This window comes from Durio zibethinus, chromosome 27, assembly GCF_047325235.1.
Source record: "Durio zibethinus cultivar Kanyao isolate XHJ-2024 chromosome 27, ASM4732523v1, whole genome shotgun sequence".
Taxonomy (NCBI): Eukaryota; Viridiplantae; Streptophyta; class Magnoliopsida; order Malvales; family Malvaceae; genus Durio; species Durio zibethinus.
The window spans coordinates 3268429-3340517 of NC_143188.1; the positions used below are offsets into that span (position 1 = coordinate 3268429).

Here is a 72089-nt window from a genome sequence, read left to right on the forward strand (position 1 = left end):
AACAAACCAATTTAGCCTCATCTGGAGATAACTGAATTGGTGAACTTAGGAAATGAAAAGAATAAGAAGGAGGTTAAAATTGGCACCTTACTTTCATCTATAGATAGGTAAATATTAGACAATCTACTTTGAAAATTCATAGATATGTTTGCTGGGTCTTATTAGGATATGCCTGAGCTTAACACAGAAATAATAGAACATAAATTGCCCCTAAAGCCAAAATATAAACCCATCCAATAGAAACTGAGGAGAATGAAGCTTGAAATGCTGCTAAAGATTAAAAAAGATATGAAAAAATAGTTTGATACAGGTTTTCTTCAAATGGCCAGGTATCCAAAATGGGTAGCCAACATAGTACCAATCCCTAAAAAAGATGAAAAGGTATGAATGTGTGTGGATTATCATGATTTGAATAGGGCTAGCCTAAAGGGTAACTTTTTTTTACCTCATATTAACACACTAGTAGATAATACGACCAATCATTCTATGTTTTCCTTAATAGATGGGTTTTCAAGGTATAATCAAATAAAAAAGGCTCAAGATGACAAGGAAAAAACTACTTTCGTAACTATGTGAAGTACATTTTACTACAAATTTATGCCTTTTAGTTTAAAGAATGTTGTAGTAACTTATCAAAGAGCCATAGTGATGCTCTTCCATGACATAATGCATAAAAAGATTGAGGTATATACAGATGATATGATTACGAAATCTCATGAAAGAGAAGATCATGTCATCAACCTTAAGAAGTTGTTTAAAAGGTTCAAAAATTTTCAACTCAAGTTGAATCTAGCCAAATATACATTCAAGGTAAAGTCAGAAAAGTTGTTAGGCTTCGTAGTCAGTGAAAGAAAGATTGAAGTCAATTTAGACAAAATATGAACTATTCAAAATTTGTCACCTCCAAGCACATCAAAAGAAGTTTGAGCATTTCTAGGTAGATTGAACTACAATTTTTTGTTCATTTTGCAGCTTACTTACAAGTATGATCCCATTTTTAAGCTTTTTCGTAAGAATAATCTTGAAGAATGAAATGAGAAATGCTAAAACGCTTTTAATAAAATTAAGCAGCACTTATCAAATTTTTTAGTATTAGTGCCACTTGTTTTAAGAAGACCTTTGATCTTATATTTGATAGTGTAAAAAATCAATAGGATGTGTGTGAGAACAATAAGATAAGTCTAGCAAAAAAGAAAAAGCTATTTACTACCTAAGTAAGAAGTTCACAAAATATGAGTCTAAGTATTCTTCTTTACAGAAAATATGTTGTGAATTAACTTGGACAACCAAAAGACTTAATATATGCTCTATCATACTACCTGGCTTATAGCAAAACTAGATTCAGTCAAATATACCTTTAAGAAGCTTTCATTGTCTGAAAGAATTATGACATGGCAAGTAATGCTTTCAGAATATGACATTGTGTATGTGAGCTAAGAGGTAATAAAAAAAAAATGCTATAGCCAAGTTTCTCACAGATCATGCTACCTAAAATTATGAGTCAATGAGGTTGAAATTTCCATATGAAGATTTGATGACTATTTCAAAACTTAAAAAAAAGGGCATGATGAGAAGTGTTGGAGAATGTATTTTGATTAAGTTGCCAAAGCCTTGGAATAAGGAATTAGGGCAATTTTGATTTTTCTAGAAAAACACTATTATCCTATAATAGTAAGGTTGAATTTCAATTGCACAAATAAAATGATCGAACATGAAGCTTGTGTCATGGGTTTATAAGCTATTATAAATAGAAAGATTAGAGTATTGAAAGTGTTTGGAGACTTAGCTCTAGTTATATGTCAATTGAAAAGAGAATGAGAAATGAGAGGTTCAAAACTTATTCCATATCATAAATATATCATAAAGTTGATCAAGCAGTTTAAAGATATTTAGTTTGATCATTTAACTCGTGAGGATAATCTGATTGCTGATGCCTTGGCTATTCTGGCAGTAATGATCCGAATTAACAATAACATCGACATTTAGCATATCAAGCTCAATATTAAGGATATGTCAGCTCATTATTCTAATGTAGAGAAAGAGAAAAATGGGAGACTACAGTATTATGATATCTTATAGTACATTAAAAATTAGCAATACCCGAACTAAGTAACTGAGAATGATAAAAGAGTTATCCATAAACTAGCTATGAGTTTCTTTCTGGATGGTAATGTCTTGTATAAAAGGAGCCATGATCAAGTATTATTAAGATGTATAAATGCAGTTGAGATGAAAAAGATTATTTAAAAGTACATGATGGGATATACAGGGCACATACAAATGGACATATGATGGCAAGATAAATCATGAGAGCTGGGTATTGTTGATTGATAATAAAGAGCAATTGCATTGACTCTACTAAAAAATGTCATAAGTTCTAGATCTATGGTGATAAGATCCATGCTCCACTGACTGCTTTACATATTTTGGTACCACCTTGGTCATTCTTCATATGAGGCATGAATGTCATTGGTCATATTATTCCAAAGGCTTCTAATGGGCATAAGTTCATTTTCATGATGATGCCTTATTTCATGAAATGGGTGGAAGCAACTTTATTTGGAAATGTAACACGATCTGTAGTCTATAAGTTCATAAAAAGAAAGATCATTTATAGATATGAACTTTTAAAAAGAATTATTTCAAATAATGCCAAGAACCTAAATAGTAAGATGATGTAAGAAATATGTGCTCAGTATAAGATCAAGTGTCACAATTTGATGCCATACCATCCGAAAATGAATAAGATGGTAGAGGCAAAAAACAAGAACATAAAAAGAATTCTTGAGAAGATGATCAAAACCTATAAAGACTGGCATGGAAAGTTACCATTTTTCTTTCATACTTATCAAACATCAGTGCATACTTCTACTGGGGCACCCCTTTTTTTTGGTTTATGGGATGGAAGCCATATTGTCAATAGAAGGGAAAATCCCATCTTTAAGTGTATTAAAGGAAGTTGGATTGGAAAAAGCTAAATGGATTCGAGAGTGCTACGAGCAGTTAAATTTCATTGAAGAAAAAAGATTGACAACGCTATGTTATGGTCAACTATATTAGAAAAAAATGATGAAAGCTTATGATAAAAAAGTCTGACCTTATTGTTTTTTAGAAGGGGAGTTGGTTTTGAAAAAAATTCTTTCAAGCCAGTACGATAATAGAAGAAAGTGGACTTCAAATTAGAAAGGGCAATATGTAGTGATAAGAGCTTTCTCGAGCAATGCATTAATATTAGCAGAGATGAATGGAGATGATTTGACTAATCCTATAAACTCTTATGCTATGAAGAAATATTATGCTTACAAAAAGAAAAAAATAAAAAATAAAAAATAAAGACTCAAATCGAAAATCCCAAAAGGACAATTTGAGTCAAAATGGATTCATCTAAGTTAAAAACTTGAAAAGGTGGCTTAGATAAGGGTGCAGCATTGAATTTGGGAATTCACTAGCATGGAGCCTAGCATATTCTAATGAGTTTTAAGTTGTTAGGTGCATCAGGTGGTTAAGTTTTCAAAAAAAATTTAAGATACGTTATCATGATTATTTGATTATTTATTTTGGGCATTGTTACCCTATACCCATTTTTGTAACCATTCTTTCTTATTAAAGGCCAAAGTTGTTCTACCATTTTATTTCATTCCTTATGTCTCTCTTTTGTTGACTATTTCCCATTTATTCCTAATATATCCCTTGGCTTTTCCCTTTAATACCTTGCAATGGAAGAAATGTGTGATTACATTTTTACTTTTTGAAATTGAAATAATGATTTATAAATGAATAATAGCATAAAAGATTTCTACATTACCAGGGAAAAGTTGATAGTGATAAAGGCAAATATGAAATGTTTAGTTCCTGGTAAGGACATTAAATTTGAAAAAAAAAGATTTCTTTAGAAAGAGAATATGGGAATTAAATGAAAGGGACGATTGAGAATTAAATCAATTTGGTCTTAGTACTTAAAGATTGAAGAGTTCGAGATCCAAGAAAAAAAGCTTGAGAAATTTGAGTACCACAATTGAAAAAAATAATTAATTGACATTTGTATAGCACGCATTACATTTCTGAATCTTTAATACATAGCATGCATTGCATTTAAGAATGTCTAGTGCATGAATTTAATAAGCAGGGAATTTCAATATCCTACATGGAGAAGATAGATATGAAAACTTTTTAATGAAAGAATTTTAAATTCTCATTTGAAAAAAAAAAAAAAATTTTAAGGTAAGATTTAGATCATTGAAAAAAGATATTTTTCAATATTATGAATGATTTGTAAGACCTCTAAGCATAATCTCCTATAATTTTTTTCTGATGATCTATAAGACCTCTGGACATGATTGTCAAGGAGTATTTTTCAAAGTTGTTGAGTCTCTATTTAGAGAAGCATTCTATATTTTTTAAAAGTCATTGAGCCTCTGTTTAGAGGAACATTTTTTAATTTTTAAAGTCGTTGAGCCTTTGTTTAGAGGAGTTTTTATATTATTCAAAAGGTTTGAGTATCTATTTAAAAAATCAAAAAATATGTCGAATTGATTATTTGGATATGAAGGGTGTTTACATCTTTACATAATTTTTATTTCACAAAAAATATACAAAAAAGGGTAACTGTAGACACTCCAATCTGTCTAAGGTTCTAATTGTTTTTGTTAATAAAAATAATAAAAAAGGAAAAAGGAAAAATCAAGAGGTTGAGTTTGTGTAAAACCTGTTTGTTTGAATTGAAGAGTTTGAATTGTACTTAAAATTTGGAGTCGAAATTGAAAGGAAATTAAAACCTTTTTTGGTTTAGTGTTCTTTGGATTTAAACTTTATAAATATAGACACATACCAAGCAACAAAAGACAAATTATCAGAGAGAAAAAACCATACAAAAGCATTTAGAAAGTACATAAATTTTTAGAGAAAATTTGCAAGTTTTTTTTGGAAAAATCTAGAAAATTTCCAGATTTCAGTGAACTTTTCCTGTTTCTGATGAAATTTGAAGATTCTGACAAGTTTTTTAGTTTTTCGTGAAATTTTTGATGAAACTTGAAAATTTCAGTGACACAACCTTGATTTTAATGTCGTTTTCTAGAATCTAGTGAGCTGTTCAACTAACGTTCATCAATTTCTAGAGATAGAGAGAAAAGGGAAAGAAGAGAGACAGAGAAAGAAAGAAAGGAAATTTGAAAAAAAAAAAAAAAATTTAGGCCAATTATACAAACATAAAATGGCATCGTTTTGAAGATTTAAAAGTGTCCAAGATCCGCATGTCGCCCTAGATACCTTATCCGATTCGCAACGCCTTAACTTAAGAACTACCTTTTTTAAGCCGTTGTGAAGCTGAGCTGTTAGCCAATTGAGCCACCTCATGAGCTTTCACCTGTGTCTCCAGCCAAACCTTTTAATTGTTGAGCTGAGCCATTTTTCTACTTTGGTATTTTTTAACTTTATTTATGTATTTTTTAAGTATTTTGTATGATTAAATTTTAGGAAAATTAGAGAAGAAAATTGAAAAAATAGAATAAAAATAAAACATTAATAATTTTTTTTTGAAATTAAATATTAATTATTTAAATATGGAATTTTTAAAAATTGCAAAAGATTAATTTCTACAAAATTCTTAGGTTAGAATTTTTCTAAATTTATCCCAAATGGTGAAATAATTTAGATAAAGTTTCAATAATAATTAATATTTATTTTCAATCTTAAAAAATAAAAAATTTTCGTAAAAATTTTGAAATTAAATACTAATTACCTAATGATGAGATTCTTAGAAATTTCAAATGACAAATTTCCAAAGAAATCTCTAAGTTAGGAATTTCTCTAAATTTGTCCTAAATGGTGAAATAATTTGGATGGAATTTCAATAAAAGTAATTATATTCTTTTCCAAATAAAAAAAAATAACTTAAAAATTTGTGGGAAAAAATATTTGACAATTATCCAAGGATGAGAATTTTAAAAATTTCAAATGGTAAATTTTCTAAGAAATCTTTAGGTGAGGAATTTCTTTAAATTTGTCCCAAATGGTGGAATAATTTAAATGAAGCTTCAAAAATAATAGTCATAGTATTTTTTTTCTAAAAATTAGAAAACTAACAAGAGTTTTTTTCTAAATTAACCCAAATGGTGAAAATTTAGAAATAAAACTTGTACAATAAAGAATAAATTCCATGGATGAAATTCTTAGTAATCACAAATAGATAATTATCTAAAATATTTATTTGGCCCAAATGGTGGATGAATTATATATATTTTCGATAAAAAAACCAAAATAAAAATATGATTAAATTATTTTCCAATGATGGAGCCTCTTCAAGAAAACAAATGGGATTCTTGAATACTCTTGAAGTGAGAAAATATTTTTAAGAATTCTATCAGATTGATGGAGAAATCTTAAAGATTATTTTTAATATATAATTTAAGACCATTAGAATCAAGACCTTAGGATAATTTAAAATAAAATATTATCGTCATTTGGATGGGCATATGGGGGTGTTATAACCTTCCCCATATGTAACCAAACTTTCGAACTTCATTCTGATTAGTAGATCGGATTTTATGCTTTTAGGAACCTTTAGTCAAGCTTAGGAGCTCCTTAAAAGGATAGATTCATTAGATAGTGAATCACACCTTAATAAAAGATTGATAGCTACTCTTTTTGTTAAATCTAGATATAGATTTATGGATCTATATTTTATGACATTATAGTAATTGCCTTCTATTTAACGCCGGCAACATTTCATTCATTTATAACCTTGGAAATACAAAATATGGTTCAACTACTTTTAGCTAATTCACAAATTTGTGTGCCTAACAATTTGAATCACTACAAATTTATCTATCATGTTACCTAAAGTTTGACAAAATAAAAAAATGGCAAACCAAGTTGCTATAATAGCAAAAATGCCATACTTAATTACTTCAATTGCTAAGAAAACCTCTCTTCCACCCAAAAACAGGGCCTATGTTTTATGGCTTTGTAGCTGACTTAAGATTTTATCTCTAACATAGCCCATAGCTTCACATTTAGTCTTTCCCTAAAAAGATGGGATTCCTACATATATTCCTAGACTATCAGCTTTAAAAATCCCCATCTTATCAACAACTTCTTTCCCACTTGCAATGTCAGTATTAGAGCTACAAACCAAACTTGATTTTCCTAAATTCATCTGCTATCTTGATTTCATACAAAAAGGCTGGATAATGGTTAGTAATTTTTGACAATTCAAAGTATTATGCTCAATGAAAGTTAAAAGTAAAAAGTCTCTACGTTTGGTTTAAACAACTATGAATTAAGAAGAAATCCTGTAATTTCTTGAATTTCTACTTATCGTCATCTTTCTAATTAACTTTTTCTTTTTGACGTATTTTTTCCAACATTTAATTGGTCCCGTGTGTAGCAACACCAATTAGTTGAGCCAACAATTGAGTTAGCTAAGATTGGTGGCACGATTAGCATTATCTTTGCATCAGTCTCATTGCCCTTTAATTATCTTTGGAACCTCCAAGACATAAATAAATGATTTACACTTTGGAATTGGTGTTCAATTTTCACAAGTAGCATTGTAGGTTTTTTTTTAAAAATATTTTTGGAAGCCCTAAGGGTTCGATAGCAAAATGAAGGAATTTTTTACCCAATCATCCAAATAAAGTATAAATCAATGACCTGTGGTAGCTAAGAACAGTGTTTTTTGGAAAAAAAAATAAAATAAGCCAAAAAAATAATTATTGTATTTTTCTCTGAAAGAAAAACTTAAAAAATTTTTCTATACTAAAAAGTTGCTTTACTCAAGTTGTGACTATATATGATATTTTTTTCCTTCAATCCATGGTCTCTTGAAAGAATAAATTGATATTATAGTTTTAGATGATAACAAACTAAAAACCAAGTAACAAATTTTCTAATGCGTTACCTCAACTTTTTTTATATTCAAGGTTCTAAAAATTAAAATTAAGAGTTCAACAAATTATTAACACACTTCACACATAATAGTTATAACCTCAACTTTCGTCTTGCTAGACAATGGAGTTCTTTATTTGACATATTTTTCTACTCATTTTCCTTTCCTTTTATTTATTTGGTGAAATTATATTATTTAATCATTTGACAATGATTTCAGTATTAGCATTATTTATACTTTTTAAGATTTGAAATTTTAGAACAATCGTTAATAGTGTCTAATTCTTTTTGTTAAGCAAACTAACTTGGATATTAATTCGATGACATAACATTGATTTGTTGATGTAAAACTTTTTTCAATTTTAAAATGCCATGTAGTTTTTTTTGTCATGTGGCATGTTTTGGATTGATCCCACAATTTTCTTTTTAATTTTCAATCCCTTTTATAATATTGTATTAAATATAAATTTGGTACAAAATTAGAGCATCTTATTCAAATAAAATACTTAAATTAATAAAAAATTCAAACCTAAATATATTTAAGAGATACCTCTTTCTTTCCTAAAAAAAGTAAAAATAAAAAATAAAAATTGAATCTATTGAATATGCTATTGAATATGCTGAGCTTGAGAAGAAGAGCGTATCATTTAAAATTCTCTTAATTAAAATATGATAATTAACCAATTATAATAAAAAATTATATAAGAATTTATCATTTAAAAATGTAGATTCCATATAATTCTTTTATGAATCTTACATATTACTTAATCATAATTGATTAGTTGTACTATCCTTACACAACGAATCTAATATCTTTAGTTAAATACATATTTGGCCACTTAACTTTATAATTTTTTTCATATTGATATCTAAAAAATTTTTCTGCCTTATTAGTACCCAAACATTCAAATCAATTATCATGTTGATACTTGTCACTAACGAAAACTTTCATAACGTAACATGAACATAAAAGAAGAGGCTAACACATGTCAAAATAGTCTAGTCAGCTCCATATCATCAATGGCACCTCATCTTTAAAAGAAAAATGCAAAAAAAAAAAAACAAAAAATTTTAAAAAACTCTAAAAAGTTGTTAAAAATTCTAAAAAATTTTATAAAAATTCAAAAATAATTTTAAAATTTTTCTAAAAAATTGCAATAAAAAATCTAAAAATTTCTAAAACGTTTTGAAAGAATTCCAAACATTTTTTCAAATTACTAAAAATTTTAAAAATAAAAAAAAAATTTTGACATTTTTTTAAAAATTCTAACAATTTTTCAAAAATTATAAAATAATTCCAAAAAAATGTTTAAAAAATACAAAAATTTTGAAAAATTCCAAAAAAAATTTCAAAATTATAAAAATTTTTAAAAGTAAAAAATTTTCCAAAAATTCTTGAAAATTTTAAAAAATTCAAAAAAATTATGGAAATGTAAAATTTTTTCAAAAAATTTACAAATTTTAAAGAAATTCAAATTTTTGTTTAAAATAAAAAAGACAAAAAGTGATGATTTCATTAAAATTTAAATTTTTTTTAGAATTCACAAAAATTAACAAAAACTCAAAAAAAAAAAAAAAAACTAAATGAAAAAATGAAAAAAAATTTGAAAAACAATATAATAATTTTTAAAAAAATTTTAAAAAAATTAAAAACTTCTAAAATTTATTCTTATTTTTTAATCTTACAATTTCAAATTATATATATTTTCTTAATTTTGAAAATTTTTCAAAATTTTTTAAAATTTGTTAATTTGTTAATTTTCAGTTTTTTAAGTTTTCTGATTTTTTAAATTTTATGAAAATTTTATTTTTTTAAATTTCAAATTTTCATAATTTTCTTATTTTAAAAATATTTTTAGAGTTTTTAAAATTTTTCAAATTATGATAATTTTTTAATTTATAAAAATATTTCATATCTTTTATTTTTTATAAATTTTAAATTTTGAATAAATTTTCAAAATTTTTTAGAATGCTTTAGAATTGTTTTGAATTTTTTTAGAATATTTTAAATTTTTTGAAAAATTTTACAATACTTCTTCAATATTAAAAAAATTAAATTAGTTTAGTATTTTTATAAGCTTTTGATAAAATTTTTAAAATTTTTTCGTATTTTTTATAATTTTTTAGAATAATCTTGAATTTTTTCTAAGTTTTTAAAATGTTTTAGAAAATTTTAAAATTTTTTGAATTTTTAAAAAATTTTGAAAAATTTTTTTGCATTTTTTTTATTTTTTTTCTAAAATTTGCTTTTAAGGTTGACATGACATTGATAATATGAAACTAACTGGATTTTTTTTTACACATGTCAATATTTTATTAGATGTTAATACTACATCAGCAAAGTTGACTAACAGCATTAGTCTCCAGTGCCAATGTGATAATAGATTTGGACGGTCAGGTACTAATGTAAGAAAAAAAATTTTAAATATCAATATGATAAAAATTATAAAATTCATAAACCACATATGTATTTAACCCTAATATCTTTTATAAGTATAATATCAAAATTAAGTGCTACTTTATCTCTTACTGAAAAAAATGTTAAGAGGGATTTTGCTTACTCTACATGTCCCAACTACGTTATATGATGTTAGCTCTAAGTATGGGGTCTTATCTAGCTGTTTTATTTCATTTGAGTACTCATGCTTATTCGAAGGTCTTGTTATTTTTAGGCTCCAGATCTGTTATTTATTCCATAGAAGCTATTATGGGATATTCTCTAGATAAAAAGCAATTCCTTTTATTTGCATAATGACTGAGAAGGACCCAACTTGGCCTTCTTAAAAACAATCACAACACAGTTCCAAACTATTACTTATTTAAAAGATTTATAATTCAAATATCATATTATAGATTTTTAACATTTCATTATAATTCAAGACATTAATCCAAAAAATTAATATAGTGTTGAAAACCCATAAAAATTAGAATACTAGAGAAACTAAGAGTCAGGTATCAAAAAGTCCAGACTTTAGCTTCAGCATGAACAACAGTGCATGAAATACATATGCATGAATTGATCACCTTATCATTGATAAAAAACAATTGAAGTTAAAAAGTTATCTGATGAAAATAAGTCCACGATGACTAAAGGTTTAAAAGAAAAAAAAGAAACCATTGTTTGTTCTGCAAGCCTTAAGTTTTACCCCCAATTATCTTCAGTAGATTAATTTCACAACTTGAAAGATAATAGTGAAGAGTTGCTATCAAGCTTTTTTGAGTAGTAGTTTGACATATACTCTTTAACCAAGATATCTCTGTATATTGGGGGTTTTCTTCTGATATCAAATCCTTGATTCGTCTATAAAGTCTTGATGCCTTTTCAGGATTATCTTTTATTGTCAAAAAGCATGCCACCAATATTCTTAGGCCTTCATTTTTTGCCAAGACCATGTGACTAACACTTTTGAACTTGTAATTGGAAATAAGCTGTGTTCAAACAAGAAATACATCTGTTTATATTTTTTGATACATTCAATCTGTATTGGCTCAATTCCAATAATTAAAACTGAAACTATACAAATATCAAATTGTTTACTCTAATTATGTTCACAATGGTAAGGCACATTATCGGATACCAAATTCAAGAGTCTGGAGATAGACTTGCCTATAGAAAATCTCCAATATTTACTGCTAATGCTCTAGGAATGCATGGAACATCAACCCATTGATTCTCATGAAGAATTTGTAGGTTGCCCATTTAATCTTACAAAAGTATGGTGATGAGGCTACTATCTTTGTGATTGATAGTTCCCAATGTTAATTCTGGTTCAAGGCATTTAGGATAATAATGGTGTAATACCCAAGCCCAAATAATAATTGGGCTAGACTAATACTAAAGCCGATTAGTTTATTAAGACATTATTTAGTAAAAGAAAAAGGGCTTAAGTATTAGATGAAAGAAAACCTAACTATCGTGAAACAGAAAGGAAATAGAGTTCTTCTTCTTCATCTTCCTTAGGGTTAGAGAATATGAAAAATCAAGTTGGAGATTCACAATCAGAGGCTACAATCAAGTTAATCCCTTAAAGGTGAGTACATGCCCTTTTTTTATTTGAAAAGAAATATCAAGTTGATTATTATTATTTGGAGTTGAAGTTTTGAGAGCAAAATCAAGAAAAATCATGAAATCCTTCATTAATCTTGATGATCTATATGGGTAAATTATTGGGCTTTGTTTATTTCATATTCTTAAGAGTTATTGATGATTATTGAATAAAGTTTGAAGGTTGAAAGTAAGGATTTGAGATTTTAAAGATTGAAGGAGAAATTCTATTTTTGGATGAGATGTTGTGATCTGTAATAATGAATTAAAATAGAATTTTGTATTAATGGATAGATTATTTCTGTGATTATTATATATCATTGGAAAGCATGTTGAATCTAGTTTCTAATGAAACAAACGAAAGTCAAATCCGAGTTTTCTATGAAGAATTGTCTAATTTTTAACTTAAGGATATACAGGCTGTAAGACAGCAGCATCAGGGTTGAATTTCAAAATTTTCCTTAATTTGTATACAAGGATTTACAGATTAAGCCATATATATTTGGAAAGCTTATTGAGTCTACTTTCCAATGAAACAAGCGGAATTGAATTTGGAGTTTCCTGTGAATGAATATATAATTTTTATTAGAAGGTATACAGGCTGTTTGGCAGCAGTATATGACGTGGATTTCAAAAATTGTTATAATTAATCTACAAGGAATTACGATGTGTGCCAGATATGGTTAGAAAGCTTATCAAGTCTAGTTTCTAACTCATTAAAGAGATCATAGTTCCAATTTGGATATATTGAAATATGACTGTTTTAATGAAAAGAGGTCGGGCTGCCAATATTAATTAGTTAAGTTAACCCTTGTGTAACTTAGTTGATTTTTATATAAATGGTCTCAAAAAGGGTTGATTAAATTCTGATATATTGAAATGATCTTGGCCATTAATTATTTTGAGAGAAAAAAAAAACTAAGTGGTGGAATCGAATGGAGGTAAGTAGAATCTCACACACTTTGCTTGTTTTCGAATCTATGTATATATTTATATATGTTTCTAAATGAAATAATGTTTTATTTCTTTATTTTCGATATATGAAAATAGGATCAAGCATATGATTATTTTGTGTTTCTTTATATAAACAATGGATCATACTTATGAATGAAATGAGAAAATGATTTATGTTTAAAGAATAATTTTATAATAGCTATGTTTTTATATCCCTAGAAAGTGGGATCATCGACACCAGAACTAGTTCTACGACCCTGGCTAATGGGTAGTAGTAGTTAGCAAAGACATGATCATACGATCCTGGCTAACGGGTAATAGTACTTAGCGTAAGCCCTGGCTAATGGGTTATAATAGTTAGCAATGATCATAAGAATGAAATTGTCGATACAGCCAATGTCACGGGTTATAGCAGTGACCGTAGCTAACGATTTGAATGATAATGATGATTTATGATGATGATGATTTGCGACGATTTTAATGATTGATCCATGATTTGGTTTGATTATGATATTTGAATGATAGCATATTTTGCAATGATTTATGAAGTGACATATTTTGACATTGATTTATAAATTTATGAAATATTTGACAAAACGATGATCTTGAAATGTTTTGATATTATGATTTGATGAATGTTTTGAATGATCTATATGATGTGTAAGAAAACAATGCTTGATCTGGTAAGGTGTGTGAGCCTATACTTACTGAGCTATGGTTTGCTCATTTTCCTTTTATTTTTTCTTTATAGATGACTAAGTAATAAGTTTGGTTAGTCTTGTGTGAAGCTAGAAGATGAAATGGGTAAGATTACTTAATCGTCGGAGAATATATTGGTCAATGAGATTTTAAGAGGCAGTTTTATATTTTATATGGTCTGATTTGCACATATAAAGATGTATCATCAGTTAGATTAAAGATATGAATTTTACTTGGTAGATTGTTTTATTGAAAAATTTTAGAATGTTTAAGAAAGAAGGCTTCGTATTACTTTGAGATTTTCTTCAAGGTAATATGGCCGTGTTACGTCTTGATCTCGAGAGTTACAAATGGCCTATAAGGAGTAGTACATCAGCATAATCTAGATTTTTAAGGCAACTATGGTTGAGCCCAAAAGCCTTAGATAGCAGTGCAAACAATGTAAACCCCAATGTCACTACTCGCTTAGAGTAATCTATCATTATGTCTCTGCAAGATGATTTGTAAAAGACAATTCTAGCAAAAGCTAGCACAAGGATGGAATGGATTGTAAAAGAAATTTCTAGCAAGAGCTAGCATAAGGATGGAATGAAACCTTTCTCATATGATAAATGACTAACACATACCTACAAACTTCAAGCAATTCTGAAGGGTCAGGTGGATTAAAAGCCATCAAACTATTAGGAAAATGGGATCCAACTTCATGTAATTGGGTTTGGACTAATCAAGGGCCTTAGGCCTTAGTTTTTTTTTTTTACAAAAAGTCGTAGCTATTTAATAAAAAAATATGAAGCTATTTTAAGGTGGAAAAAAGAAAGTGGTGCCACAAAACTAGGATGAAAAAAAGAAAAAAGCCAAAAAAATAGAGAAAAAAATAAGAAGGGAAAGTTGGTTAAACAAAATTGATCCATGATCTGATTAAGCTAAAACTTTGTCAATAGGTTTATGATTCAGAGTTCTATATTCTAAATGGTGAAGATCAGGTTTGATACTCTCTTGAAATAAATCTAAGGTGTATTTGTTGAGTCATCTATTTGGTGAGATTTTTCCACTTTTCTCTTTAGTTATTGATTAGCTCTAGTTTTAGCTAGAGAAAAATTTTGTATATTCATTATTTGATAGTAGAGAATTTTTTCTGGTGATCCATGGTTTTTTCCTCTACAATGGAGGGTTTTTCACATAAATCTTAATGTGTTTTATTTTTCCTGCATTGTTGATTGTTGATTGTTGTCTATTACTGTAGGTTTATTGAGATATATTATTTCTACATTGTTGTGTTTATTATTTCTACAATGTTGTGTTTATTGCTTCAAACCCAACAAGTGGAACAAAAGTGAGGGTAATTTTGAGACATCGATACAAAAACAGCCCAAGATAAAAGTAAACTCTATTTAAAATCATGGAAGGTGATATAAGTTTCATGATAAAATTAAACAGCATCAAATATTTAATTTGGTAGCCTATGATGAAAGATCATTTATATTGCAAAAATTTGTATAAGTCGATATTAAGTGATTCGGTTAAACCAGAAGATATAAAAGATAAAAGCTTAAAGAAGTTAGGAAGAAAACTGCTAGCTACAATAAAAAAATGAGTTGATATCAGCGTGTGCCATCATGTAATGTAAGAAACAAATGTCCATACTGTTTGAAAAAAATTGACAATATTGTATGAGAGAAAAAAAGGTATGAATAAAGTTATGATTGTTAAAAAGCTTGCAACTTCATAATAAGGGATGGACGATCGATTACAGAGTACTTAAATGATGTTCAAGATATATTTAATCATATGACTACTATGGAGCTTAAGATAGATGATGAAATAAAGGCGTTGTTTCTTTTAGGTTCATTGCCAAACAGTTGGAATACTTTAATTGTGACTATTCTTAATTCAGCTCTTGATTATAAGGTGACATTGGAGATGGTAATGGACAGTATGCTTGTTGAAAAAGCAAGGTAAAAAGATTCAGGCTTGAGAATCAAGCTTTGGTCACAGAAAACATGAGTTGAAACATAAAAAAAGATTAAAACTCAAAAGGCCGCAGTAAGTCTAAACATAAATCTAAATCCATATATAAAGTGAAGTGTTTTCATTATGGTAAAGCAGGTCATATAAAACAATACTACAAATCTTGAAGCAAGAGTGAAAAGATGAAAAATGTAAGAGTTTAGATGATAGCAATGTTGTAACAATGAATTTAGATAGTGATTTAGTTACTCTGATTTGTACATATGGTGATTGTAATCATATCGATGATCCCAGCATTAAGTGATAGTTGACATAGGAGCGACATATCATTGTGCTCCTAAGAAGGAGTTGTTTACAACTTACAAAGTAAGAAACTTTAGTTGCACCAAGATAAGAAATAATAGTGTATCGTAGATTGTTGAGATTGGTGATAGTATTGTACAAATTAGTACAGGGCTGCATGTTGACTTTAAGGAATGTCAGACACATTCCAGATATGAAAATAAACTTGCTTGTTATTAATGTTTTTGATAAGGAAGGATATGAAAGTCAATAAAAGAATGGGCAGTGGAAGCCTTTCAAAGGATCTATGGTAGTTGTAAGGGGAAAACTATGCTGCACAATGTACAAGACATGAATGCAATTGAATGGCAACCAAATAAATGCCATTAAGGATGATGCTTTAGTAAACTTATGGCATAAAAGGCTAGTACTTATAAGCGAACAGGGGTTATAAGTTTTGGTAAGATAGTCTCTCATTTTTTTTACCAAAGATACATCTCTTAGTTCATATGATCATTATTTATTTGGTAAGCATCGTAGAATTTTTTTTTCATAAAAGTTCTTAGAGAAAAGAAAATAGAATGGAATTAATTTATTCTGACGTATGTGATCCCACTGAGGTTAAGTCATTAGGTGGTAGCAGGTATTTTATTATTTTTATTGATAATGCTTTATGTAAGACTTAGGTGTACATGTTGAAAAACAAAAGTCAAGTATTATAGTATTTTTAGAAATTTTATGCCATGGTGGAAAGAATGATAGGACTACCCTTGAAATATATTCAGATTGATAATGGTAGGCAATACACAGCCAAAGACTTTGAAGAGCATTATTCAAAGCATAGGATTAGGCATTAGATGACAGAACTTGAAACACCGCAGCATAATGGTGTAGCTGAAAGGATGAACCACACCATTGTGGAAAAGGTTAGATGCATTTTAAGGTTGGCAAATTACTAAAGCCATTTTGGGGTGAAGCAGTCAACACAACTTGTTATTTACTTAACAGATCACCATCAATTCTTTTAGGCTTTGACATTTCAGAAAAGTATGAACAGAAAAAGATGCTTCATACTCTCACTTGAAAGTTTTTAGGTGTAAAGCATTCATGTATGTGCCAAAAGAGTATAGGTCAAAACTTAATAATAAAACCACACAATGTGTGTTTATAGGATATGATGATGAGAAATTTAGCTACAGGGTATGGGATCTGGTGAAAATAAAGATAGTCAGAAGTAGAGATATGATCTTTCATGAAAAAAAAATCATAGCAAATTTTGAGAAAAATGAAAAGACTACACAGGTTACTATTAAGTGTGATGTTTCAATAACGACAAGGGTTTCACAGGAAAGAGCCATAAATGGTGAAAATGAGCAAGAAATAGAACTTGGGGATATGAATGAGCCAGTCATAGTTAGTGATGAGCCAAATGCAATCAGTTTTGAGCAGGGTGAGTAGTTTTCTCCATCAGAGAGTGTTGAGTAAGAAGAGCTACCTTCGACATTAGGTAGTGTAGAGTCTTAGCCTAAGAGATCTACTAGAGAACACAAGCCATCTACCAGGTATCTAAGTTTATATTTTATTTTAGTTACCAGTGAATGAGAGCTAAAGAGCTTCTAAGATGTACATGCTATTCTGAATAAAAAGCACTGGTTAAAAGTAATGAAATAAGAGATAGAGTCATTGCAAAAAAATGGTACATATGATCTTGTTAAACTTTCAAAAGAGAGGAGACCATTGAAAAATAAATGGGTGTTCAAGTTGAAAAAAAATGGTGACAAGCTAATGAGGTACAAAGCTTGATTGGTGGTGAAAGGTTTTTCTTAAAAATCAGGCATTTATTTTGATAAGATCTTCTCTCCAGTTATGAAGATGAGTTCTATTTGAGTGGCATTAGGATTAGTAGCTAGGTTGAATCTTGAGCTTGAGCAACTTGATGTCAAGACTACATTCCTGCATGGTGACTTGCATAAGGACATTTATATGAATCAACTTGAAGATTTTGAAGTGAAAGGAAAAGAGCACTTAGTTTACAAATTAAAGAAAAACTTGTATAGCTTGAAACAAGCTCCACGACAATGATACAAAAAGTTTGATTCTTTTATGGTGAGCCATAACTACAAAAGAATGATAGTGGATCCTTGTATGTATGTCAAAAAATTTCTTGATGGTAACTTCATTATTCTCTTATTATATATTGATGATATGTTGATTGCGAGACAAGATGCTGGTATGGTTCACAGGTTGAAAGAACAATTGTCTAAGTCTTTTGACATGAAGGATTTAGGTCCAGCAAAATAGATTCTTGGTATAAACATTATCTGGGATAAGAGAGCTAAAAAAGCTGTGGTTGTCATAGGAAAAGTATGTTGAATGGGTGTTTAGTAGATTCAACATGTAACATGCTAAATCAGTTAGCAATCCACTTACCAACCATTTTTATCTGAGTAAGAAATCTTGTCTAGTGACGAATAAAGAGCAACTAGCTATGTCTATTATTTTTTATTCTTCGGCAATTTATTCTTTAATGTATCTTATGATTTGCATAGGGCCTGACATTACTCATGAAATTGGTTTAGTGAGCAAATTTCTTTCTAATTCGAGAAAGGTTTATTAGGAAGTAGTAAAATAGATTTTTAGATATTTGAGAGACACTTCAAAAACATGCTAGAGTTATGAAGTTTCACAACCAATTCTAAAAGAGTTTACTGATGCTGACATGGCAAGTAATCTTGATGGTAGAAAATCTACTTTAGGGTATTTGTTCACTTTTATAAGAGAGCTGTGTCTTGGTAGTTTAAGTTGTAGAAGTGTGTTGCTTTGTCAACTACAGAAGTTGAATATATTGTAGTAACCGAAGCAGGTAAATAAATGCTTTGGATGAAACTTTTTTTTCTTGAATTAGGATTGAATCGGAAAGAGAATATGGTGTTTTGTGATAGCTAAAGTGCTTTAGATTTGAGTAAGAATGCCATGATCATGTTAGAACGAAGTATATTGATGTTAGATATCACTAGTTATGTTTAGTGATTGAGAAACAGCAGATACTATATAAAAAAGTCCATATTGATAAGAATATAACAGATATATTGACTAAGACACTTCCTAGGGAGAAGCTTGAGCTCTGCATTAACTTAACCAAAATGAGTTCTTTGGCCAAGGTAAATTCTAAATGAAACTGCTATGATTATGAATCCCCTCCTAATGGGGCTAGAGGGAGAGATTGTTAGGAAAATGGGGTCCAACCCCATGTAATTGGGTTTAGACTAATCAATGGCCATAGGCCTTGATCTTTCTTTTTACATGGAGCCCTAACTACTTAATAAAAAAAGGCGAAGCTGTTTTAAGGTGGAAAAAAGAAGGTGGTGCTGAAAAACCAAGAAAAAAAAAAGCCAAGAAAATAGAGAGAAAAGGGAGAAGGGATAGTTAGTTGAACAGAATCAATCCATGGTCCGATTAAGTTAAAACTTTGTCAACAAGTTTTTGATTTAGAGTTCTACATTCTGAATGGTGAAAATTGGGTTTGAAGTTCACTAGAAGCAAATTTATAGTGTATTTGTTGAGTCACTTATTTTGTAAAATTTCTTTAATTGTCTCTCTAATTGTTGATTAGCTTTAATTTTAGCAAGAGAAGAACTTTGTATATTTATTATTTGATAGTGGAGATTTTTTTTTTGTGGTCCATGATTTTTTCATCTACACTGGAGGGTTTTCTATATAAATCTTAGTGTGTTTTATTTTTCCTATGTTATTAATTATTGATTGCTATCTATTACGTTAAGTTTATTGCGATATATTGCTTATATATTGTTGTATTTATTACTCCAAGCCCAACACAAACAACTCAAACTGTCCCTCCAGTTAGCATTTTTTGACTTGTACAAATCGTAGTTGCTTAGATACAACACCTTTCTGCGAGTTGTGTCACGGGTATGGAACTCTTTCTTCACCTCAGTGTCTTGTTCATGAAATCTACGTATCCCATCAATCATCTCATCCAAACCACTTCCAGGAATTCCATGGTTAACCACCTGAAAGAAACCCCACTTCTCACAAGCAATCTGAACTTGCTCAACTACCTCTGCACGCAGAGTTATGTCCTCCCTGATACCTTGGAGATCTAAGATTGGGACACCGAACTGATGAGAAATGACAACTCGAGTTGTTCTCGAGGATAAAGTTCTGATCAATGAACATACGAGGAATTTTGGTCATCCCGGCATCTACTATTCCCTTGACTCCAACTTTTGTATCATCAAAAGCCTTCACTTCACTTTGGCGGTCATAATCAGGGTTAGAATCTCCCTGAACTTTTCCAGTTTTTGTGCCCATTATTATTATTATTATTTTTTGTGTTTGTCTGTGTGAAATTGTTAATCTGCTTTAAATCATAATGTACTCTCTCTATTATCAGGCAAAAACCGTTCCACAAAGTCCACAGCCACATTTTCTTTGCCTTGACTAGTCAAAGTAGTCATTATTAACCAAAAAAATCCTTATGTCTACTTAAAGTATCAGTCTGGTCATACATGGATCCATACAAAGAATATATACATGTAACTCATCCAAGAGGGATGAATTTGCAGCCATGCTGCTAAGAAATCGCATTCATGACTTTTGCGAGATCTCATTATGACTTTTTTGTTTTAAATAATGATGTTTGTTAGTTTGATTGCTTTACGGGTTGTTCATGTTGTTAAGAAATTTAGTGGAGACAAATTGTACTTTGTAGTTATTGGAATAGGAAATTACCTAGGAAACTTTGTATTTGTAATGCATATATATATATATATATATTCACTTTGAATTAAAATTAGTGTGTGTGCTTGCTTTCCCTAGTAAAGAAAACTCTTCTCCCTCTCTTTGTCCTTTGTTGTGTTTTATTTTTTTGGGGTAATTATCAAATCACCATATCCTACACTTTCTCCCCAAATATGTACATAATTACCTGTTTATTTTCCTTTCTTTTATTTTACTAATTTGTTCATTTTAGCTTAGAGGTATTCATAAATAAAATCAAACCAAGCTCAAATGTCAGTTTTAAAGTTTCATCCAAAATCGATCTGGTCCATCCATTTAAGCCAAAATATGCTAATATTTTAATATTTTTAAATATAAATAAATTTTTATTTTTATTAATAAAATAGTGATTCATATAGAATCAAATTAGAACGAAATTTAAAATTTCATGTTCCTCGCTCCACCTCAATCAAACTTGGTTCACGACATTAATGGGCAGCTCAATCCATGAACGTTTCTATTTTAACTTTATTAAAAGTAAAAAAATAATAATAATAATATCCTAAGTATTGGTTAGTAACAAAACAAAAATAAAAACAAAGTGAGAGATATAATAAAATGACAACTTTCAACATGTGCTGGAAAAGAAAGCAAAGATTAAACTGGCTTTTTGCCATGAAATTTTTTCAATCTTTTTTTAGTTTAATTCAATTCGATTATTTGAATATACCTTTTTAAGTGTAATTAAGTTATTATTATTAGCAAATTAGTAGCATTTAACTTTAAAATTTTCATTTCTTGAAATCCATATAGACTTGAATTTATGAGGAATTATAGCTTAACACTCAAAAAATACTAGAAAGAGCACAGATTTTAACAATAAAAGGTTCATCAGTTCTATAAATAAACATCACTTCCTTTTAATTGGTCAAGAATCAAAGTTATCATGGCCAACTTTTGCTGAAAAAAAAATCCAAATTATACTATTAATATCATATGCTGCTGCTGATGTATCTCCATAGCATCTATCGCTAAATCAGTTATTTTGCTTTCCATATTTTTTCTATGAATTTGATGATAAAAAGGACTTCGGTTATATTCCTTGCGACGGTCCGGGGCGAGGCGGTACTTCTGATAACAACTCCTTGATTGGTCCATAAGGTCTTAAATCTGGCAGAACAGAAGTGCTGAAAAAGCATGCCACTGATACTCTTGGTCCTACAGAATTTGCCAGTACTCAATGCTCCACACTGTAAAAGCATCGTTTGATATTAGCTAAAAGCAGTAAAATAATTACAAATTAGCTGCAAAACCCGGTGATTCTGACAGAATTGCCACGGAGTATCACAAAGTTAGAAAACAAGAACAGCAAAGGATGCCCAAGTATGGATTCCTAGTAATATAATTATAATGATTAGACAGATATGATATGAAGATAACATAATTAAAATTTTAATAAAAATCATATATATTTAAAAAAATAAAAATATATATTTTATATTTTTTATATCAACATCAATTTTGACATACAATTTTGTGTAAAATATACATAATATTAATGCACGAATTATCAATATTTTACATGACAGGTTGTCGTATCTAAATATAACTAACAAAAATAAAGACTAAAGGCTTGCCTGTAGAAGATCTCCGATGTTAAGCACTAGAGCTCCATGAGTTGGGGGTATATCAACCCATTGGTTGTCATGAAGAACTTGGAGGCCACCAATATGGTCCTGTAGAAGCACCGTGAGGAAGTCATTGTCAGCGTGCTTGGTTGTACCCGGAACGAGTTCTGGCTGTGGACATGCAGGGTAATAATGTGACAGCATGACTAGCCCCTTAGCACAATCCATGTCTTTCAAATGATCAGGCTGCAACCCTAGAGCCTCAGACAGTTACTCAAACAACAAATAACCCAAATGCATTATTTGCTTTCAGTACTCCATCATTATATCTCTACAATACAAATAACTTAAGCACATAAGTGGTCATTTTAAGCACATAAATTTAGATATCGAATCAATGAACCACACAGGCGGACAGCAAGTAGATTTCGGTTACAGATTTGTGATTGAAAATAAAGAAATGTGATGAGAGTACTTATGGTTAGAAAAGCAATTCTACTTCCTAATCTTATCCCTTACTCTTTTTTCATGGTACATTCATCCCTTGGTCCTTCATTTGTTTAACTACAGAGTAGTAAATCATGGTGATTTGAGGTGGTTAATTATAATGTGCAGTAACTACAACTGCTGCAGATTAAACATCAATTTTTTTTTTTTTTTGGTATTTGAGGTTATCATCAGTGGAACTCTGGTCACAAAAATTAAAAGTTCAATATTCTACCAACAAATCACATGACTATCGACAAAACATCGGGATATCATAAGATTTTCCAATTTAAGTTGCTAAATTAGGAGTGTGGCTCTAATTTAACTCAGAATTGTGGCTGTGTAAATCAGATTGCGACAGACCAACGGAATGAAAGCCTAGCACGACCAGTGGCTACAAATCAATCCTCAGCAAGACAGATGTGGACACTTTATTCTACACACATTCTGACACTCCTTCAATTACTCTTTCTTTTTCTTTTTTTCTTTTTTTTTGGCATATTTTCACCTTAACAGTTAACAGTGCTATCTCCTTGTGAATTATCCAGAACATGGCACATGTATACCTGGATACCTCCGGTAACTCTTCTGGCATGGGAGGATCGGGAGCCATTAAGCTGAAAAGTGTATCTCTCCAGTTGGCTGCTGGTGAACTATACAGATCAAAATTGCAATTGTAGGCCACCCTTTTGGTATAATCCCGAGTGTAGAACTGCTTTTTCATCTCCAAATCTTGCTCAAAAAACCTTCGTACACCATCCTTCATCTCCTTCAGGACATTCAGAGGAATTCAATGATTCACAACTTGGAAGAATCGCCATGATCTTGATGCATTCCGAACTTTCTCAACAATCTTCTGACGAGCACCTGGATCTTTCTTCACTCCCTCAAGGTCTATAACAGGAATACTAACTGGATGCCACCTGAAACTGAGTTCTTCTCAAACTGGTCTGGAAGGTGGTGCAATGTCCGAGGAACCCCTTTAACTCCAGCATCAACAAGTCCTTTAACACCAGCTTTTGTTTCATCAAAAGCTTTCAATTCACTTGTTCGATCATATTCAGGCTTTAGTTTGGTGATCACTATTTTCTTCCTCCGTTAGCAAGTTTCAACAAAAAGAAGAGGAAGCGTGATGCTCTTAGATAGTGATGAAAGTGAAAAATAAGGCAATGATAGAAGAAACTTTTGACTTAAATATTTGAGCTTAGCCTCTTAATAGTGAGTTGGAAACACTATAACTGTGAAGAGTGCTGAAAATTCAATATTAACGTAACACCATTCAATTTAATATCACTTCAACTTACACATAAATTCTTTTATTTACAATTTTTTCACAAATTATGAACAATTTGTAGCCACAACACCCAAAGAAGACGACAAAGAGCACACATTGCTTAGGTTTATAAATAAGATACAAAGACATAACTCATTTCCTTAAATCAACTTGGTCAAGGATCAAATTCATCAGGACCATGAACATTTGAGAAAGATCATATGAATTATATTATTTGTGTAAACTATTTGTCACGCTGCTGCTGTTTATATCTGATCCATGGCCAAGTTCAGAACCTGAAATGTGGCAAGGACTCAGCGCGATTGCTTGAGCCTAGGGTCGGTTCTGGCTGCGGACAGATCGGGTAATAATGGGACAGCATGACAAGTCCCTTGGCACAATCTATGTCTGTTAGGTAATCAGGGTTCAGACCATTCCAGAGCAACTCATACAGCAAATAGCCCACATTCATTACTTGCATTGAATATTCCAGCGTTATGTCATGTGAAAAAACTAAAAAATAAATTTGTGTGAAAACTAAGAATAAAAGCTTAACGTATATTTAAAAACTACTCATTAAGAATTATATAAAAACCTTAGGTTTACATACAACTAACTAGGGGTTAAATTAGGAAACTAAATATTCTTAAAAACTGATCCTATAATTGAGCGATTATCTATCCTAATTTTTTATCCTTAATTCTAGAGATACAAATATAAATATATATAGATTACAAGATTACAATCAGTTATAAAATAAGTATTTTCCCATACTCCCCCTCAAGCTGGTGAATAGATGTTTTTCATTCCTAGCTTGAAAATAATTTCTTGAAGTGTTGCACTGCTGAGACCTTTAGTCAATACATCTGTAAGTTGACCCTTGGTCGATACATAAGATGTACAAATCAACCCACTATCTAGTTTCTCTTTTATAAAATGCCGGTCTATTTCAATGTGTTTTGTTCTGTCATGTTGCACAGGATTATGTGCAATGCTTATTGTAGACTTGGTATCAAGTAAAGTCTCATTGGTCCATCCCACTTGATCTTCAAGTCTTTTAAGATAATCTTTAACTATAGTAGTTCACAAATTCCTTGAGCCATTACTCTGAACTCTGCTTCAACACTTGATCTTGCCACCACATTCTATTTTTTACTCCTTCAAGATTATCACCTAAGAAAGTGCAATAGCCTGAGGTGGATCTTCTATCAATTACTAAACCTGCATAATCAGCATCTGTATATGCTTCTAGAACTAGCCCCAAATTTCTTTTGAATAAGATACCTCTCTCAAGATTGGCCTTCAAATAGTGCAATATATGGTAGATAGCCTGTAAGTGCACTTCTTTAGGACTATGCATAAATTGACTTACCACACTCACAGCATATGCTATATCAGGTTTAGTACGTGAGAGATAAATGAGTCTTCCAACTAATCTTTAGTACATCTCTCTATCTACAGTAGCATTTTCATTAGCTTCTCTAATTTTATGATTAGGATCTATAAGGTTATTTGCAAGTTTACATGTGAGCTTCCTAATTTTCTTTAGAAGATCCATCACGTATTTCTATTGTAAGATGAAAATACCATGTCGTGAGTGAGGTACTTCAATTCCTAGGAAGTACTTCAATCTTTCTAGCTCTTTTATCTCAAATTCTCTAGCCAAACACTATTTTAGAGATTTTCTCTATTTTTCATCATCTCTAGTTATAATTATATCATCAATATATACTAATAGAACTATGACTCTCTTTAAATCAAAATGTTTGATAAATAATGTATGATCTCTTTGACTTTGTTTATATTCCATTGCTAGCATCACTTTGGCAAATTTCTCGAACCAAGCCTTAGGAGACTATTTAAGGCCATATAAAGCCTTTTTTTCAGCTTGTATATTTCGTTTGCTTCTAGATGACCTCCAAATCTCAGTGGAACCTTCACATATATTTCTTCTTCCAAATCACCATGTAGAAAAACATTCTTTACATCAAATTGTTGAAACTGTCAATTGTAATTTGTAGCCAATGATAACAAAATCCTAACTGTATTCATCTTGGCAACTGGAGCAAAGGTTTCCTAATAATCCACTCCATAGGTTTGAGTATAGCCCTTAGCCACTAACATGGCTTTATGCGTTTTAACAGTATCATCCACCTTGTATTTTATAGTGAAAACCCATTTATACCCCACTAGATTTTTTCCTTTAGGCAACTCTACCAGTTCCCATGTCTTATTTTTCTCTAAGGCCTCAATTTCTATTACCATGGCTTGCCTCCATTTTTCACTAGATAATGCCTTGGATAATGTAGTTGAAACAGAAATAGCGTTTTGGCTCATAAGAAAATTTTTGTGGGATAGTGAGAATTTTTCAAATGACACAAAATTAGAGATTGGGTATAGTGGATGCTTGGTACATTCTCTAGTTTCTTTTCTAATGGCAATAGGTAGATCATAATCGCTAGTTATAATTTTAAGAGATTCATGCTCATTTTGAGAAACAGAGTAAAAAACTATAGTTACCTCATTTTCAAAGTTAGGATTAGGTTTTTGGACTGGCACTGGCTCAGGATCTGAAACTTTCCTTTTTGAGTACATTTGTAATTCCTTCATAGAATCAAGAATAATATTATCCTTTGTCACATTTTTTGTGTTTAAAATGGGTTCATAATCAAATTTAGTGTTTGACTTTGGCTCGCAGAAACAAGTTTTGACTCAAAAGAATTAATGGGTGAAAATGTTGAAGAAGAGGACAAATCAAGCAAAAAGAAGTCTTTATCCTTATCTTCCATGAATAAAGCTCCCCTTGAAGATAAGGTTGAGGAAAAAATGGTTTACTTTCTTCAAAAGTAACATCTACAGACACATAAAAATTTTTTGGTAGAAGGATGATATCACTTATACCCTTTTTGACTTGATGAATACCCCACAAAGATACACTTAATTGCTTTTGGATCCAACTTTCCCTTATTATGACTGTGAATATGAACAAATGATGTACAATCAAATTTTCTAGGTGTAAGGTTGTTTGTGGTATTAAGGTTGGGATAGAATTGTGAGAGTATTCCATAAGAGTTTTAAATCCTAAAACCCTTAAAAGTAACCTATTTATAATGTGTGTGATAGTGAGAATAGCTTCCCTTCAGTAAGATTTGGGTATATTTGCTTGAAAAAGGAAGGCTCGAGTTGTGGCTAGTAAATCGTTATTTTTTCTTTCTATCACTGCATTCTGCTATAGAGTATTAACACAAAATGACTCATGGATAATCTCTTCCTTTTGGAAATAGGTGGATAGATTCTTGTTGAAATAGTCTATTGCATTATCAGACCTAAATCTCTTGATTCTCACTCCAAATTGATTTTGAATGGTGTTTGAAAGCTTAAAAACACACTATTCACATTCGATTTGGATTTAAGTAAAAAAAACCCAAGAACCATGGTACAATTATCTATGAATGAAACAAATCATCTTGCACCAGAAATATTAGGAATTGTAGAAGGACCCCAAATATCACTATAAATCAAGTAAAAGGGAGTAGAACTTTTTTTGTTACTATTGAAAAAGATACACGTCTGTGCTTTGCAAGTTCACAAACATCACAATGAAAATCTTCGACGTTTAATCCATTGAACAAAGAAGGAAACATGTTTTTCAAAGTTTCAAAAGAAGGATATCCAAGACGAAAATGATAAAGCCAGATTTTATCTTTATTAGAAAATTTTTCATAAAGAAATGACAAAGGTAAACTATTCTTGATATTATTTGTGTGGTGTCTCAAGATAGTATAGTCCATCATTTTCCTTAGCAAGTCCAATCCTCTTCCCCAAACTTTGATCCTAAAATTCACAATAAGAATGATAAAAAGTCACTTTGCAGTTCATATCTTTGATAAGTTTTTGAATATATGTTAGATTAGTAGACAATCTAAGAACATGAAAAACATTTTTAAGAACAAATGAGGGATTAATTTGAACATCTCCTAATCCTGTCATTGAAGTAAATGAACCATCTGCAACAACAATTTTCTTATTACTAGGATATAGGGTATATGTACTAAACTTTTGTGAGGAATGTGTCATACGGTCTGTGGCTCCTGAGTCAATAACCCAAGAACTCTTAATAGGCTTAATTGAGACATTTAATCCATGAGAACTAAAAGTTTTACTTGACTAGAGACCTTACCCAAGGAACATACCCTAATAGGCTTTTTAAGGGTTTTTAATAAGCTTCTCAGCTTCTCAATCTCTTCTCTGTTCAACTCTCATTGTTTTCGAGACATTTGTAGTAATCTGATGATTTTCACAATTGACACTTCCTCAAACTAAATATTGGTGATATCTTTCTTTAAACTGAAACAAGTCTTAAGATATAACTAGAAATGACTCTTAGCAATAAAGGCTAAAGATGGGAAAATGGCTATGAAGGTCTTAATAAGGTTCGGCAATAAAAGCCTAAAATAGAAGTCGGTAATGAAGGCTGAAAATTTTACTTTCCAAGAAAAGCCTAAAGCTTTGATACCATGTGAAAAAACTAAGAAATAAATCTGTGTGAAAAACTAAGAGTAAAAACTGAATGTATATTGAAAAATTGCTCATTAAGAATTATACAAGAACCTTAGGTTTATATACAACTAACTAGAGGTTAAACTAAGAAACTAAATCTTCCTAAAAACTAATCCTATAATTGACCGATTGTCTATCCTAATTTTTTGTCCTTAACTCTAGGGATACAAATACTTAATTCTAGAGATATAAATATAAATATACAGAATACAATATTACAACCAGTTATAAAATAAATGTTTTCCCACATGTCCATATAAGAGGCATTTCCAAACCCAATTTTTCAATAACTGGAATTTTTGCCCATAAATGTATTTGTCCTCTAGCCAAACAACTAATATATTTGTCCAATTAGGAATGCAAAACTTTGGCATTGGACTCTTCCGGGATAGTATTACAATGGGGAAAAAAAGTTATTCAACATGATTGAATATCTAGCGGTATACATTAACTTGGAAATCCTTATAATTCATGGAGGCACCGAGATACCTCTAATATGATACACAGTTCAATGATCAGACATTGACCAAATTATTCAGTTCATAAATTATCTTTCCTATCATGGCTTCTTTGCACCTCCCAGCTGCAAATTCATAGCCTGAAATGCAGCAAGGGAGAAGTACCATCAACATCAAGGCCTCTTCCATTGGAGAATAGCACATAGTCCCTCACTGTGGTTTCCCTGTATTTTGGAGGATTCTCTTCTGATAACAATTCCTTAATAGGTCCATATAGCCTCGAGTCTGGCATTATATTAGTGCTGAAAAAACATGCCACTGATACTCTAGGTCCAACTGAATTTGCCAACACTCTATGCTCCACGCTTATAAATGTGTCATTTGATATAAGCTGAAAAAATAGGAAAAAAAGAAATTTGAAATTGGCCAAAACACGTATAACCCATTCAATAAAATGCAACATGTTCTCAGCAGTAAACAGAAACGTTCAAGAATAAAGGAATCATTCCAAGATGATCATCTAACTTATAAAATCACTCTAAAAAGAGATGAAAAAAGAAATTCATTGCAACCACTTCAGTTTCATTTATTTCATTCACTTAATTTGGTTTAGCCGATCCCTTTAGAGTATGAGAATTGAGAAGAATTATGGCTTATTTTCGTACGTTATGATCATACAGGATCAGTAGAATAACAATTTAAAGAATTGCCAGAAGAAATTGCAACTAAAAGATGAAACAACCTATTATTTACAAAATTATGGAAACCCACACCCAATCTACTATGTCTGTTTTGATCTAAAATTTTAATGATTTTATCCTAAAAAAATCTCTCAAGTATGGGTTAGATCTCTAGCTATATATTATAGCAGATCCTCTTGATATTCCAATATGAGTTTTGAGTGTTACAAACATAAAAACAGCAAAATTTAAAACTGAAGGGCTTACCTGTAAAAGATCTCCCACATTAATTACTAGAGCCCCAGGTGTAGGAGGTACATCAATCCACTTATCTTCATGAAGTACTTGGAGGCCACCAATATGATCTTGTAGAAGCACCGTGACAAAGCCATTATCTGCATGTTTACTTGTTCCCAGAGCCAATTCTGGCTGTGGACACGCGGGATAGTAATGGCATAGCATAGCAAGCCCCCTGCCACAATCCATGTCTTTCAGGTGGTCAGGTTTCAGCCCAAGTGCCTCAGAAAGTAACTCCAGCAGTAAATTACCCAAATTCTGCACTTGCTTTGAGTACTCCACCATTATATCCCTGCAAATGAATTAGGCATGTCAGTGATCATTTCTTCATCTCACTTGGTTTCACCTCTAAACTGTGAACTATTTGTATGTGAGCTAGTGTTTCTAAGGCATTATTGAATAATGTAAGAGAAGATGGAAAAAAGGCCATCTAAATAGGATTACGTATAAAACACCAGCGCAAATAAACCTATTTGGACCGGCTCAAAGAGGGATCTATTAAGCAAACCAAAAATCTCTTGCCGCTTGATAAGAAAAAAAAAAAAAGACTACATATATGGTCCATAAATTTATCGCATTGGTTAATGTTTAATATAGCAACCACTTGAAAGGTGAGTTACAATGTCATCCAATACCACAGATGCATAAGCCATACTTAAAATGGAAAAAGTGAATATAAGCAAACGAAAAATCTTAACATACCCATACCATTTGTAAACGGTATAATAAAACATACCTGCAAAGTGCTGGCAAGTCTTCCATCTTAGGAGGATTAGGAGCCATAAGGCTGAGAAATGTATCTCTCCAATTGACTGCTAAACCAGTATACAAATCAAAATTGCTATTATAGACCAGCGGTTTCGTATACTCACGAGTATAATATTGCTTTTTCACTTCAAGGTCTTGCTCATAAAACCTTCTTACACCATCCTTCATCTCTTCTAAAATACTTACTGGAATTCCATGATTGATCACTTGAAAAAATCCCCATTTCCTTGATGCCTTCCCAACTTTGTCCACCATATCCTTTCCAGTAATTGGATCTTTCTTCACTCCCTCAAGGTCTATAACAGGAATACTGAAGTGAGCATCACCTGAAACTGAGGTTTTCTGAATTTTATAAGGTGGTTGATGAAACACTCTAGGAACCTCTGTGATTCCAGCATCAACAAGGCCTTTCACTCCAGCTTTTGTGTCATCAAAAGCTTTTAGTTAACTTTTTCTATCATAATCAGGGTTTGATGTGTTGGCTGTCACCATTTCTTTTTCTTTTACAGACAAATTAGATAATTAGGATAGGAAGAGGAGGATGGAGATCTATCTTCTTTTCGCTAATGAAAAGATTATTTTCCTTTTTAAAATTTTAAAGAGTTGACTAAAGAGGATTTTATGAATAATATCAATGTTATTATCTCTTCTGGGACCCATGGCCTTGAAAAATGATACAAAAATGGCCAGAGTTTATGCCGCCTAAGATTTAATGCCACTTGCCACTTGCCGCTTGCCACCAGTTTCCACCTCAAGCTCAACTCTGATGGACCATGTCCCCATTCCTTAATTTGAATGTCTATCCCTTGCTTGCTGAGTATGATGCTTGCCTTCAAATTTACGCCCCTTCTTGTCAACACATTTCCGGGACCAAAATTGAATGGCTTTGAGATGCGTAGATGGTATTAAAAGGTGAAAATTGAGAGTGCAAATGATTATATCTCATTGTTCAATAACTAAATGATTGACAGATATTAATAAAATTCAGATTTTTTTTAATTATCTGATGCAGTTACTCATTTCTGTATCTCTCAAGATTATACTTTCAAGCTTTCCAGATTCCTGGAGCAATAGTTTCAATGGCCAAATCAGAAAGACACCAATTTCAACAATCAACAATATTTATGTTTATAGATAGGATATATAACCATCACTTCATAAGTTTATAGATCGGATATATAACCACCACTTCCATTTTCTAATTCTAGTTATACATGATCAAAAATATTACAGAGATGTGCCAAAGTATTCCATCACAAACTATTGATTATGCAAATGCTCCTTTTTGTCTTCACGGGGCTATTTCATAGCCTGAAATGTTGCGGGGCACAAGTTCCATCAAGACCTTTTCCATTGAAGTGGGTAAGATATTCTATCACAGTAGTTTCCCTGTATTTTGCTGGATTATCTTCTGATAACAACTCCTTGATAGGTCCATATAATCTTGAGTTTGGCTGAAAACTTGTTACGAAAAAGCATGCCACTGATACTCTGGGTCCTATACAATTCACCAGCACTCTATGCTCCACGCTTATAAGATTGTCATTTGATATAAGCTGAAAAAAACACGCAAACATGAAATAAATCGATCACTCGCATAGTTATGAAGTTGATTGTTGAGTTTGTAATGCACTTTCCATACTAATTTCTAGTAACAGAAATCTATCAGGCTTGCCTGTAACGGATCTCCAATGTTAGCTACCAAAGCCCCAGGAGTTGGAGGTATATCAATCCACTGATTTTCATGAAAAACTTGGAGGCCACCAACATGGTCTTGTAGAAGCACCGTGAGGAAGTCACTGTTAGCATGCTTGCTACCATCTAGAGTCAATTCTGGCTGTGGGCATGCCGGATAGTAAATTCTCATAACATCTCGATGTAGTATTGGAGTATCACAAATTCCTCATTAAAGCTTGATATCCCTAACAAGCTCAACACAAAATATACATAGAACCAGAATCACATCAGATATTAGAATTCTAGATATGACTTTTATCATATAGTACTTGGCTCCCATCTGACTAATAACTGTTCTAATACCATTTGTTAGAAACCTGCATTAAACTTTGACTCGATGGTATCATGATTTTGTTCTACAAAAAGTATCTCATAAGTATATTTTATAGTCTCAATATATATATCATAATAGATCCTCATAATCTCTTGATGTGGGATTAAGGTGTCACAAACTCCTCCTATTAAAAATTAATGTCCCTATCAAGCCTAACACATAACACACAGAACCATAGAATAAAGATCACATCAGACGTTGGGATTCTGAGGTGACTCCAATCATGTAGCACTTAGCTCACTTCAACTAGTGACCATTTTGATATCATTTGTGGAGACTCACATCCAATCTATTAGGTATTGTCTGCATTGAAATGAAGGTATCACAAAAGGCACCTCACAAGTATAAGTATCAACTTATATATCATAGCAAATTTTCAAACATCTTAATGTGAGATTGATGTATCAAAAACTCCTCTGTTAAAACTTAAGATCCTTGTCAAGCCTAACCTAAAGCACACACAAAACTAGGATTACATTAGATGTTGGGATTCTAGAAGTGGCTCCTACCTGTAACACTTAGCTCCCTCGGTATTCTAAACATACCTCCCACTATGTGGCACTTAACTCCCTGTTCGACTAGTAACCTCTTTGATATCAATTGTGAAAATCCACACACCGAGGCACCTCATAAGTATGGATTTAAGTCTTAACTTATATATCTATAGATTCTTAAAATCTCATGCTATAGGATTAAGGTAAGTATGTAAATGAACTGAATATGAATGAACGAACGCATGTTTATTGTTTGTTCATTTATTTTTAGAGCTTCTTGGACTCAGTTCGTGTTCGATAAAAAAATTATTTATTTGTTAAAATTCGGTTCATTTAATCGGTAAAATGTTCGTATTCAGTTTTGTTCAGCTTGATTAAGTTAAACGAACTCGTTTGTGAACATTAAACGAACATGTTCATGCATATATATATATAAACATGTTCATAAATAATAAACAAACTATAACTAAACAAATTTAAACAAATTTAAACAAACAAACCTTAAATGAATATAAACAAACATAAATAACACCTAAAATAGGATTAGGTAAAAGATAAATATGTAATTTTGTTATTGTATTTTTATTATTGAACAATAAATGAAGATAAATGAACTCTAATGAATCATAAATAAACAAGTTTTAAACAGTCCTAAAATGAGCTTATTTGCTAATATAAACAAACCAAACAAACTTATATCCATCTTTAATTTGTTTAATAAACTAACATAAAAATACTGTTCAAAATCGTTTGTTAAGCTTAATATAAAAACCGAACATGTTCACATATGATTTGCCAAAAGCTCTATTGGCTTACACCCCTAGATTAGGGTGTCATACATTATCCATGTTACCTCTTCCTCCTTGTCTCCAACAAGTCTACCAAAAATGTCACACACCACTACCCTAATTGCTCCTCTTTTAGTATTTTTACAAAATACTCCATCATAGTTTATTTTAACCCACCCTATTTTGGATCTTCACTTTTAACTTGTTTTTTTTTTTTTCCTATATCATTCAGTCCAAAATCTTTCAAGCTCAAATCTGCAACCTCTCATATTGCACTCTTCAACTTTACAATGGTTCCAAATATGCATAGATTTTTTCTCCCAAAAGTTTCTTAAAATCTCCCTTTCCAAATATTCTAGCATGTAAGGGCCACTAACACATTTTCCTTCATTTGTATTTCATTTTAGGGAAAGATTTCCAATAACCATTTATCAAACCTCACAACACTATCCATTTTAATTCTTAACCCAGTGCAAGTTTCAAACAAGACACCTTTTATCTATTCACATAGTAAACAATGATGTTCCACTAATTCTTCTTTACCTTACAAATAGGATATAATGGATTATTAACCACTTTCTTCTTATACAAATTGTTGTAGGTAGCAATTGAATCAATACAAAGTCTTTAAATGAAATGCTTGATCTTACTTTAAATATTTAACCCTTAAATCTCCTTTCGCAGCTTGTGATCAATACAGTACAATGATGATGATGGATCATTCAAACACATTGTCTTCATTTTTTCTCTTACATTTATGTCTAGATTTTGTAATGTAGCCAAATAATGCAATCACTACCATCATGTTGATAAACTAAAATTTTTTATAAATCTAGTTTCCTATAGCTCTTTCATCCAATTTCTTTTCCTCCTTATTTATGTATTTCTTCATTTTTTTTAGAAAATAAGTATCAACTATGGCAACTGGCACTAATAGTTCCCTTTTAGATTCTAGAGTAATGATCCTATCATATTAGAATTGATTTTTTATCTTTAACTTACCAAGTAATTCTTTCCTTAAAAAGGTCTCTTCCATTCAACATGCTACTCTAGCCTTATAATGCATAAACACCCTTTTTGCTTTCAATACTAAATTGTGTAGAAAGAAGAAACCCTAGACCACAAAGCAACAGGCTCTTGTAATAACCATTAACATTGATTTGCTAAAAGGGCTATATTAAATATCTCCATACCTTTAAATCTGATGCCATCAATTTCTTTTCTTGCTGTCAATACTTCACAACTTTTCCAATTTATCCTTCTTTCATCTTCTTCCTACCATCACCACTACTTTACCATAACTTTATTCATATCAACACACAATTTCTATGAAGTTTATAATAAGACATGTTATAGCTAAGAAGAACACAAGCTATTGTTTTCAAAAGAACCTGAAAGATTTAAACCACAATAAGAACACAAGAAAAAATAAAAAACCTAATGTGGTATTGCAACAAATTGCCTTTTATTTAACATAGGCTACATTTCATTCATTTATAAACTTCAAAATACAAAATATTGATTCAACAACTTCTAACTACTTCAAAAATTTGTTTACCTAACAATTTGGTTCACCAAAAACTTATCTATCATGCTTTCTAAAGTCTGATAAAATAAAAGAAAACAAAATGGCAAAACAAATTACTACAGTAGAAATGCTATACTAAGTTGTTTCAATTGCCAACAATCCTTTCTAGCATTTCAGTTGGAAATGCCAATACTTTTTCTTAATGTTTCAAATCTTGACTTTCGTAAGGTTGTAATACCCCAGCCCAAATAATAATTGGGCTAGACTAATACTAAAGCCCATCAGTTTATTAAGACATTGTTTAGTAAAAGAAAAAGGGATGAAGTATTATATGAAAGAAAACCTAACTATCATGAAATAGAAAAAAAAAGATATGTTTTTTCCCTCAATCATTGGTCTCTTGAAAGAATAAAATGATATTATAGTTTTAGATGATAACAGACTAAATACCAAGTAACAAATTTTCTCATGTCTGTTACCTCAACTTTTTTTATATTCAAGATTGTAAAAATTGAAATTAAAAGTTCAACAAATTATTACTTGACTTCACATATAATAGATGTAAACTCAACTTTTGTTTTGTTAGACAATAGAGACCCTTCATTTGACTTATATTTTTCTTTCTCATTTTCCTCTCCTTTTATTTATTTGGTCAAATTATATTATCATTCCTTTACTTAGATTAAAAGTTAAAATTTAATCATTTGACAATGGTTTCAATATTGGCATTATTTATACATTTTGAAATTTGAAATTTTAGAACAATCGTTAATAGTGTCTAATTTTTTTTGTTAAGCAAACTAACTTGGATATTAATTTGATGACATAACATTGATTTGTTGATGTAAAACTTTTTTTAATTTTAAAATGCCATGTGGTATTTTTGGTCATGTGGCATGTTTTGGATTGATCCCACAATTTTTTTTTATTTTTTAACCATTTTATAATATTGTATTAAATACAAATTTAGTACAAAATTAAAGCATCTTATTCAAATAAAATACTTAAATTAATCAAAAATTCAAACCTAAATTTATTTAAGAGATACCTTTTTCTCTCTTAAAAAAAATAAAAATAAAAAATAAAAATTGAATCTATTGAATATGCTGAGCTTGAGAAGAGGAGTGTATCACTTGAAATTCTTTTTATTAAAAATACTAAACTTAATCAATTATAATAAAAAAATTATACAAGAATTTATCATTTAAAAATGTAGATTCCATATAATTTTTTTATGAATCTTACATAACACCAAATCATAATTGATTAATTGTACTATCCTTACACAATGAATCTAATATCTTAAGTTAAATACATATTTGGCCACTTAACTTTACAATTGTTGTCATATTGATGTCTAAAACATTTTTCTATCACATTAATATCTGAACGTTCAAATCAATTATCATATGGGTACTCGTGAATAATGACAACTTTGCTAATGTAACTTGAACATATAATAAAATGCTAACATATATTAAAGTAACCCAATCAACTCCACATCATCAATGGCACGTCATCTTTAAAAGAAAAATTCTAAAAAAATTCAAAAATTAAAAATTCTAAAAATTAAGAAATTCTAAAAATTCTAAAAATTTTCCTAAAATTCTAAAATAATTTAAAAAAATTATTTTTATGAAAATTCAAAAAAATTACAAAAATTCAAATGAAAAATCTAAACAATTCTAAAAACTTTTAAAAGAATTCCAAAAATTTTTAAAAATTATTAAAAATTTAAAAAAACCTAAAAGATTCTCAAAATTCTTTTAAAATTCTAACAATTTCTCAAAAATTGTACAATAATTTCAAAATTTTAAAATTTTCAAAAATATTTTTAAAATTCTAAAAATTTTACAAAAATTAAAAAATTTCAAAAAATTCAAAAAAGAATTATGGAAACATAAGATTTTTCAACAATTTTACAAATTTTAAAGAAATCCAAATTTAAAAAAAAAAAAGACAAAAAATGACAATTTTATTAAAATTTAAATTTTTTTTTAGAATTCAAAAAAAAAAGTTAACAAAAACTCAAAAAACTATAATAAAAAATTTTTTGAAAAAATATAATAATTTTTAAAAAAATTTAAAAAATTTAAAAAATTTCTAAAATTATTCCAATTTATTAAACTTACAATTTCAATTTTCATATATATATATATATATATATTTTTTTTTTTTTTTAATTTTGAAAAATTTTTAAATTTTTTTGAGTTTTTATTAAATTTTTGAGTTTTTTTAGATTTTTTTAATTTTAAAGAATGTTTCAAAATTTTGAAATTATTTAATTTTTCAAAATTCGTTAAAAATTTTTAATTTTTTTTATTTTTATTTTTAGTTTTTTAACTTTTTGTATTTTTTAAATCTTAAGACAATTTAATTTTTATAAATTTTAATTTTTCTTGAATTTTTTTATTTTTTAAAAAGTTTTCAGAGTTTTTAAAATTTTTCAAATTATGATAATTTTTTCATTTATAACAGTATTTCATATTTTTTATTTTTTACAAATTTTAAATTATTATAAATTTTCAAAATTTTTTAGAATGTTTTAGAATTGCTTTGAATTTTTCAAAATTTTTTAAACTTTTTCAAAATTAAAAAATTACATTAGTTTAGTGTTTTATAATCTTTTAAAATTATAAATTTTTAAAATTTTTTAAATTTTTTCATATTTTTATATTTTTTTAGAATAATTTTTTTTTTTTGAAGTTTTTTAAATGTTTTAGAAATTTTTAAAATGTTTTGAATTTTTTAAAATTTTTTTTGTATTTTTTTTATTTTTTTTTAAATTTGCTTTTAAGGATGACGTGACATTGATAATATGGTACTGACTAGACTGTTATAACATATAAATCCGTAAATTTATATCTAAACATTGACTTAGGAGTCACCACCAATATTTTTATTTGGGTGTGATTGGCCACCTCACTGAATCTGTCCCTTTTAAAGAGGATTCCTAAGTTCGACTTAAGTATCTCTAAAAGGTAAATTCAATTTTTGCGAAACCAGAAATAGGTTCAAGAGTTCGATTATGAATGAGAAAAGTTACAGCACCCTCACAACACCAATTAAAAAATGGTACCAGCTCAATTTTGTGTTATCCATTAAACCTTAAAAATTTTACCAATTAATTTAATTATTGAAAAATATCTTTAATTGACTCCAATATTTTTGGCAGAAAATTAAAAAAATTTCCACACCTCAAGAGTATATAAGAAAACTATTGTTTCACTTACAAAGGCTCCATCGTCGGATTATTTTACACTAAAAATTTTCGAGAAATATTGGGACTTTCAATTTTTCCTCAAACAGACATTTCCTGAAAGTTTTATTTTAAAAGAAAGTTGATACTCTCAACACTCCCTCTAAAATATATTTTTTTAAAATTTTTATTTTCAAGAAAAATTGACACTTTCAACTTTTCATCAAAATATTTTTTTTGAAAGTTTTATTTTCAACGAAAATTGATACTTTCAACCTTTCCTTAAAATTATTTTTTTCGAAAATTTTATTTTCGAAGAAAATTGATATTTTTCACTTTTCCTCAAAACGCTCTTCGAAATTTTATTTTTAAGAAAAATTGATACTTTTAACTTTTCCTCAAAAATATTTCTTTTTCTTAAAAATTTTATTTTAAGGAAAATTAATACTTTCAATTTTCCTCAAAACAATTTTAGAATTTTATTAAAAAAATTATTGAAAATTTAAGGATGTTTAATTAAATAAATAAATTAGCTCAATTTAGTCAATAAATAAATAAAGGAAACAATAATAATAATAATAATCAATAAATAAAAAATAGAGAGAAGGAAAAAAAAAACCTTTGGAGGCTCGATCAAGTGGCTCAACAGAGACGTGGCTCCAGAAATGAACTCAATTGGAACGGCTTGGAAACGGCTCGGCTTGATGGCTCAACAGTAGTTTGATGACATGGGTTGACAGGTTAGTGAGCTGCGGGTCGGGTCGGATCTTCACAAAACACGCGGACCCTGCCTAATTGCTGACCCAAAATGACGTTGTTTAGCTTGCATATAAAAGGCAAAAATTTTTCTTTCCCTCAGATGCTTCCCTACGCTCTCTCTATCTTCTCTTTTTTTTCCTGCATCTCTCTTTAGGACATAGAGAACACCGATGAAACTCATCGATTTTTGGATCTTTACTGTCAAAAAACTAGGTTTTTGGTCGAAGTATTATCGAAAAACTTGAATTATCACCGAAAAATTCAATCTGATTCTAGAATTTCAAAAAATTTCCAAAAAATGACAGAAAAATCTCTAAAAAAAAAACTAATCTTCCAACCATAACAATAAAATCACCAGAAACTACATCAGAGACTAATCCTCCTCAAAAAATTTAAGCCTCTGATTCCTTCCACTTCTCTCTGTTTCCTTTCCTGTCTTTCTCCGTGTTTTTACTTTGTGATTGTTGGCTCTTATATAAGGTTCTTTAAGGGTTTAAGTCAGAATCCTCTTATCTTTTCATCTGATATCCCTTTTAAAAAAAAAACTTTTTTATCTCAATTTCAAAATTGAAATTTCTTTGTCCTAGAGTTCTAATAAGATTGAAACTTTGCCTTTATCAATTCATAAAAAAACTTAGTTCAAAAAAAAAAAAAAAAAAAAAAAAAGGTGTCTATAGTTGCCCCTATTTGCATATTTTTTGTAAAACAAAAATTATGCAAAGACATAGACACCCATCATGACCTTATTCAAGGGAGACAACACTTTAGCATAGATTGGATCGAGTCCGAAATGAAATGACCCAAAAATAGATATGACATAAGTCAAAATCCAACATAAGATGACCTAGATTGAACCATAGTCTGAAATGAATAACTTGGACTAAGCCAAAGAAAGATCTAGCGTAGGTCGAAACCCAAAAACAAAATGACCTGGATTAAATTGAAGTCTAAAATAAAAAACTTAGACTCAACCGAAGAAAGATCTGGCCTAGGCTAAAACCAAAAACAAAATTACCTAGATTGAATGAAGTCTGAAATAAACAACTTGGACTTAGTCGAAAAAAGATTTAGCTTAGGTCGAAACCTAAAAACAAAATGACCTAAATTGAACTGAACTCTGAAATGAATAACTTAGACGGAGCCAAAGAAGGATCTGGCATAGGCCGAAACCCAAAATAAAATGACTTAGATTGAACCGAAGTCTAAAATGACTGACTTGGACTACGCCAAAGTCATGACTTCAATTATGAAATTTCAAAACTTCAAAGGATCACGATTTGAAGCATTTAAAATTTTCATAATAACAAATCCACAATATAAGTTTGAAACTCAAAAATTCACAATTTGAGTTTCAAAAAATCAAAATTCAAAGGTTCGTAATTCAAAGTTCACAAGGTTCAAAGATTCATAAAATTCACAAAAATTGAAGATTCACAAGATTTTTAAATTCATCAGAGATTTGCAAAAATTGGAGATTCGTAAGATCTTTATATTCACAAGAATTGAAGATTCGTAAAAATTCAAGATTTTCAAAATTTTTAGTTCACAAGAATTGAAGATTCACAAATTTCAAATATTCACATTTGCAAAAAACTTTTAAAGATTCACAACTAGAATTTTAATGGTTCTCATTCAAAAATTTTAGAATTTCATCCAAAATTTTCAAGATTCTGATTAAAAAACTCTAGGTATTCACATCAAAAAAAATTTTAAACTCAAAGATTCTCATTTGAATTATTAAAGATTAATCTTGAGGTTTTACAAATCATCCTTATCATTGAAAAGGTTTCACAACTTTAAAAGTTGGGATGTTTTCCTCGTAAAAAATCTCATCATGAAAAATTTTTGAAGTTTCAAAGTTAAAAATTCCCCTACCAAAGTCAAAATAAAGATGCAAATGCTTTCTTAATGATGCCAATGCAATAACCCAAATTCTCACAACAATGTAGATACCATACTCTAAACCATGATTCACATGTTCATTACATGATTCAAATGCATGATTAAACCATGATGCAAATGCAATGTAATGAAAATGTCCCTAAAATGACATTCTAATTAATTGTGGTAATAAGGTTCTCAAGATTCCACCATCTCACATTAACTTTCTAGTAGTAACATTTTCAGAAGTAATTCACCAATTTTGCTAACTGATCCATGTTATTTTCAGAATTTGGTCACAACTCACATATTATTTTGGTTGATCCATCACCATATTCACCACTTGGGTACCACATTTGCCTTTTCAAATAATCTTTTTCACTTTTTACCCCTATCATCTTGGATTTCTTTTCAAACGAATGCATGAATCTTTTATGAATATTATCATTCATTGATTATCATTTCAATTCAGCACAACGCAATCATATATTTTCTTGATTTATTCTAAGGATGAGTGAGGAGGATAAGGTGAATTGAGAGAAAAAGAAATCAATACAAGAATAAGTTTGGTACAAAAATAAATAGATCAAGGAACAAATTCAAAACATGTCACTGGGGTAAGTGTTTGAATGGTTTAATAATATATAAATAATGAATATTCAGATAATTTCTAACATTAATCCAGGATTATTTTTTAAAAACTCATTCCATTGATTTTTAAAATCATTTTGAGCTCTCGCACTTTGCTCCAGTTTCAAAAGATCTTCAGATAACATTGCTCTTTCATATAATGAGTTGTTGTTCTAGTTTTCAGCTCAAATGTCTTTCTACCCAAATCACCCTTTCAGGTTTTCAATTTGAGTCTCTATTTTCATCTTTCATTTTTCATTTTTCAATTTTCTTATTCTTTCATTTTCTCTTTTTTTTTTCTCTTTCTTTTTTCTTTTACCCATTATTGATATCTATTCTACATCGATCTCTAGAATAACGAAGCATGATTTGGTTGTTCCATCATGAGCATGCCTTAGTTTAACATATGATCATTCAATTCGAGCATTCACATTTGATCTAAATGGACTTTTAAAGGTTATAATGTAGGCAATGGTAAATGGTCAAGAAAGAAATGGATAAAATAGGCTCCAAACATATGTTTAAAGGGTTCAAAACCAAAGGATCATTTTTCATCATGCAATGCAATTTGTCATTTTGCCCCATTTCACATCATTTCATTACTTTTTTATTTTTTCATCTGATCCCTTACAAAATGACTCTCATTAATTTATCCCAAATCATGTGTAGCATTCATTTTTTTTTTCTTATTTTTTTCTTTGTTTTACTTTTCTTTTTTATTTCTATTTGAGACCTTTTATGATTTTTGCCCCTAGTATGAAAAGTGATCCTTAGTCAGGGTTTTTTAGAAAAAAAATTATAACAAGCTCAAAGGGGTAACAATGAATGGTTTTTCTAATGGTAAAAGAAAGATGGCCAATTTTTATCTCAAATGTGAATGCTTTCTTTGAAGATCATATTTTGAACAAAGATAAACTGATTAAATGCCTTTAAGACATGCATATTTTTCATGAATGATTTCTGCTCACAAATTACCTTTTTTGCTCAAATAATCTCTATAGATGAATATGAATGAGTTTTTAAAATTAAATCCCAAAATTATTGTTTATCATTGTCCAAACATTTACCATTTGAAATTTGAGAATGAGAATAAAATGGGTATGAAAGGTAACAAAAATAATGACTTGGATGCAAGAGAAAATGTAATGAAATGCATCAACTTGCCCTTTATTAAAATGATAAAAAGCGAAATCTTATTACATAAAAAAAATCTTAGCATTTCTCTAAAAGAAATCCAAGCAACTTTTAGCCAGTACCAACATCTTTGTCTTCCCTAAGACTATGTCCCTGTATGATCAAGTAAAGGATTTTTACTGCTATTAGATTTTTCTAATTCATCGAAGCTTACCAAGCCTTTTTAGATCAAACTTTGCATCTTGTGCTTGAAAGTAGGGCAAGTTTCTATAGAATTGCCTACATTCTCATTTTGGTAATCGCATGTGGCATTAGCATCATACGATTGGGGATAAGATTGCTTTAATGGTTCTAGAATAAGAGGAGATACTAAGTTATTTTTAACCAATTCTGAGAATAACTCAATGTAAGTCATGGGGAAAGGGTCAATGTGTGCCATTTCTTAATTATTTTAGGATCTCTTTAAACCATCCGCTTGGTTATTAGGCATTGAATCTGGTGTAGTAATAGGACTGGGCCTATACGTGGGTGTTTGAAAAGTTGGTCAAAAGACTAGGTGTGGAACAGGATGGTAAGAGACTGGTGCAACATGATTAATGGTTGGATAATAGGCAAGATATACTGACTGTAGGTATAGGGCATAACTTTTGAACTGTTATCCTTCAAAACTCATAACTTGAGCTTCACTTTCTTTTCTTTTAGACATCCCACCCTTCTTTGTATTTAAGGTCTCTCCCTCTTTAAGCTTGTTACTCTTAATGGCATTATCTATCATTTCTTCAGAGATCACTATATCGATAAAATTTTTTATGACATTCCCAATCATTTTCTCATAATATTGAGGCTTTAGAGTACTCACAAATAAAATGATTATTTTTTTCAGTGAGAGGTGGTTGAACTTGAGTAGCTACATCTTTCCATCTCTGTACATACTCTTTGAAGCTTTCAGAAGGTTTTTTTTCCATACTTTTGTAGAGATAGATGATCTGGAGCTAAGTCTATAATGTGTCGATATTGAGTGATGAATGCCTTTGCCAAATTGTTCCAGGATTGGATGCGAATTCGATCTAACTGGACATACCACCTCACGGCTGAGCCAGTGAGACTATCTTGAAATATATGCATCAATAGTTTCTCATCATGAGCATAGGTAGTCATTTTACAGCAATACATGGTAACATGACTTATTGGGCATTTTATCCCATCGTATTTTTCAAATTCGAAGACTTTAATTTTTGGTGGGATGACCACATCTGGCACTAAGCATAGTTCGGTGGCATCTACAGAGCCAAAATAATCCATTCCTTCGATAGCTCACACTCTCTCTTCTAAAAGGTTCATTTGTTGTATACTCGGGTCTTCCATCACCTTAGAAGTTTTCATCTTTAATCTCTTTTTCTCTTTAAGATCATCAAAATTAGGGTCTTTAATTGGATCACGTGCCTTGGCCCTAAAGGTAAGGTTAGTGTAGCTATGAAATGGCACTTCAGGATATGCCTAAAAAAATGGCATCTGTAGGGCTTATGTATTTTGAGGAGATTGGCCTTAATTTAGGTCAAGCCTAGAAAAGTGTAGAAGATCCACAATATCTTACCTTTCATTCAAATAAGGGGTCTCTTCTACTGTCTTACCCTTATCCAGTTTTTTTAACATTTTCATCATCTTTGTCAACTTCTCCTTTATTTCTTCCTGAGCCTTCTCAATTTTATCCATATGAGTATTTTGTTCATGTTCCATTTACCTTGTCTGTGATTGAGTATTATATGGATAACATGCAGGTTGACTTGAATTTGTCGATGGTCGAGCTACCCTTGAACCTTTGATTACCACAAATTAAGATGCTTGTATTACTACATGCTCATGTCATGAAAGTAGGACTATAAAAATAATTTTAACATGATTTCAAGTTAACACCTGTGAAATGAATGCCAAAAATATATGCAGCCTAATGTTATCTTGCTTTAAATAAAAAAAAAAATAGATGAAAGACAATTCATACAACATGACAACAACAACTAATTTTCACTCAAGAAAAATCAATCATTGTAAAAATGTAACTTAGCTGTTGGATTTTTCTATGAAACGGAAAGGTAAGGCTTTAACTACAGGTTAGGTTCCTTATGCTCACTATATGTGGTTTAAGGCTGTAGTCTAAAGGTTCTCAAATTGCTCCTTACATCATTATCTATCACAGACTAGTAGGCACCCCAATCCTCACCCATTACAGGCTACAAGTGGAAAAGATTCAATTTGAGTAAAAGTATTTCACTAGCCACTACAGAGGCATTAGAACCTCATGAAAGCATAGGTACTTTACTCCTTCCTAAAAGGATAGAGCTCGGGTATAGAGCTCATGTTATGCATATGCATATGAATGACATAATTAGCAAAGTAAATAAATAGAATGAATGAATGAAAAATCTCTACAAAAAGTTCAATTTTATTAGGCTTTTGGAACACATAAATTTATTTGCTGCCTGACTCTCAACTTATCCCCAGCAAAGTCGTCAAACTGTTATAATATATAAATCCATAAATTTATAACTAAACATTAACTTAAGGAATTTCCACCAATCTTTTTATTTAGGTGCGATTGGTTACCTCATTGAATTTGTCCCCTTTAAAGAGGATTCCTAAGTTCGACTTAAGTATTTCTAAAAGGTAAATTCAATATCTATGAAACTAGAACTAAGTTTGGGAGTTCAGTTACAATGAGAAATGTTACAGCACCTTCACAACACCCATCAAAATATGATACTAGTTCAATTTCGTGTTATCTATTAGGTCTTAAAAATTTTATCAAGTATTTAATTATTGAAAATTATTCTTAATTGACTCTAATACTTTTGGCAAAAAATTAAGAAAATTCTCTCACTTCAAGAGTATACAAAAAAACTATTGTTTCACTTGCAGAAGCTCCATTGTCGGATTATTTTACACTAAAAATTTTCAAGAAGTATTGGGACTTTCAATTTTTCCTTGAACAGACATTTCTTGAAAGTTTTATTTTAAAGGAAAGTTGATACTCTCAACTTTCCCTCCAAAATATACCTTTTTAAAAATTTTATTTTAAGAAAAATTGATACTTTCAACTTTTTCTCAAAATATATTTTTGAAAGTTTTATTTTCAAGGAAAATTGATACTTTCAACTTTTCCTTAAAATTACTTTTTTTGAAATTTTTATTTTCAAGAAAAATTGATACTTTCAACTTTTCTTCAAAATGCTCTTCGAAATTTTATTTTTAAGAAAAATTAATACTTTTAACTTTTCCTCAAAAATATTTCTTTTTCTTGAAAATTTAATTTTAAGAAAAATTAATACTTTCAACTTTCTTAAAAAAAAATTTAGAATTTTATTAAAACAAATTATTGAAAATTTAAGGATGTTTAATTAAATAAACAAATTAGCTCAATTTAGTTAATAAATAAATAAAAGAAAAAATAATAATAATAATCAATAAATAAATAATAGAGAGAAGGAAAAAAAAAAACCTTTGGCGGCTCAGCTGAGCGACTCAACAGGGACATGGCTCCAGAAACGAACTCGGCTAGAACGGCTTAGAAGCAGCTCAGCTTAATGGCTCAACAACAGTTGAATGACATAGGTTGACGGGTCAGAAAGCTGCAGGTCGAGTTGAATCTTGGCAAAACACGTAGACCCTGCCTAATTGCTGACTCAAAATGACATCATTTAGCTTACGTAAAAAAGGCAAAAATTTTTCTTTCCCTCAGATGCTTCCCTACAGTCTCTCTCTCTTCTCTTTATTTTCTCTGTGTCTCTCTCTAGGACGTAAAGAACTCCAGTGAAACTTGCCAATTTATAGATCTTTACCATCGAAAAACTGGGTTTTGGCCGAAGTATCATTGGAAAACTTGAATTATTGTCAAAAAATTCAATCTGATTCTGGAATTTCCAAAAAATTTTCAAAAAATGACAGAAAAATCTCAAAAAAAAAAATTAATCTTCCAACCACAACAATAAAATCACCATAAACTACTTCAGAAAACTAATCCTCCTCAAAAAATTTTAGCCTCCGATTCCTGCCACTTCTCTCTGTTTCCTTTTTTGTATTTCTCCGTGTCTTTGCTTTGTGATTGTTGGCTCTTATATAAGGCTCTTTGATGGTTCAAATCAAAATCATCTTATTTTTTTATTTGATATCCCTTTTTTTAAAAAAACTTTTTTATCTCAATTTCAAAATTGAAATTCCTTTATCTTAGAGTTCTAATAAGATTGAAACTCTACCTTTATCAATTCATCGAAAAACTTGGTTCAAAAAAAGGAAAAGAAAGAGAAAAAAAAAATGGGTGTCTACATAGACTTTTTTTTGCAAGTGTTAATATTTTATTGGATGCTCATACTACGTTAGAAAAATTAATTAACGGTATTAGTTTCTGATACTAACGTAATAATAGATTTGAATGTTCAAGTACCAATGTGATAAAAAAAAAATTTAAATACTAATATGATAAAAGTTATAAAATTCATAAACTAAATATGTATTTAACCCTAATATCTTTTATAAGTATAATATCAGAATTATTAAGTGCTACTTTAGCTCTTTAGGAAAAAGATGTTAAGAGGGATTTAGCTTACTCTACATGTCCCAACAACGTTTTATGATGTTAGCTCTAAGTATGGGGAATTATCTAGCTGCTTTATTTCATTTGAGTACTCATGCTTATTCGAAGGTATTGTTATTTTTAGGATCCAGATTCATTATTTATTCCATGGAAGCTATTCTGGGATATTCTCCAGATAAAAGTCAATTCCTTTTATCAGCATAATGACTGAGAAGGACCCGGACTTGGCCTTCCTAAAAACAATCACAGCACGGTTCCAATCTATTAGTTAGTTAAAAGATTTATAACTCATAGATCATATTATAGATTTTTAACATTTCATTATAATTCAAGACATTAATCCAAAAAATTAATATAGTGCAGAAAACCCATAAAAACTAGAATACTGGAAAAAAAATTCTAAAGAGTCAGGTATCAAAAAGTCCAGACTATAGCTTCAGCTTGAACAACAGTCCACAACATACATATGCATGAATTGATCACCTTATCATTGATAAAACATAGTTGAAGTTAGAAGGTTACTTGATCAAAACGAGTCCATGATGACCGAAGGTTTAAAAAGAAAGAAAGAAACCATTGTTTATTCTGCAAGCCTCCAGTTTTGCCCCCAATTATCTTCAGTAGATTAATTTCACAGCTTGAAAGGTGATAGTGAAGAGTTACCATTAAGCCCTTTTGAATAGTAGTTTGACAGATAGTCCTTAACCAAGACATCTCTGTAGATTGGAGGGTTTTCTTCTGATATCAAATCCTTGATTGGTCCATAAAGTCTTGATGCCTTTCCAGGATTATCTTCTATTGTCAAAAAGCATGCCACGGATATTCTTGGGCCTTCATTTTTCGCCAAGACCCTGTGATTAACGCTTTTGAACTTGTCATTGGAAAGAAGCTGCACTCAAACAAGAAATAGATCTGTTTATATTTTCTGATACATTCCATCTGCATTGGCTCAATTCCAATAATTAAAACAGAAGCTATACAAATATCAAATTGTTTACTCTAATTATGTTCACAATGGTAAGGCACATCATCAGATACAATATCCAAGATTCTGGAGATGGACTTGCCTGTAGAAAATCTCCAATATTTACTACCAAAGCTCCAGGAATGCATGGAACATAAACCCACTGATTCTCATGAAGAATTTGTAGGCCGCTCATTTGATCTTGCAGAAGTATGGTGATAAGGCTACTATCTTTGTGATTGCTAGTTCCCAATGTTAATTCTGGTTCAGGGCATTTAGGATAATAATGGCCCATGAGGAGCAGTACATCAGCACAATCCAGATCTTTAAGGCAGCCAGGGTTGAGCCCAAGAGCCTCAGATAGCAGTTCAAACAGTATAAACCCCAATGTCGTCACTCGCTTGGAGTAATCCATCACTATGTCTCTGCAAGGTGATTTGTAAAAGAAAATTCTAGCAAGAGCTAGCACAGGGATCGAATGAAACCTTTCTCATATGATAAATGACTAACGCTTACCTGCAAACTTCAGGCAATTCTGAAGGGTCAGGTGGATTAGGAGCCATCAAACAACCCAAACTGTCCCTCCAGTTAGCAGCTTTTGACTTGTACAAATCATAGTTGCTTAGATACAACGCCTTTCTGCGAGTTGTGTCACGGGTATAGAACTCTTTCTTCACCTCGGTCTCTTGTTCATGAAATCTACGTATCCCATCAATCATCTCATCCAAAACACTTCCAGGAATTCCATGGTTAACCACCTGAAAGAAACCCCACTTCTCACAAGCAATCTGAACTTGCTCAATTACCTCAGCACGCAGAGTTAAGTCCTCCCTGATACCTTGGAGATCTATGATTGGGACACTGAACTGATGAGAAATGACACAACTCGAGTTGTTTTCGAGGATAAAGTTCTGATCAATGAACATAAAAGGAATTTTGGTCATCCCGGAATCTACTATTCCCTTGACACCGGCTTTTGTATCATCAAAAGCCTTCACTTCACTTTGGCGGTCGTAATCAGGGTTAGAATCTCCTTGAACTTCTCCAGTTTTTGTGCCCATAATTTTTTTTGTTTGTCTGTGTGAAATTGTGAATCTGCTTTAAAACATAATGAACTCTCTCCAGTGCCAGTCAGATAAGAAGACAACAACCGTTCCACAAAGTCCACAACCACATTTTCCTTGCCTTGACTAGTCAAAGTGGTCATTATTAACCAAAAAAATCCATATGGCTACCTAAATTATCAGTCTGATCATTCACGGGTCCATACAAAGAATATATGCATGTAACTCATCCAAGAGGTATGAATTTGCAGCCATCCTTCTAGGAAATTGCATCCATGACTTTTGTGAGATCTCATTATGACTTTTTTTGTTTTAAATCATGATGATGTTACTTTGATTAATTTATGGGTTGTCCGTGTTAAGAAATTTAGCGGAGACAAATTGTACTTTGTTGTTGTTGGATAGGAAATTTAGGAAACTTTATCTATGTACTGTATATTTATTTTCACTTTGAATTAAAATTAGTGTGTACTTTTTGCTCAAAAAAAAAAAATGGTGTGTACTTTCCCTGGCAAAGAAAATTCTTCTCCCTCTCTGTGCCCTTTGTTCCGTTTTCTTTCATTATTTTAGGGTAATTATCAAATCACCGTATCCTACACTTTCTCGAAAATATTACATAATTACTTATTCATTTTCTATTTTTTTTCTTATTTATTCATTTCAATTTAGAAGTGTTCATGAATAATGTCAGACTAATCTTAAATGTCAATTTTTAAATTTTACTAAAATTGATATGATCCGTTCATTTAAGTCTGAATAGACATGATATTATTCATAATAAAATTAAAAAATTATATTAATATTTTTATATTTTTAAATATATTTTAAAATTAACTATAAAGTAAAATTACTTTTTATTAATAAAATAATAATTCATATGAGATAAAATTGAAGCTGAATTTAAAAATTCATGTGCAGTGCTCCACCTACATCAGGCTTGGGCCAAGAGTTTAACGGACAACTTGATTTATGGACATGTCTATTTCATCTTTATTAAAAGTAAAAAAATAAAATAAAATAAAAAATAATAATAAGATTCTATGTTTTCATTAAATAACAAATCAAAAATAAAAACACATTGAGAGATAGAATAAAATGACAAATTTCAACATACGCAGGAAAAAAAAAAAAAAAAGGTAAAGCCTCCTTTCTGCCATAAAAATTTCTTCAACTTTCTTATTTTTAGTTTAATTTAATTTGATTTATTAAATATAATTTTCAGTGTAATTAAATTAGTGTTATTAACAAATTAGTAGCATTTAAGTTCAAATTTTTCATTTCATGCAATCTATGTAGACTTGAATTTATGAGAAATTATATAGCTTTAACACCCAAAGGATACCAGAAAGAGCACAGATTTCAAACATTTAAGGTTCATCAGTTCAACAAAGTTTTCATGACCAACTTTTACCAAAAAAGATGAAAATTATTGAACTAATATCATATGCTGCTGCTGATGTACCTCCATGGCGAAGTTTAGAGCTTGAAATGCAGCAGGGCAGAAGTACCATCAAGGCCTTTTGCCATGAAGTAAGTAACATATTCTCTCACAGTGGTTTCCCTGTATTTTGGAGGATTTTCTTCTGATAACAACTCCTTAATTGGTCCATAAGGTCTTAAATCTGGCAGAAGAGAAGTGCTGAAAAAGCATGCTACTGATACTCTTGGTCCTACAGAATTTGCCAGTACTCTATGCTCCGCACTTGTAAAAGCATCGTTTGATATTAGCTAAAAGAAGTAAAACAATTACAAATTAGCTGCAAAACCTGGTAATTCTGACAGAATTGCCGAGCATCACAAAATTAGAAAACAAGAACAGCAAAAGATGCCCATGTATGGATTCCCGGTAATATAACTATACCGGTCAGACACATCCGATCTGAAAAAGAAATGATTAAAATTTTAATAAAAATCATATATATTTAAAAAAATTTTAAAAATGCATTTTTTGTTTTTTATATCAACATCAATTGTGACATATAATTTTGTGTAAAACATGCATAATATAAATACACAAATTGTCAGTATTTTACTTGAGGGATTGTCGTATCTAAATATAACTAACAAAAATAAAGAATAAAGGCTTGCCTGTAGAAGATCTCCGATGTTAATCACTAGAGCCCGAGGAGTTGGGGGTATATCAACCCATTGGTTGTCATGAAGAACTTGGAGGCCACCAATATGGTCTTGCAGAAGCACCGTGAGGAAGTCATCGTCAGAGTGCTTGGTTGCACCCAGAGTGAGTTCTGGCTGTGGACATGCGGGGTAATAATGTGACAGCATAGTCAGCCCTTTAGCACAGTCCATGTCTTTCAAATGATCAGGCTGCAACCCTAGAGCCTCAGACAGTAACTCAAACAACAAATAACCCAAATGCATTACATGCTTTGAGTACTCCATCATTATATCTCTACAATACCAATAACTTAAGCACATAAGTGGTCACTTTAAATACATCAATTTAGATATCGAATCAATGAACCACACAGGCAGACAGCATGTAGATTTCGGTTACAGATTTGTGATTGAAAATAAAGAAATGAGATGAGAGTTCTTATGGTTAGGAAAGCAATTCTACCGCATAATCTCATCCCTTACTCTTTTTTCATGGTACATTCATCCCTTGGTCCTTCATTTGTTTAACTACAGAGTAGTAAAATCATGGTGAGTTGAGGTGTTTAATTATAATCTGCAGTAACTACAACTGCTGCAGATTAAACATCAAATTTTTTTCCTTTTAGTATTTGAGGTTATCACTAGTGAAATTCTAATAACTGAAACTAAAAGTTTAACATTCTATCAACAGATCACACGACTGTCAACTAAACATCAAGATATCATAAGATTTTCCAGTTGGTAAATTAGGAGTGTAGCTCTAATTTAACTCGGAATTGTGGCTGCGTGAATTAGATTGCGACAGACCAATGGAATGAAAGCCTAGCACGACCAGAGGATACAACAAATCAACTCCTCAGCAAGACAGATGTCGACATTTTATTCTACACACATTCTGGCACTCCTTCAATTGCTCTTTCTTTTTTTTTTCTTGGCATATTTTCACCTTAACAGTTAACAGTGCTATCTCCCTGTAAATTATACAGAACATAGGACTTGTATACCTGGATACCTCTGGTAACTCTTCTGGCATGGGAGGATCGGGAGCCATTAAGCTATAAAGTGTATCTCTCCAGTTGGCTGCTGGTGAACTATACAGATCAAAATTGCAATTGTAGGCCACCCTTTTGGTATAATCCCGAGCGTAGAACTGCTTTTTCATCTCCAAATCTTGCTCAAAAAACCTTCGTACACCATCCTTCATCTCCTCCAAGACACTCAGAGGAATTCCATGGTTCACAACTTGGAAGAATCCCCATGATCTTGATGCATTCCGAACTTTCTCAACAATCTTCTGACGAGCACCTTGATCTTTCTTCACTCCCTCAAGGTCTATAACAGGAATACTAACCTGGATGCCACCTGAAACTGAGTTCTTCTCAAAATGGTCTGGAAGTGGGTGGAATATCGGAGGAACCTCTTTAACTCCAGCATCAACAAGTCCTTTAACTCCAGCTTTGGTTTCATCTAAAGCTTTCAATTCACTTGTTCGATCATATTCAGGCTTAAGTTTGGTGAACTCCATTTTCTTCCTCCGTTTGCAAGTTTCAACAAAAAGAAAAGGAAGCGTGATGCTTTTAGATAGTGATGAAAGTGAAAAGTAAGGCAATGATAGAAGAAACTTTTGACTTATATATTTGAGTTTAGCCTCTTGATAGTGAGCTGGAAACACTATAACTATGAAGAGTGCTGAAAATTCAATATTAATATTCAATTTAACATCCTTAATTTGAATGTTAATTTGAATGTCTATCCCTTGCTTGCTGAGTGTGACGCTTGCCTTAAAATTTACGCCCCCGTCTTGTCAACACATTTCCAGGACCAAAATTGAATGGCTTTGAGATGGGCAGGTGGTATTAAAAGGTAAAAATTGAGAGTGCAAATGATTATATCACATTGTTCAATAACTAAATGATTGACAGATATTAATAAAATTCAGATTTTTTTTAATTATCTGATGCAGTTATTCATTTCTGTATCTCTCAAGATTATATTTTCAAGCTTTCCAGATTCTTGGAGCAATAGTTTCAATGGCCAAATCAGAAAGACACCAATTTCAACAATCAACAATATTTATGTTTATAGATAGGATATATAACCACCACTTCCGTTTTCTAATTCTAGTTATACATGATCAAAAATATTACAGAGAAGTGACAAAGTATTCCATCACAAACTATTGATTATGCAAATGCTCCTTTTTGTCGTTACGGGGCTATTTCATAGCCTGAAATGTTGCAGGGCAGAAGTTCCATCAAGGCCTTTTCCTTTGAAGTGGGTAAGATATTCTATCACAGTAGTTTCCGTGTATTTTGCTGGATTATCTTCTGATAACAACTGCTTGATAGGTCCATATAATCTTGAGTTTGGCTGAAAACTTGTTACGAAAAAGCATGCCACTGATACTCTGGGTCCTATACAATTCGCCAGCACTCTATGCTCCACGCTTATAAGATTGTCATTTGATATAAGCTGAAAAAAACAAGCAAACACAAAATAAATCGATCACTCGCATAGTTATGAAGCTGATTGTTGAGTTTGTAATGCACTTTCCATACTAATTTCTAATAAAAGAAATCTATCAGGCTTGCCTGTAACAGATCTCCAATGTTAACTACTAAAACCCCAGGAGTTGGAGGTACATTAATCCACTGATTTTCATGAAGAACTTGGAGGCCACCAACACGGTCTTGTACAAGCACCGTGAGGAAGTCCTTGTCAGCGTGCTTGCTAGCACGTAGAGTCAATTCTGGTTGTGGGCATGCCGGATAGTAAATTCTCCTAACATCTCGATGTAGTATTGGAATATCACAAATTCCTCATTAAAGTTTGACATCCCCAACAAGCTCAACACAAAATATACATAGAATCAAAATCAAATTAGGCATTAAGATTCTAAACACAGCTCTCATCGTACAACACTTAGCTCTGGTCCGACTAGTAACTATTCTAATACCATTTGTTAGAAACCCGCACTAAACTTTGACTCGATGTATCATGATTTTGTTCTACAAAAAGTATTTTATAAGTATTTAATAGTCTCAATGTATATATCGTAGCAGATCCTCATAATTTTTCGATGTGATTGAATTGTCACAAACTCCCTCTATTAAAAATTAATGTCCTTGTCAAGTCCAACACATAACACACAAAACCATAGAATCAAATATTACACTAGACGTTAAGATTCTAAAGGTGGCTCCCATCATATAGCACTTAGCTCACTTCAACTAGTAACCATTTTGATATCATTTGTGGAGACCCACATCCAACATGTTAGGTATTGTCCATTTTTACATGAAGATCTCACAAAAGGTACCTCACAAATGTAGTTTTAAGTATTAATTTATATATTATAGCAGATCTTCAAAACATCTTGATGTGTCAAAAATTCCCTCGTTAAAACTTGAGGCTCTTATCAAGCCCAGCCTAAAGCACACTTAGAACTAGTATTATATCAAATGTTGAGATTTTAGAGGTAGCTCCCACCTGTAGCACATAGCTTCCCCGGTATTCTTAAAGTACCTCCCACTACATATCACTTAGCTCTCTATCCGACTAGTGACCGCTTTAATATCATTTGTGGAAACCCACACCTCAAGGCACCTTATAAGTATGGATTTAAGTTTTAACTTATATATCTACAAAGTCTCACAATCTCATGATATATGATTAAAGTAGGTACATAAACGAACCGAACATGAATGAACGAACGTATATTCGTTATTTGTTCATTTATTCTTAGAGCTTTTTGGATTCAATTCATGTTTGAAAAGAAAATTTCTTTATTTGTTAAAATTTGGTTCATTTAAATGGCAAAATGTTTGTATTCAGTTTTGTTTAGCTTGATTAAGTTAAACGAACTCCTTCGTGAATATTAAACAAACATGTTCATAAATATATATGAGCATATTCATAAATAATAAACAAATCATAACCAAACAAATTTAAACAAACAGACCTTAAACGAATATAAACGAACATAAACAAAACCTAAAATAGGATTAGGTAAAAGATAAATATGTTATTTTGTTATTTTTATTTTTGTTACTGAATAATAAATGAAGATAAATGAACTTTAAATGAACCATAAATGAATAAGTTTTAAACGATCCTAAAATATGCTTATTTGCGAATATAAACAAACCAACCAGACCTATATTCATGTTAATTTGTTTAATAAACTAATGTAAAAATGCTATTAAAGATTATTTGTTAAGCTTAATATAGAAACTGAACATGTTCATGAATGATTTGCCAAAAGCTCTATTGGTTTATACCCCTAGATTAGGGTGTCACACACTATCCAAGTTACCTCTTGCTCCTTGCTTCCAGCAACTCTGCCAAAAAAGTCACACACCACCACCCCAATTGCTCCTCTTTTAGTGTTTTTACAAAATAATCCATCACAGTTTATTTTAACCCACCCCATTTCTTCACATTTAACTTATTCATTTTTCTTTTCTATATCATTCATTCTAGACTCCTTCAAGCTCAAATCTACAATCTCCCCTATTGCACTCTTCAACTTTGCAATGGTTCCAAATACACATAGATTTTTTCTTCCAAGAGTTACTTAAAATCTCCCTTTCCAAATATTCTGGCATGTCAAGGCCAGTAACATAATTTCCTTCATTTGTATTTCATTTTGGGAAAAAATTTCCAGTAACCATTTATCAAACCTCACCATGCTATCCATTTTAATTATTAACCCATTGCAAGCTGCAATCAAGACATCTTTTTATCCATTCACATAGTAAACAATGATTTCCATTGACTCTTCTCTACCTTACAAATAGGATAAAATGGATTATTAACCACTTTCTTCTTATACAAATTGTTGTATGTGGCAATTGAATCAGTACAAAGTCTTCAAATGAAAATGTTGGATCTTACTTTGAATACTTAACCCTCAAATCTCTCTTTTCAACTTGTGATCAGTACAGTAAAGTGATGATGATGGATCATTCAAACACATTGGCTTCATTTCTTCTTTTACTTTTATGTTTAGATTTTATAGTGTAAATTCATTTCCTATCAATAAGCCAAATAATACGATCACTACCACCATGTTGACAAACTGGAATTTTTTGTAAATCCAGTTCCCTATAGTTCTTTTATCCATTTCTTTTCCTCTTTATTTATCTATTTTGCCATTTTTTTTGGAAAATAAGTATCAACCATGGTAATTGTCACTAATAGTTCCCCTTTACATTCTGCAATCCAATGATCCTATCTTATTAGAATTGATTTTTTATCCTTAACTTACAAGGTAATTCTTCCCTTAAAAAAGTCCCTTCCATTTAACATGCCACTCCAGCCTTATAATGCATAAACACCTCTTTCAATACTAAACAGTGTGGAAAGAATAAATCTTTCAACACCTAGACCATAAAGCATCAGGCTCTTGTAATAACCACTAACATTATTTTGCTAAAAGGGCTACATTGAATAATTTCATACACTTAAATCCTATCCTATCCATTTCTTTTTATGTTGTTAATACTTCACAACTTTTTCAATTTATCCTTCTTTCATCTTCTTTCTACCATTACCACTACCTTACCATAACATTACTCATATCAACATACAATTTTTATAGAAGTTTATAATAGGACATGTTATAGCTAAGAACAGCACAAGTTATTGCTTTCAAAAGAACCTGAAGGATCTAGACTAGAGGAAGAACACAAGAAAAAATAAGAAAACTAATTTGGTATTGCAACAAATTGCCTTTTATTTAACATAGGCTACATTTCATTCATTTACGAACTTCAAAATACAAAATATTGATTCAACAATTTCTAACTGCTTCACAAATTTATCTACCTAACAATTTGGATCACCAAAAACTTATTTATCATGCTTTCTAAAGTTTTACAAAATAAAAGAAAACAAAACGGTAAAAAAAATTACTGTAATAGAAATGCCATACTAAGTTGCCTTAATTGCTAACAATCTTTCTTGGCATTTCAGCTGAAAAACCAATACTTTTCCTTAATGTTTCAAACATTACCTTTGGTAAGGCCTTAGATAGAATATCTATAATTTGATCTTCTGACTTACAATGAATTAGCTCACTTCATTCTTAGCATCAACTTTTTTAACAAAATGAAATGTTATCTTGTTGTGTTTTGTTTTTCCATGGAACATAAGATTTTTTACCTTAACCATCGTAAATTAATTATCAAATCTGATCTCAATTGCATAAGACTAAGTCAAATTTAAATCTACTAGCATAATTTTCTTAGCCAAATCACTTGATTCATAATGGCTACTATAGCAATGTACTCAGTTTTTGCTATTGATTGAATTGTTATTTCTTGCTTTCTTAAGTATCTTGAAATGCTTTTTATATCATCACAAGACCTTACCTAGTCATTGCCAATATAGCATAACAGCTTTATATTTTTAGATTTTTTAAATTTAATCCCAAAATCAAGTGAACCTCTAATATATCTTAGCACTCTTTTGGTTGCCTAAACATGATTTTTGCTAAGACAATGTATAAATCTTGAGAAAAGATTGACAACAAATACTATGTCTGATTTTGTTGCTGTTAGGTACATCAAACAACCAATTATGCTTCTATAATTTCTTTTGTCAGCCTTATTTGACTTATCATCTTTGCAAAGCTTTTCATTCTGAACCAAGAAAGTGCAAATTGGTTTGCAATTCTCCGTATCATATTTTTTCGACACTTTCTTAGCATACTTTTATTATAAAACAAAAATTCCTTATTAGTTTTAATTTCTATGCTAAGAAAGTATGACATCTCTCCCAAGTCTATCGTCTCAAAGACCTTTATCGTTTATTCTTTGAATTACTGCATAAGTTTAGAATTGTTTCCTGTCACCAATAAATTGTCAACATATAATGAGACAACTAGCAAATCATTTTTGACAAAAATTTTAGTGTATAATGTTACTTCTCTAAGACTTTTTGAATCTCAACTTCAACAAATACTCATCAATTTTGGAATTTCAAACTCTTCGGGCTTGTTTTAATCTATACAAAGCTTTCTTAAGTATATAGACTTTGTTTTCATTTTTTGTAACAACAAATCTTTTCGGTTGCTTAATAAAAATCTACTCCTTAAACTAATTATTCAAAATGAAAATTTGACATCAAGTTTGTATATATTTCAACTTTTAAGCTGCTAAGGCTAATAATTGCCTTATAATGTCCAACCTTACAATTTGAGCAAAGGTTTCTAAAAAATCAACACCTGGTTGTTGAAAGTAGCCTTTTGGAACTAGTTTAGCCTTGAGTTTATAAATGGTGCCATCTATATTTATATTGGTTTTGTAAATCCATTTAACTCTAATGATATTCATGTTGCTTGGTCTACCCATTAACAACTAGATTTAATTGTTCTTAATCATTTAAATCTTCTCTTTCATTGCATCTCTCCATTTTTTTTAATTTGACAGCTTTTTCAAAACTTGTTAGTTCAAAAATAACCATATTTAACCTTTTATAAATATTAATAAATGGTCTAGTACCTCTAACTAATTCATGATTAATATTCTCATCATGCAACAAGTAACCTTCTTGTTCTTAAAAGCTTATCATGTTTATTACAATTTGCATGATTGAATCTTCCTCTGACTTTTTTGAATTTCAAGTAGCTTGCTCATTGAATCTTACATTCCTTCTTACAATCACCTTGCCTGTAAGAGGACTATAAGCTTTATAACCTTTCATTATGTCGTTATAGCCTAGAAAAATACAAATTTTAGCTTAGTGATCAAGCTTGTCCCTTTTGACTTCATGAACAAGCACATAATAAATGCTTCCAAAGACTTTAAAGTGCTAAACAAATGGTTTGCTGCCATACCAAGCTTCAAAATGAGTTTTTCTTTTTAAGGCTTTTGTAGGTAACCTGTTAAATAAATAAAAAGAGATATTGGTTATCTTTGCCCAAAACTTCTTAGGAAGTTTCTTCTCAAATAACATGCACCTGGCCATTTCAAGAATGGTTTTGTTTTTCCTATCACTTACACCATTTTGTTGTAGAGTGCAAGTTGATGTTCAAGACCTATAACTTTACAAAACTCATTAAATTTATCAAAAGTATACTCAGTACCATTATCTAACCTTAGGATCTTGATTTTATGACCATTTTGATTTTTAATCTAATCCTTGAACTTTCAAAACACAGTTATTCAGACTTTTGTTTCATAAAGTAAATCCTACATATTCAAGTAAAATCATCAATGAATGCTATAAAGTATTTACTCATATCTAAAGATAAAGCTCTTATAAAACCACAAACATCAATATGAACAAGTTGAAGTTTGTTTATTCCTCTCAATGCTTTGTTGATTGGGAATGGCAATTTGCTTAGTTTTCCTAATTGATAAATTTCACAAACCAGCACATACTTCAATCATAGGCATATTTAGCATAAGATCATTTTTATACATGTAGTTTAATGTCTTGTATTTTAAATGGCCCATTCTTTTATGCCATGAATCTGATTCATCGTATGAAATTGAATATACTGATGAATTCTAGTCTTGCCAATCTAAAGAAAAGCACTTTCTTTTCATGTTTGATAGTAAAAAGCTTAGAGCCATTAAGATCACGAATGATGCATGCTTTATCTTTAAAAATTTAAGAGAGTTCTTCTCGAGTTGTTGTCCCATACTTAAAAGATTTTAATCAATTTTAGGCACATATAACACAAATAGAAAATAGTTTAATACCTATTGATGTCTTAATTACCATTATGCCATTTCTTTTTACTTCTATGAACTCACCATTTCAAATTCTCTCTTTTGATATATAATTCTTATCCAACATTTTGAATGTGTTGATATCATAAGCCATTTTGTAAGTGCATCCACTGTCAATGAACCATGCATTTAAGGAATTATTTATTGCATAGAAAGATGCAATAAATGCTTGTTCATTTTACTCTTATTGGTTGTTTGCAACTCTGGCTTGTTAGTCTGATTGCTTCTGGTTTTTATTTTTACACACCTTTTCAATGTGACCAAGTTGTTTACAAAACCTACATTGTATGTTAGGTCTGTACCAGTAAAATTTTTTTAAATGAAATATATTTTTACATTGAGAAGAAGGTGGAAATTTCCCTTTGTTCCCACTGTTTCCAAAATTTTTATTCCTTTTGTCTCCATGCTTTTTGTATTTCTTTCCTAAGCAATATGATTTTGTTCACAATCTTTATGAGTCTATCATTTTACTCTTTTAAATTTTCTAATTCATCCATCTTTAAAACTTTGAACTCCCTTTTAAGATTTAACACTTATATTTATCTTGTCTTGTCATTACCTTATAATTCTTTCTTGAGCATATCCGATACTTGTTTTGTCATATCATAAGTCATGATTATGATGAAAATGTAATTAGAAACTAATGACTCAATACGATGCTTAGTCTTGTACCTTTTTGTTTTTACTTCATTATAATTTTTCATTTAAATTACTCTTGGATTTGTAAGAAATTGTGGTGGTTCTTTCTCATTTTTCACCACTTTTAACAAATCAAAAGCACTTAAATAGGACTTTCTTTTCGCAGCCCATATCTAATAGTTCTCACAAAAAAATAAAAGGTAGAGGCAAAAAGCAATTGCTTGAAGCTTTTTGAAGTTGACAAAAGCTGGCTAGAAATGTTTGATGGTTTTTCATTCATTTTCATAGCTTATAGGCTCTTTAAGACCTTATAAATATAGAGACTCTAATATCAATTAAAAGATCTAAAGAAGAGGAAAAACATAGGAAAAAATGAAAAACTAATTTTATATTACATGTAGACACCTCAATCTGTCTGGGGTTCTAATTGTTTTTGTTAATAAAAATAAAAAATAAAAAATCAAGAAGTTGAGTTTGTGTGAAACCTATTTGTTTGGATTGAAGAGTTTGAGTTAAATAGAAGAGTTTGAATTCGACTTAAAATTTGGAGTTAAAATTTAAAAGAAATTAAAACCCCTTTTGGTTTTAGGGTTCTCTTGATTTAAACTTTATAAATATAGACCCACATAAAGCAGCAAAAGATAGATTATCAAAGAAGAAAAAAAACACACAAAAGCAGTTAAAAAGTACAAAAATTTTAAGAAAAAATCTATAATTTTTTTCTTGAAAAAATCTAGAAAATTTTTAGATTGCAGTGAATTTTTCTAGTTTTCAATGAAGATTCCGATAAAATTTAAAGCTTCTAATGAGTTTTTAGTTTTCAGTGAAGTTTTCAACGAAACTTAAAGATTTTAATGACTCGACCCAGTTTCTGACACTATTTTATGGAATCTGATGAGCCATTCAATTGGCATTCATATGTTTTTAGAGAAAGAAAGATAAAAGAAAGAGAAGCAGAAAAGAAATCTAAAAAAAAAAAAGATTTAGGCCTTTTATAAAAGCATAAAAGGGCGTAGTTTTGAAGATTTTAAAGTGTCCAAGATCCACATGTAGCCCCAAATACCTGATTCGATTCGTAGTGCCTTAACCCAGAACCCATCCTTTTTAAATCGCTGTAGAGCCGAGCCATTAGCCAATTGAGTCACTTTAGAAGCCTTCACCTATGTCTCTGGCCAAGTCTTCCAACCGTCGAGCCGAGCCATTTTTTGTTTTGGTTTTTTTAATTTTATTTATTTATTTATTTAAGTATTCTTGCATGATTAAATTTTAGGAAAATTAGAGAAGAAAACTAAAAAATAGAACAAAATAAAAAATTAATAATTTTTTTCAAAATAAATATTAATTGTCCAATGATAAAATTTTTAGAAATTGCAAAAGGTTAATTTCTATAAAATTCCTAGGTAAGAAATTTTTTTAAATTTGTCTCAAATGTTAGAATAATTTAGATAAAATTTTCATAATAATTAATATTTATTTTTAATTTTAAAAAAATAAAAATTTTGGAATTAAATACTAATTATCTAATAATGAGATTCTTAAAAATTTCAAATAGCAAATTTACTAAGAAATATCTAAGTGAGAAATTTCTCTAAATTTATCCCAAATTGTGAAATAATTTAGATAAAATTTCAATAAAAGTAATTATATTTGCTTTCAAATAAAAAAATAACTTAAAAAAATTGTAAGAAAAAATATTTGACAATTATCTAAGAATGAGAATCTTAGAAATATCAAATAGTAAATTTTTTAAAAAAATTATAAGTAAAAAATTTCTTTAAATTTGTCCCAAATGATGGAAGAATTTAAATGAAGATTCAAAAATAATTGTTATATTATTTTCTTTCCAAAGATTAGGAAACTAACAAGAGTTTTTTTCTGAATTGACCCAAATGATGAAAAATTTAGAAATAAAACTTGTAAAATAAAGAATAAATTCCAAGGATAAAATTCTTAGTAATAACAAATGGATGATTATCTAAAATAGTTTTAGGTGAAAAGATATTTCTAATTTGACACAAATGGTAGATGAATTAGATATATTTTCAATAAAAAACTAAAATAAAAAAATTATTAAACCTTTTTTCGATGACAAAACTTCCTTAAGAAAATAAATGGGATTCTTGAATACTCTTGAGATGAAGAAATATTTTTAAGAATTCTACCAAACTAATGGAGAAATCTTAAGGATTATTTTCAATATATAATTTAAGACCATTAGAATCAAGACCTAAGGATAATTTAAAATAAAATAGTACCGTCATTTAAATGGTCATATGGGAATGCTATAATCTTTTCCATATGTAATTGAATTCTCAAACTCTGTTCTGATTAGTAGATCAGAACTTATTTTTTTGGGAACCATCAGTCAAGCTTATGAGCTCCTTAAAAGGATAAATTCATTAGGTGGCCAATCACACCTTAATAAAAGATTGGTGGCGACTCCTCTTGTTATGTCTAGTTATAGATTTATGGATCTATATGTTATCATAGTTTGGCGACTCTACTAGGGATGAGCTATAGAGAGTTAGGCCATAAAATTTTAAATTTAACCTATCCTTTGGTCTAATGGTTTTAAAGTGTAATGATAATGTTATTTATTTACTAACATTTTTCTTTTTTAGTCTCTCATTTAATTTATGGGGTTGACAATTATATGTTCCTTCACATAAATTATCACATATATTTGTGTTACATAAGCTCTATACCCATGCTTCATCCCTCTTAAAAGGGAGTAAAGTATCTACACTCTCATGAGATGATAATCTCTACAATGGCTAACGAAATACTCTTACTCAAATTGAATCATTTCCATTGGTAGCCTGTGATGAGTGAAGATTAGAATGCCTTACTAGTCTATAATGGACAATCACGTGAGGAACAATTTGAGAACCTTTAGTAGTCAAAATCACTTAGCCCAGCATATAATATACATTTAAAAGGCCAGCTGTAGACACCCATCTATGTCTGGAGTCAATCAAACCTTGTTCGAGGTCAATCGAACCCTATTTTATTACTTTTATTATATTATATTATAGTATTATTATTATTAGTATATTGTATAGTATTATATCATATTATTATTATTATTATTATTATTATTATTATTTTCTTTCTTTTTTTCTTAATTGCCGGTGATCAAGGAAATCGATTTGGATTGAATTCAATTCTTTTGGTTAAAGGATTTCAATTTCACCAAAATCTAGCTTGGATAGAACCGATCCAGGCTTGAACCCTGGGATTGGATTTTGTTTGATTCCTAAAGACACCTATAAATTGAATCAACGCAATGGATTTTTTTAAGGGGGAATTGGATTTTTTAGAAAAGAGGATTAATCATGTGGACTAGGGGATTGGTGAAAATATTGCAACTCTGGCAAAACTTTCTAGGCAATACTAGGTTTTGGGATTCTACAATTAATTTGAGGTTTCTTTATGTGATTTAAGGATTCTGGGTTTGATTTAGGCTTTTAGGGGTTAGGTTCAAGCTTTTAGGAAGTTTCTAAAGTGATTTGGGTTGATTTAGAGGTTTCTGGGATTTCCTGAAAAATTGGTTTCATTCTTTAAGAACATTTGAATTTGTCGATGAATTTTTTGGTGAAAGTTTGAATTTTTCAACCAAATTTCAGCCAAATTTTCAAAACCAGTTTTCGATTGAATTTTTAAGAAGTGTTTAGAGATAAATGAGAGAATTTAAGGCTAGAGAGAGAGGCTTGGGGATTTCTGAAGCAAAGATGCTAGGGTTTGGCTTATATAATGACCCAAAACGACATCATTTTGGACAACCTAAGATCTATATATTGACCCAGTGACCTACGCGTCGACCTGTATTTCGACCCAACCCGATCGCAAGATTTTCTTTTTCCATTTTTTTTTAATTTTTGATTTTATTTTTTAACTCATTTAGTTTTTAATTTTTTATTATTGTTTTTCTGGTTTTATTTTTTAGAAATTTTATTATTTTGTAAAAATTTTTTCTGTTAAAAAAAAAAAGACCTTTTCAAATAAGTAAAAAAAAAGAACAAAAAAAAATATTTTCAAATAAGTTTTCAAAAAAAGTGTATAAGAACAAAAAAAAATTCAATAAATAAAAAATAAAATGAAAAAATGAAATTTTTTTCAAATAAAAATCTCCATAAAATAAATTCATAAATTCTACCAAGCTATTGGGAAATTTTCATGGATTTAATTTTTAAAATGAAATCTACCAAACTATTGAGAAATTTCATAAATCAGTTTTCATAAAATATATATATATAAAGAAATAAAAGATAATTTTATCCTCTAAACTATTTGAGGATTGTTTCAAAGTAAGTCCTACCAAACTATTGGGAGACTTCACTAACTTTTCTGAAATAAAATTAATTAATAAATCTTACGACGGAGCCTCTTTAGAGTGGAACACTAATCTCAATGAATACTCTTGAAGTGAGAGAATTATCTTAAAATTGCTACTGAAATATTAGGATGATTTTAAGACTAATTTTCAATATTAAACAATTTGGTAAATTATAAAACTGATCAAGGCTTGGATAATCTAAAATTCAAACTGGTACCATCCTTTGGATGGGCATTATGAGGATATTATAACCTTCCCCATGCATAACTGTACTCCCGAACTTAAACTCTGATTTCATGGATCAAAATTTGCTTCAAGTGGCCAATCATACCTAAACAAAAAAAGATTGGTGGCGACTCCCTTTCATCTATATCTAACGGTAAGTCCACGGATCTATACATTATGATAGTTTGACGATTTCACTGGGGACACTAAGAGTCAAGCCAGTAAACAATTTTTTATTATCAAAACCTTGTATAATAAATTTGAAATTTATTTTCTTTTTATTTTATTTCTTCTCATTACTTATGTTTATTTTAGTTATTCATTTATTTGTTATATATATCTATAATTCATTCACATATGCATAACATAAAGCTCTCTACCCGAGCTATACCCTTAGGAGGGAGTGAAATACCTATGCCTTCATGAGATTTCATGTCTCCGCATGGGCTTGTGAAACAATCCCATTCAAATTGAATCCTTTTCACTTGTAAGCCTATGATGGGTAAGGATCGAAGTGCCTTACTAGTTTGTAATGGACTATGATGTAAAGAACAATTTGAGAACCTTTAAAAGTAATCCAAATCGCATATAGTTAACTTAAAGAGCCTAACCATAGATAGAGCCATGTGCTTCCATCTTTTATAGTTAACCTAAAATCTAGGGTCATGTTGTTATTTTACTTGCTTTATAGTATTTTTTTTTTAGGTGACTAACCGATTTTCTTGTCTTCATTTTATTTCTTTTCTTTTTAGTACATATTCATAAACATACATGCTAGTTATATGTTATGCGTACTAACCTTTTCTTTCGTATGCATATATTCATGCATCACTGCATTCATTCTCATGCAAAATTTGAAAGTTTCATAAACATCATTCTAAATTTGCACCATGATTGGGGAAATCAAGGTTCGATGATAGCTCAACACCAGTATTACACTCGGGCTAAAGCCAAAAAAATGGAATAGGATAATGTAAATCATTTTGAAAGGATAGGAAAAGCCCAAGAGATACTGGAAGGAAAATTAAGCAAAATTTTATAAGCTCTAGAAAAGATAGGCAAAGGAAAGGCAATAGAGGAAAACACCTCACCTAAAGCTACTAAATCAATATATCTTTCAGGTTTTGGCCCACATCATACTCAAATCACCCCAAGCTTTCAACTACAGTAGGCTGCGTTTCTAAATTACAACTACCTAGGATGACTTATACACCTGGTTATGAAAATGTCCAAAATTATAATAATTTTATTTTCATTGAAAAGACAGTCGAACCCATTCAACTCCTTACTCTAGATGAGACAAAAGAGAAAGAAAAGCTACAGGCAATTGCGCCCTTAGAAAATTCTAAGATTGATCAAACCATAAACAGGCTTGAAAAAAGATAATGAGCTATAGAAGGCATTGATTTTTATGGATCCATGGATGCTGCCAACTTTTTCTGGTTTTAAATGTTGTGATTTCTTCAAAATTCAAGGTACCAGAATTTGAAAAGTATGACGATACCAAATGCCCCATTATACACATCATAATGTATTATCATAAGATGATGGCACATACTAATAATAAGAAACTAATCATGCATATTTTTAAAGACAACTTGATAAGGTCTGCTGCAAGATGGTATGTCCAATTAGATATGATTTGCATTAAACCATGGAAGGATTTGACCCGATCATTTATCAACCAATACCACCATATTATAGACATGGCCCCTGATTGCTTTTCATTATAAGGAATGAAGAAGAAAGCATATGAATCCTTTAAAAATTATGTCCAAAGGTGGCGAGATGTCGCTACCCAAGTATAACCTCCCCTAACAAAGAAAGAAATGATAGTACTATTTGTAAGCACTTTAAAATCATAGTACTATGAGAAGATGATAGGAAATGCGACTAAGAATTTTGTTGACATGGTGATTTCAGGGGAGATCATTAAAAATGCAATCAAGAGCGGTAAATTGGAAAAAAAGAATCTTCTATTGCTAGAAAGATACTCAAGAAAAAGGAAAGTGATACTCAAGCTATAAGTCTTGATAGGCAAAAATTCAGAAATCACCCTCAACCGATTTATCCCACATATTATCCTATTGTGAGTCATGCTTCTACTACAGTGTACCAATCAACTCCATGACTTTCTTATCCATCCATAATTAGGCCCTCTATTCGTTCAACTACCTTAACAAGTGGTGCACAAGAATCACAAAATCGGGAAAAAACCACATTTGACCCTATTCCTATGAGCTACATGGATTTGTACCAAGAGCTCTACAAAAACTATTTGATTGCTTCTGTTCTTGCAAAATAACCTATACCTCCCTATCACAAATAGTATGACCCCACTACTCACTATGACTATCATTTTGGGGTGGTAGGCCATTCCACTTAAAATTATATCCCTTTGAAACATATGATGCAAAATTTGATCAAAAGAGGGCTAATAAATTTCGATACTGGTGGAAACATGGCATCCAATGTCAATGGTGACTCGTCATCCAATCACCCAAGGACATAATTTTAAGGGAGGTTGATTAAAATTGCTTATCATCTTGGATTTTTTAAAATTATGGATCTTTTTTTATGTACTTGGATTTCATTTTATCTTTCATCATTTTAATAAAGTGACATGCTTGATACATTTTCTTTTGTATGAATACCCATTGTTTACTTTTACCTTTTCTTACCTATTTCCATACCTTTTTTTTATTTCTAATAATGAATGTTCAGACAATAATGACGATAATTTAGGATTCAATACCATTCATGATGGTTGGATTGAGAAATTTGACTACTAAAAGAAATATAACTCTGGTGAAAGTTAGGCTTATGAAAATGTAAAAGTGATGCAACAAATGATCTTCACAATTATTTACTCCCAAGTCTGTTCCTAGTCACTGAATGTTCTTCATTGAGAGTATTCATAAATGAGAAATGGCCATCTTTCTTCCTTCCTTCTAAAACAAAAAAAAAAATTATCCTTTGCTACCCCATTTGAGCCTATTAAAAATTTCTCTTAAAGAACCCTAACTAAGGATCACCCTCATATTGGAAGGTAAAGTTGGAAAGTCTATTTACCCTTAGTAATTTCAGGGGACAAAGCCTTTTTTTTTTTCTTGGAAAAAAAAGAAAAAAAATTGATGGGGTAAAATGCCAGCGTGCCCCATCTAAAAAAAAAAAAAATGAAAATGAAAGAGAAATTGATAAAACAAAATGTCAATATACTCTACATGAAGAAATGATCACTGGTTTGATTATCCTCCAAATACAATTTGGGCTTGTTTTATCCATTTCTTTGGCAACCTTTACCCTACCCTACATTACGTCCCTTAAAGTCTGCTTTGATCGAACGTGAATATTTAATTTGGAGAATCACGAATTGAATTAGGGTGAGCTTGCCTTTGGATTATTTAAAGCTTTGATCGAAGTATCACTAATGGATCAAAAGATAAACAGGAAAAAGATATGCTAAAAGAAAAGAGAAAAATTGTAAAAATTGAAATAAAAAAACCAAAAAAAAAGAGAAAAAAAAACAAAAAAAAATGAAAAAGAGGAAGAAAAAAGGATACTTAGACTGTAAATCTAAAAGGACAATTTAAGTAAAGATAAAAACTTGAAAATCTAACTCCATATGAAAGTCCCAAGAATAAAGATGATATTGGAATCACGTTTTGAAGAAAAATTTTGAATTGGAGCTCAAAATTATCTGAATGATTGTTATTTTGAATGCTAATATCTTATTTGAATGAATCACAACATTTTGCCTTTATTCACCCTTTGAGTTGTTCTTAACCATTCTTTTTGTTCTTTCAATAATAAAAACCTATTTTTCTTAACCTTCACCAAACAAACATTCTCGAAATGAATCAAAGAAGTGTATCACGTCTGCCACTTATTTGAATGATGGCAAATAAATGAATGAAATTTTTTATAAAGAGTTTTCCATTCTTTTGAAAGAAAGCTAAGATGAAATAAATGAAAGAAGCATGAGAAAATGATTTACAAGGGGTCAAACAAAGTGACCTAATGATGAATCTAGTGATAGATTGGTTGACATGACCTATGACTCGTGACCATATGAGAACAAAGACATAGATCAGCTAAAAAAATTTTACTCTGAGATTATCAATACCGAGAAGCCAAGAAGGATTGGTGGAATCTTAAAAACCTTATCATCATAATTGAAATTTCATGACATCAATATTACATACATTGTGTTTATATCGAAGATAGGACATGCATTTGCATTGTCACACATTGTGTTTATATGCAAGATAGGACATGCATTTGCATTGTCACATTACACTTATCACTCATTTATTTTTGACCTTGACTCAGTTTCGATCTCTTCATTTTATGACTCGTGACATCGTCCCGGTCATTCATCTTCGATCTCAACTAAGTCTTGGTCACTTTACCATTTTGACTCTTTCTAGTTTGTTATAAAAACTTTTACGAATTTAAGACCTTTGCGTAACTTGAAATCTTGTAAATTTTTTCCTCTTGAGAACCTGAGACCTTTTCGAATCTAGGGCCTCTACGAAACTTGAAACCTTGTGAATATTTCATTCTTACGAACCTGAACATTTTTGCAAATCTTAAATCTTTAAAATTTTATAAAACTTGGAATATTGGGATCTTTCAACTTCTGTTATGGAACCTCACAAATTTTTGAATGTCCAAATTGTAAATTTTTGGATTTAAAGTGAAACTTTGGAGATCAATTTCTTGACTCGTGGCATCATTCCAATCATTCATCTTTGACCTCAACTTGATCTTGGTCACTTTCAGACTTGCGACATTATCTTAGTCATCCAATCTCGACTTAGGCTAGATTATTTTCTTGATCCGCAACATCATTTTGATCATTTATCTTCGATCTTAACTTAATCTTGTTCACTTTTAAACTTATGACATCATTTCAGTCATCTGATCTTAGCTCAAATCATATCATTTTCTTGACCTATGATATCGTCTCGATCATTCATCTTTGACATCGACTTGATCATAGTCACTTTTACACTCACGGCATCGTCTAAGTTATTCGATCTTGGCTCAGGCTAAATCACATTTTTAACCCATGACATCATCTCGATCATTCATTTTTGACCTCGACTTGGTCTTGGTCACTTTTAGACTCAAGGCAACATCCCAATCATTCGATCTCAACTTAGGCTAGATCATTTTCTTAACCCACGACATCATCTTGGTCATTTATCTTTGACATCGACTCGATCTTGGTGGCTTTTAAACTTGCAACATCATCCCAGTCATCTGATCTCGACTTAGGCCAGACCATTTTCTTGACCAGTGGTATCATCCCGGTCATTCATCTTTGACCTCAACTCAGTCTTGGTTGCTTTCAAACTCACGACATCATCCTAATCATTCAATCTTGGCTTAGTCCAAATCATCTTCCTAACTTCTTGATTTCGGCTCAGTCTAAATCTTCTTTTTGACTTTTTAATTTCGATCAATTTCCTAACTTGTGGCTTTGTCCTTACCATTTCAATTTGTTGCTTTGACTCTTAGAACAAAGTGGGTGTCCAAGTCTTTGCATTATCCATGTCTAATAAGAATATGCAAATAAGGGTAATTGTAGACACCCATTTATATTCGGGGTCAATCAGACCCTATTTTATTATTTTTATTATATTATATTATATTATTATTAGTATTAGTATATTGTATAGTATTATATCATATTATTATTATTATTATTATTGTTTTTTTTCTTTTTTTTTCTTAATTGCCGGTGATCAAGAAAATTGATTTGGGTTGAATTCAATTATTTTGGTCAAAGGATTTTAGTTTCACCAAAATATAACCAGGAATCATGCTTCGACAGAACTAATCCAGGCTTGAACCTTGGGATTGGATTTTGTCCGATCCCAAAAAAAACCTATAAATTGAATCAACGTAATGGATATTTTTAAGGGAGAATTGGATTTTTTAGAAAAGAGGATTAATCATGGTGGACTAAGGGATTGGTGAAAATATTGCAACTTTGGCGAAACTTTCTAGGTAACACTAGGTTTTGGAATTCTAGGATCAAATTGAGGTTTTTGGGTGTGATTTAAGGATTCTTGGTTTGATTTAGGCTTTTAGGGGTTAAGTTCAGGCTTCTAGGAAGTTTCTGAAGTGATTTGGGTTGATTTGGAGGTTTCTGGGATTTCCTAAAAATCTAGGTTTTTTTTTAAGAACATTTGAATTTGCCTAT

At 30.5% G+C, this 72089-nt stretch overlaps 3 protein-coding genes and 4 pseudogenes across 4 annotated transcripts; all 7 read right to left on the reverse strand.

The window, feature by feature from the left end:
* Positions 1-11056: 11056 nt before the first annotated feature.
* LOC111279344 (deacetoxyvindoline 4-hydroxylase-like) lies at positions 11057-20596 on the reverse strand (annotated as a pseudogene).
* Positions 20597-21467: 871 nt separating this feature from the next.
* LOC111279345 (1-aminocyclopropane-1-carboxylate oxidase homolog 1-like) lies at positions 21468-24431 on the reverse strand (annotated as a pseudogene). Its single transcript, XR_016334644.1, has 4 exons — positions 24256-24431; positions 23253-23779; positions 22210-22531; positions 21468-21822 (listed from the first exon to the last, which is right to left on the reverse strand). The product of XR_016334644.1 is annotated as a 1-aminocyclopropane-1-carboxylate oxidase homolog 1-like (transcript).
* Positions 24432-28875: 4444 nt separating this feature from the next.
* Positions 28876-31383, reverse strand: LOC111279346 (1-aminocyclopropane-1-carboxylate oxidase homolog 1-like). The gene is made up of 3 exons (XM_022866358.2): positions 30691-31383; positions 29925-30246; positions 28876-29368 (listed from the first exon to the last, which is right to left on the reverse strand). Exons 1-3 carry the CDS (start codon positions 30975-30977, stop codon positions 29111-29113), a joined length of 867 nt encoding a protein of 288 aa, XP_022722093.2. The 5' UTR covers positions 30978-31383; the 3' UTR covers positions 28876-29110.
* A 643-nt stretch (positions 31384-32026) lies between these two features.
* Positions 32027-32589, reverse strand: LOC149510842 (1-aminocyclopropane-1-carboxylate oxidase homolog 1 pseudogene; annotated as a pseudogene).
* Positions 32590-48174: 15585 nt separating this feature from the next.
* LOC111280171 (deacetoxyvindoline 4-hydroxylase-like) lies at positions 48175-49976 on the reverse strand. Its single transcript, XM_022867358.2, has 3 exons — positions 49272-49976; positions 48859-49180; positions 48175-48680 (listed from the first exon to the last, which is right to left on the reverse strand). The coding sequence occupies exons 1-3, from the start codon at positions 49814-49816 to the stop codon at positions 48423-48425; spliced, it is 1125 nt and encodes a 374-aa protein (XP_022723093.2). The 5' UTR covers positions 49817-49976; the 3' UTR covers positions 48175-48422.
* A 1182-nt stretch (positions 49977-51158) lies between these two features.
* LOC111280172 (1-aminocyclopropane-1-carboxylate oxidase homolog 1-like) lies at positions 51159-53590 on the reverse strand. The gene is made up of 3 exons (XM_022867359.2): positions 52939-53590; positions 51908-52229; positions 51159-51547 (listed from the first exon to the last, which is right to left on the reverse strand). The coding sequence occupies exons 1-3, from the start codon at positions 53457-53459 to the stop codon at positions 51296-51298; spliced, it is 1095 nt and encodes a 364-aa protein (XP_022723094.2). The 5' UTR covers positions 53460-53590; the 3' UTR covers positions 51159-51295.
* Positions 53591-54154: 564 nt separating this feature from the next.
* On the reverse strand, positions 54155-56341 carry LOC111279347 (1-aminocyclopropane-1-carboxylate oxidase homolog 1 pseudogene; annotated as a pseudogene).
* Between the last annotated feature and the right edge of the window lie 15748 nt (positions 56342-72089).

Coding starts and splice junctions, on each gene's coding strand:
- LOC111279346 (XM_022866358.2), bottom strand. CDS start 30,977: ATGGTGGACAAAGTTGGGAAGGCATCAAGGAAATGGGGATTTTTTCAA. Junction 30,247..30,690: donor GACTTGCCAGCACTTTGCAG/GTATGTTTTATT, acceptor ATTCATTTGCAG/GGATATAATGGTGGAGTACT. Junction 29,369..29,924: donor ATGTGGGAGATCTTTTACAG/GTAAGCCCTTCA, acceptor CTATTTTTTCAG/CTTATATCAAATGACACATT.
- LOC111280171 (XM_022867358.2), bottom strand. CDS start 49,816: ATGGGCACAAAAACTGGAGAAGTTCAAGGAGATTCTAACCCTGATTAC. Junction 49,181..49,271: donor GAATTGCCTGAAGTTTGCAG/GTAAGCGTTAGT, acceptor ATCACCTTGCAG/AGACATAGTGATGGATTACT. Junction 48,681..48,858: donor ATATTGGAGATTTTCTACAG/GCAAGTCCATCT, acceptor GTTTGAGTGCAG/CTTCTTTCCAATGACAAGTT.
- LOC111280172 (XM_022867359.2), bottom strand. CDS start 53,459: ATGGAGTTCACCAAACTTAAGCCTGAATATGATCGAACAAGTGAATTG. Junction 52,230..52,938: donor GAGTTACCAGAGGTATCCAG/GTATACAAGTCC, acceptor TTGGTATTGTAG/AGATATAATGATGGAGTACT. Junction 51,548..51,907: donor ACATCGGAGATCTTCTACAG/GCAAGCCTTTAT, acceptor TACTTCTTTTAG/CTAATATCAAACGATGCTTT.